This window comes from Vipera berus (genome assembly GCF_964194415.1).
Source record: "Vipera berus genome assembly, chromosome: 1".
NCBI lineage: Eukaryota > Metazoa > Chordata > Lepidosauria > Squamata > Viperidae > Vipera > Vipera berus.
Genome location: NC_138202.1, coordinates 311,486,749 through 311,558,837, shown reverse-complemented (window position 1 = coordinate 311,558,837; position 72,089 = coordinate 311,486,749). Strand labels below are relative to the sequence as shown.

At 39.6% G+C, this 72,089-nt stretch overlaps 1 protein-coding gene across 1 annotated transcript; it reads left to right on the top strand.

The window, feature by feature from the left end:
• Positions 1-20,794: 20,794 nt before the first annotated feature.
• SMYD2 (SET and MYND domain containing 2) lies at positions 20,795-66,135 on the top strand. Its single transcript, XM_081312895.1, has 12 exons — positions 20,795-21,125; positions 29,457-29,520; positions 38,794-38,904; positions 41,014-41,074; positions 45,007-45,131; positions 45,925-45,992; positions 48,952-49,054; positions 57,650-57,760; positions 58,462-58,582; positions 60,216-60,390; positions 62,312-62,420; positions 65,697-66,135. Exons 1-12 carry the CDS (start codon positions 20,968-20,970, stop codon positions 65,775-65,777), a joined length of 1,287 nt encoding a protein of 428 aa, XP_081169021.1. The 5' UTR covers positions 20,795-20,967; the 3' UTR covers positions 65,778-66,135.
• Positions 66,136-72,089: the final 5,954 nt, after the last annotated feature.

The window sequence follows — 72,089 nt, the reverse complement described above, 5'->3', positions numbered from 1 at the left end:
CACTTGCTGCTAATCTAGCCATGACAGCAGGACTATACCTTTCAAAACGGTAATTAGCTAGATGAACGACAACATAAGTAGCAGACAATGACATGGAAAGGACTGTCCCTAAAGAACAGATTCATTATACATAGGGTTTAGGGTTTGCATGACTTATGAATGGCTTTTTGCATTAAACAATGGCACTCCATCTTTTTCTTTTGTTGTTCTCCCTGCTGTAAGGCAAAGGAAAAGAGGAAGGGTATGTATTATGTACCTAAAGGTGAGGCTGAACATCAGAAGAAGTAATTCTGCTTTGGCACAGGTATGATGAGAGAAGGAGCCATTATCTATCATTGGAACCTGTGCCCCATCATTCAAAGCACTTGATTATTAACCTCCCCCCTCCCCATGAATGATTACAGCAACTAAAGGGGTAAATCAAATATTACATCAATACTTATGTGAACAATACGTACCAACAAATACCTATGTTAACTGGCAAAGAAACTGCTGAAATCCCAGCTGAAATATCACCTTAATGACTCACATGGTGTTTTGCTTTCATCTTGCAGGAAATTAATATCAATATAATAGGATTCATTCTGCCCAACCGAGATGTCTTCAAGGACATGGTTTAAAAAAAAAGGTCGGGAAGGCAGCTGTTACAGAGCACTCAACCAATAGAAATGAGATGGGTCTCTACAAGGGCAAAAGCTTTTTCTGCACTAGCATCCCCTTTGTGAGAGTCAGTTTGCAGCAGTGGTTAAAACATCAGGATAGAAAGTGAGTGACAGTGAGTTCTAGTCCTGCCTTAGGATGAAGCCGGCTGGGTGAGCTTGAGTCCAATATTCTCTCCCAGTTTTAGGAAGAAGGCAATGGCAAAATACTTCCAAAAATGTTGCCAAAAAACCCCTGCAGGGACTAATCCGGGAAGCTACCAGGAACCATAATTTTGAAGGTACAAAAAATAAATCTTCAGAGGTTCCATTGGAATCCACGTCAGTATCATTTCAACATCAGGTGAAGACTATTTTCCCAGGTTTTTAAATTGGCTTTTCACTATATTTTAACTTATATTGTTTTAGGTTTTGAATGAACACCATAGGTTTGACACATGACACCCTAATGTAGTGTCAGCTTCCAGAATTCTCCTGCCAGCAATCCACACATCTTAAAGTGGCCAAGTTTGAAAAATGCTGCCCTAGTGTGCATGATTTTATTTGATTTCATTGTAAATGTTTTCACTTAGATTATATTTTGTACATGTGTATTTTATTGTAAAGTGTTCATGGTGCTTTGTCTACTGAATGGTATAAATAAATAGATATAAAGTAAATCAACGCACCTGAAAAGGGGCAATGCTTCAGCCATGCAGTTGAGGCCATCAGCCTGATTTTGACCCCTTCCCCTGAGCAAAGTCTTACTCTCCAGACATGTTTTCATGACTTCAAATGGGAATCTGACAAATTGTAAAACCTGACATTTATTGTTACTCTATATATCATAACAGGATTTCTCCCGGGATGATCTCCAGAAAACATCATTATTAAAGAAATAAATTAATTAAAGAAAGTAAACATAAAAAAGAAGGAAATGTAAAATCAGAAGAAAATTCGATTTCCCTAGGGAAATTGTTGGCCTGGAGGATGAGCTCCCTCTCCACCCCTTTTTATTATGTTGTTAGAAATTCTGATACTGTACTTCAGTACAGTGTTATTTATATAATATTAATAAAAGATTATTTACATCCTATTATTTAAATAATTTAGAGCAGCAGCCCCCAACCTTTTGGGCACCAGGAATCAATTCTGTGGAGAGAGGTTTTTCCACAGACAGAGGGGGTGTAGTTTTGTGTCCTTCCTGCAGCCCACAGATGGGATTTCACTTGTTTGCATGGCCCAATTTCTGGCATAGTGTGGACCGGTGCCGGTCCATGAACCAAGCATTGGGGATCCCTGATTTAGAGTGTCAAAAATAGCAAAAGTATTCTATCAATAGAGGATTTAATGTATTCCTTTTTACTTATTCTTGATCAACACATGCTCACATGTTGAAGCCCTATGCTCTCTTTTCCATCTCTTGGTAAGCTTTTAGTTCCAAAATGGTGTTAATCCACCTTAAATTGTCCAATTTTTGTATTTTATGAAGTATTGTATTCCTGAGCTGTTATTTAGCAACACCAGCACCTAGTGACAACATGATCTGGGATGAGAATGGGAAAGATGTACATTTTCATGAGTGCTTTGAATCTCTATTATGAAAGTCTAAATAATCTGTGATTCAAAAAAAACACCCCACCAACCCTTCATCTGTGAAAAAGAAGCCAACTTCATTATTTATTTGTAAACATAAGGTATATATGTCACCTGTTCCCACAATTTTAAGTGCTTACAATATACCCAATAAAACATCTATAAATACTCATAAAACTACCCAGACTTTTCTTTCTTATCAAAATTTGTTAAGTCAGATTGTTGTGTGGCAGGGCCTGTCTGTTTGGATTCCTACATCTCAGAAAAGTTTAACTTGTTCATTTTCTGTTACTTTGTGGTCCCTTTATTTCTTGCTTGCAGGCAAATGGAATTTCTTGCAGAAATGATTATGTTTTGTCACATAGTCATCCAAATTGGATATGGCATTTTTATTCACCTATCGAGTCCTTCCCAAGGACCTGGGAAAGGCAGATGTTTGTGTTTGATGGTGTTAAAGATATGGTTACAGGATGTAAGCTGTTCCTAGTAGGCTGCCTTTTGCAATTGATGTTAATTTTGTCAATGGCAATGATGTTTGTGTGGAGTGTTTTGGTGCCTACTACTATTGGTGCTACTTTTGCTTTCTTTTGCCCCATAGTTCTATTTCTATTTGCAATTCTTTCTACTTTTGTGATTATCTCAGTGCTTTTTCTTCTATTCTGCTGTCTCCACTGCCATATTTACTGTACAGACTTTTTTTGTCTTACTTATTAACAATTGTTAAGCCTGGGGTGTTATGTGGCAGGTGCTTGTCTGTTTGAATTTTTGTTTACAACACCATCAGAGTCCCTTTATTGGGGGGGGAGGGATGGTTTTAAAATTTGATAGATATACAGTTAGAAAATTGCTTCATAATTCCCACAGTTTGAATAACGAAATATGGACATTTAAATGCTCCAAGGAAGGCCTCTTCCCCACCCCCACTTCAACCTGTTCATGAAATAAAAATTAAATGGTGAATTTAAATATTTGTCTAACTGGAAGCAGATGTAGAATTAATGTGAAGTGTTTTAGCACATCCAAAACCAGATGAATTAGCTAGTAAGAATGCCAAAAGTTTATACCCAGTTTTTCACATGTTCTAGTTATTTATTACATGATTATTGCAAATTAATATTTGGTAAAGGGATACAGATCTCCAAATGCATGCATAAAGAACATGTATTACAAAACAGCCAGCATTCCTGTTGGCACATGGGTCATGCCATCCTTGCAAATTGTGGGTTTGTGGCTGCACTGCTCTGTTTCCAAAATTGCTTCTTAGTTGCCAGACTGCTGAAGTGCCTCCGGCTTCGGCCACATCCTTTGTTTACTTGCCCATTTAAATTCTTGCACCACCACCACCACCCCATGGCAGATGATTCCATTATTTCTGCCTTATATTGGTCTAGCCTCCCTCCCGCCTCACTTTTCATTAACCTAAGCAGCAAAAGCCAGGAGTAAACTGAAGCAGCTGGTTGCAGATGCCCACTGTCGGACTGTGCAACAGCTGTTTTGCAGAAGGGCCACACTGAAAACTGCCTACTGCAGATCTCCTATTATTCTAAGTGTCAACCCAACAGAGAAGAAGAGACTGGAGCAAATCATTCATTTTTACCTATGCAATCATTGGGTTAGGTAGGTAAGAGGAAAGGGATAGAGAAGGAAAAATAATTCAAATTGTATCTAATCTGTCTTCTTGGATGTTATGCCTGTACCAAATCAGGCTTTGCAGGTACATTTTTGGCACTGGATCACATTATTATCTATTTGTGCACCAGCATTCATTGGCTCTCTTTTACTGTTCTGTCTGAAAATGATTTCTGGATTTTCAGTAGAAATTAATATCCACTGGTTAGTTATTTTTGGCAACACATTGTTTGACAGTGTTTAATAGAAATGGCAAACAAGGGAACCAGATTCCAGTCTGTGAATATTTACACTCAAATAACTTCATTTAGATGAGGGTAATTTGAGAGTAAAAGCCACCAGGCTCAGAGCATCATTGTCATTTTTTTACACGCTTTTGTAAAGCTCTCTTTTTTCATCCCTGAAGAATTTCATTCATGATACTGACATCTCATTATGTTTCAAATTATCTAATAAACTATTAAACAAAACTTAAAAGTCATGAATAGCCAATGAAGCCTAATCTTAAAACAATAAATAAATTCAGTGGATTGCATCCAGATTTACCTGTGTTTCCCCAAAACTCATTGAGGCTTATATTCCTGACTAACCTGTCCCATTTATTACAGTGGTCTAAGCAAGACTAAAGGTAAAGGGACGCGGTGGCTCAGTGGGTTAGGACGCTGAGCTTGTTGATCAAAAGGTCGGCAGTTTGGTGGGTCGAATCCTGAGTGCCGTGTAACAGAGTGAGTGCCTGTTACTCGTCCCAGCTTCTGCCAATCTAGCAGTTCGAAAGCACGTAAAAATGCAAGTAGAAAAATAGGGACCACTACGGTGGGAAGGTAACAGCATTCCATGTGCCTTTGGCATCTAGTCATGCCGGCCACATGACCACGGAGACGTCCTCGGAAAAGCGCTGGCTCTTCGGCTTTGAAACGGAGATGAGCACTGGCCCCTAGAGTTGGAAAACGACTAGCACGCATGTGCAGGGGAACCTTTACCTTTACCTTTAAGCAAGACTACATTTGCATTTAACACGGCATGTTTTAGAAAGACCACATTAATGCAAAGGCCTTTTTCTATGCAGTCATTTCCAATCAGCAATTAAATCTTCACAGATTTTCTTCAAAGTTAGCTTTCCTGTAATCTGTATGGGGAGAATACTCAGTACAGAAAGTTAAAATAAAAGGATGTTTGCTTCAGTACTTCTTTCCATCACTTACATTTCAGGCCACGTCTGATCATTTGTATAGTGTGGAGATTCCATTAAAATGATGAAGTCAGTGGCCTTTTTCTCTGGACTCATTCAGTGACTAAGGAACTGTTTAGTCTTCTTTGAATCCTCAAGGGCTCAAACAGGCTATTATCACCTACAAATGAACAAGATAGCTCACTAATTTTAAATCCAAAATACTTTCATAGGAGGTTCTCTGCGGTACAATTGAGAGTTAGACAATGGGCCTATAATATTATGAAGAGTCAAGGATAAAAATTCTAGCACAGTTGTGGATTATCAACCAGCACATAATCCAAGACATTGAATTAAATAGCAGGGATGTTAAGAGGGATAAGATACTTTCCTATTTTTTGCTCATATTATTGTACAAATTTTATACTCTAAACATCACAGCTAGACACATATCCTAATCTAATCCAATTTCAGTTCGCCATTCAACAGTGATTACTGTTATCGCAACTCCACCTAAGCCAGGGGAGAACTGTCTGCAACTAGAGGCCAAGTTAACATACCTTGGGGCACCAAAAGTCATAAAAATGGGGCAAAATAATACATACAGTAAGGCTGAGAATTTTCCATTTTTTTATAAGAATCTCCTTCCTTCCTTCCTTCCTTCCTTCCTTCCTTCCTTCCTTCCTTCCTTCCTTCCTTCCTTCCTTCCTTCCTTCCTTCCTTCCTTCTCTGAATAACGAAGTAAGAATAAAACAACTATCAAATTTAAAATACTAGGTATTCAGTATAACTACACAGAACTAACAAGAACGTCATGTTCGTATTAACTACATCATCTTGATGGATGCAGGAGACAAATCTTCTCTCTTGCATCCTCTGCTCTGTGGCTCCATCAGGGATCTCGTTTCTCTTTTTATAAGGCTCTCAAAACTGGCTGTTCTCTCAGGTATTGAGGCTGTGAACTTTGATGATTGGCTGGTTGGCTTATTACTGTTTTTATGATAACATGAGTCTTTTTTTAACCCTGAACGTTTGATAGGTGGCTTATGGGTTGCTCAATGTTATTGCTGTTTAGTTTTAACTTCTTGTACAACATCCAGAGTCATTACTGTGAGATGGGCAGCCACAGAAATTTTATCTGTGTATACTGTATATGTACACGTGTGTGTGTGCATGTATAAATAAATATCTTTTGCAGACTATGCTGGATTAATCCCTTAAATTTCCAAAAGAAGCAGCAGGAGGAGGAAACAACTGAGTAGAAATACTATGTTGGGGTGAGGGCTTAGTCTAACACGAGCCAATCAAAGATATTGCCAGAATACTCTTTGTTTAATTGTGTGGCAACACCAGCTTGTTTAAAACAACGGAATGGTTATCCCAGCCTTGCTTTGAGCAGGGTTCATTTGGATAGGCAGAACTACAAACCCCGTAATCCCAAGATGATTCAACCAAGAGTCTCAGCTGCACTGATGGGCACTTTTCTGTTGAAATAATACTTTGGGGGGAAAATAAGATTCTATAGTGGCACATAAACATATCTAAGCCCATATGGAGCATCCTACAACTGGGGAAGCCTGGGGCCCTTGCCCCAGTTTGCCATTAGTCATCTTCAAGGCAGGGAAATTTGGAAACTAAACTACTGTAAGGCTGCTGAGCTTTGCTCAGGATGACACTGGTAAAGATTCAAGCCAATGTCTTTCAAATGTTATTGTGATTCACCTTCCCCTCCTTCCTTCCCCTGCTTCAGTCATCTTGCTGGCTCTGAGTTTTTTTACTTTGTCTCGAACCTCAGCTGTCTTCAGTTAATCGCAGATGACTGCTATTGTCTTTCTCTTTTATCCGCTTCACTGTGTCTCATTTTCCTAAAGTACCTGGCACCCATTTTTCCATAACATTGTTCCTTTGTTTCAGGAAAAGCATAATTTCAGGAGACAGCAGAAACATAGTTCAGAAGGCCAGGAGGTGACATCCTCTCTCACCTGATCTTTATTCATATCTGGTTTTAATTGCATTCTTTTTTATTTTCCATTTCTCAAGCACCTTGCAACTCCCTTCCTCCCTGACAGGAAGATGCATTTTGTTTCTCATAAAATTGCTTTCCTATGGCATTTCTATTCTTCAGAAATGTAAGGCCCTCTTGGCCTCTGGTGGCTCTGTCCTGCGCATTGAACTGTTGGCCTTCGTGTAGCTTATTCCTGTTACAACTTGATGTTATTCTCTTTCCTCAGCTGCACTCCCTTGCACCATAATGGACTTTTAAAATGTTCCATGGCCATTGAGTTCAGAATGAATGTTCATAGGTATATGTTTAACACCACCGCTATGTTTTGCCATCTTTTCTCACAGCTAAACTGATGCCTCTTTAGCAAAGCAAATTTTCTCCAGTTCACTCAAAATGCAAATTGGCACTGTTGAACATTATACATTCTCCAACATTCCAGATATTATATTATTATTATATACTATAATATAATTACAATCCTATCCTATCCTATCCTACACTACACTATTACTGCACTATACATCAATCACATATCTGTATCGTCCATCTCCCTCAAAGAGGCACCTTGGGGGGGTGTACAAAATGTTAAAATATACAACAGTTTCTATAAAAGGTTTTTTAAAAGGTTAAAAAATTAAGAGGAGGCAAGAGATTAAAATTACTTAAAAGGTGAAGGAAGAGCTTGCAGGGGACTAACCAGCCCAATGGTTGCATGTGTCCCTGGGCTCCCCATGGGCTCAAAACCTTCTTTTTCGAACAAGCTGGCCTGGTCTGACGGGATGGGGTTGGGTTTTTATAAATAGTTTTAATTTTAATATGTATTAATTATTACGGGCATAATGGTTTAATCACTTTTTAATTTTTGTATTCTGTTTTTTATTATGTATTGCCCTGTTCACCGCCCTGAGTCCTTCGGGAGAAGGGCGGTATACAAATTAAATAATAATAATAATAATAATAATAATAATAATAATAATAATAATAATAATAATAATAATAATTATTATTATTATTATTATTATTATTATTATTATTATTATTATTATTATTATTATTATTATTATTATTATTATTATTATTATTATTATTACAGTGCCATGTTTTGACTCCTTTTAAGAAGGCCAGAAGAGTGTGTGTGTGGGGGGGGGGGTTGTCTGACCTCCAAGGGAAGAATATTCCATAGGGCGGAGGCAATAACAGATGAGGGCCTCTTTCTAGACCTTGCCAGTCATAATTCTTAGCTGATAGGGTCTGCAATATACTTTCCCTGCCTGATTGGGTGGGACAGACCAATGTAATGAGATAAGGATGGTTCTGTAGGTAGCCTGATCCCATGACATGTAGGGCTTCCCCATTGACTTTGCTTGTCAGAAAGTCTCAGAAGAGGATCACATGATCCTGGGACACTGCAACCATATAAATATGAATCAGTTGACAAGCATCCAAATTTTGATCAGGGGATCATGAGGATGTTGCAATGGTTGTGTGAAAAATGGTCATAAGTCCCTTTTTTCAGTGCTGTTGTAACTTCGAATGGTCACTAAATGAACTGTAAGTCAAGAGCTACCTCTAGTCTAAACAGGAGATACCAAGGGCATGAGCGACTGAGCAAAGAGCCTCCCAATTCAGGAAAGGGCATAACTGGCAGACACAAAGCAAAGCTGAGAAAAGGCCTTCTTACCCATGCCTGCCACCTGCTCTTCAAGCAGGAGCCGTGAGTACAGGAGGACTCTCAGGTTGCACCCTGGGTCTGTCTGGGGTAATGCAACTCCATCCAAGACCAAAAATGATGAACACATGGATACAGAGAGGCCCATCCACAGCCACTCCATCTTACCAGGTTCTCATCCAGGCTCCCACAGCCTCCATTCCAGGCACTATGAAAGAATGTCCACTGCTTCACTCACTTCATCTGGGACAGAGATGTATAACTGGGTATCATCACTGTATTTTTAATAGTGACAGTATATATAATTGGGGCTCTAAGGAAAAAGATGATGTGCACTCCATGTCCAGTGGGAGGTGCTGGGATTCTAAGGACACTACCATGTGAGACTTGATACCGTGTTTACCCAAAAATAAGACTCGGTGTTATATTTATTTATTTGCCTCCAAAAGAGGCACCCGGTCTTATTTTCAGGGGATATATTTCCCATGGTCTCACCTTGGGGTGGCAGCACTGACAGCCCCACCCAGCTGGCCCACTTTTTCTGCAGCTGTTTGCTGCTAACACTTGCACACACACATCACCCCTGGCCTCCATTTCACCATCAGAGGCCTTCAGGAAAGGCAGCTGAGAACCGAGCTCTGGATTGACATGCACGGCACCCTCCGGGGGTGCTGCAAGTGGCAGTGAGCAGCCAAGAAGAAGTAGGCTGGCAAGGCAGGTGTCGGGGCATGGGAGGCCTGGCTGCAACATTAAGTAGGTGTGCGGCACGTGGGGTAGCTCCGCCCACCCCACCCCCACCCTAGCTTGATTTGTAGGAGTGCAGCTCGCCCCAAAACTATGTTATTTTGGGGTTAGGGCTTATATTAGGCCCTCCCCCAAAAATCAAGCTAGGGCTTATTTTGGGGGTAGGTCTTATTTTCAGGGAAACACAGTAGTATAGTACTGGAAGCCAGTTGGGTGCAGTGGTTAAGGCAACAGGAATCCATACTGCCTTAGGCACAAAATCAACTGGATAATCTTTGAGCAGTCTCTTTCTCTCATCCTTGGGATGAAGAGAATGGCATCCCACTTCTGAAAAACCTTGCCAAGAAAAAGATTGAACAGTAGGGGGGAAAAGGTATTAGTACTACCTACCGCTGAGCCTGTGGAATTCCTTGTGTTCCTCAGTGTTGCTTTTCATGAATATAATAAGAACGCATTTCTTAAGCTTCAGATACTCCTGTTAATTTCTGCACCGAGAAAGCAATAGGAAGTTCAAACTTTTGTCCAGCATTAACTTTCTAGCTATCCTTTACTAATCTTTGCCTCTCACACATCATCCCATATGTATTATGGAGAAAATTCTGTGGACTATCTTATTTTACTGTTAAATATAAGGGTTTGATATAATGGATGTAAAATTCTATTAATACACTGAAGTGCTTTTTTTGTTTGTTTTTGTGCCTTCAAGTCAGGTTTTTGACCCTTGGTGATGCTTGGAATTCTAGTCCCATCTTAGGTATGAAAGCAGACCAGGTGAGTCATTCTCTCTCAGTTCAAGTCACTTCACACAGCTGTTGTTGTTGTTGTTGGGAAAATAGGAAAATGAAGGGCATTAGATATATTCACTGCCTTGAGTTATTTATAAACATAATAAAATGGGATAAAAAAAATCTAACAGAAAATAAATATTTGGTCTTTAATGGAGTTCCACAGTAACTAAAATGGCAGAGGAAGTTATGGGAAAACCTGATGAATTTCAAATGGAGTTGAGTGTGGTTGGAATTATCTTTAAATTCCATGAATACATAGGGAAATAGTGCAATAAAAACTGGAAACACTCACAAATTACCCCTCTCTATAAAAAAATTGTCATCTTCTCCGCCTTCCTTGTCCCAAATATAGCATTATGGATAGGGAATTTATGAGTTCTATTTAAAGTTAAATTGTTGAGAGATTGAGCAAGAGAATCAGTGAATGTTATACACATGTATGAGAGCCAGAACAAATTTTCTAGAAGAAAGTAACAAATTAACTTTGGCATTCTCTCAGATATCTCCTCTAATGCCAGTGTCTACATTGTATCCTCCATTTTATATGTCTTTATTTTAGCTAAGAACATATGGAGGACAGCGGCATCAGCTTTCTATTATGTGAAATTCGATGGAAAAGATGGAAGAATTTGTGAGGTCAAGAAGAGAAGTCTTTTTAACCACCAATTCTTTAGACAAAGGAAACTAAGCTTTTATGGTTTTTATTTATGTAGTATACAGAGCCACAATGTTGCTGAAGTCAAATAACTCAAAAGATGAACAAAACAAATGGTGACTTAACAGCTGCCCCCTTTGGAAGACAACCCCGTAAAGTGCTGAATACCTCTGGTGTGGTTGTTTTCAATAATCAACAGCTTATTTTTCTAATGGGGCTGTCCTTGACAGAGACAAAGAGCTGTGTGTAAGGAATGACATATTAACCGTGACCTACTCATTAGTATCCATTCAAATCTTTTCTAACAACTGTATGTACAGCTAAGCAAATCTCCTTGGAGTATTGCACAATTCAATTCTATATTCAACTCTTTTCTTTTTTCTTTTTAAATGAAGATATCCTTTCAGTATATAGAAATGTATAATACAGGTATAATGAGCGCACCTTTCTTCCTTCCATGACATGCATGTCATTCTACTTCAAAACATTCTATTGCAATAACTCTTAGATTTTATTGTGCAGAGCTTAGAATCAAGAAAGAATACTTTCCTTTTAGCACACAACCAAAGAACATGATGCAGTCTACCAAACAAATATTGTTATTGATTTCCTATGCCAAGGATACGATCCAAAGCAAAGCAAGCACTATGAGACTTCACTGATTGCAGTGTACAGTTAAGATGGCATTTAAGTCAATGATTGTAATTTAGAATACTGGTGGGTTCAACCTAGAGATCCACCTAGCAACATAATACTTCCAATTATTTAAAGAAATTAAGTAATTATCCAGTAGTTAATAGCTCCTCAATTATTAATTCCTTAAAGCTAAAACCCAGAAATATTGGATCAAAGGTTAGCAAGCATGCAAGGGGTCATAGAAAAATGGCTTTAATTCAGAAATCCTTTTGCCTAGTTGGGGTTATTTTCCTTAAATCTTTTTTGTCTATGAGATAAATGTGCCCTAATATACACATGGAACAGTCAAATCTATTCAGTTGTAAGATGAACCCTGAGAGTCTACAATACTAGACTTGTGAAATTCATCTGGACATATGTATTAGGTTGAATCTTATGTCACAGCTGAGTTGCCAGTTGAGTTGTAAAGATGTGGAGATTTATTCCATATGCTTTTATTTACTTAATCTCAGATAGGGCTGGTAGGGCAAAATGGATTTAATACAGCACGACAATTGAGAGGCTGCTGTTTCTGATAAAAGGCTATTATGAACTTCTAGCCATCTATGTGCTGAATGTCATTTTCACACTTAACATCTTCCCCTGCCTTTTCTTATCATTGTTTTCCTAATCTGTTATTGAAGCCACATCTGGGTTGCTGTCATTCCTTGTCTATGCAGATTTCCTGGAAGACTGATAGATTTAAAATGTATTCAGAAGTGCCGACACACTAAAAAAGATCTTGCAAGCTTTATTTACAGCTTACTTATGGCACTAAATTATATATCTGTGTTTCTATCTCATATCTGTGTTTCTATGTCTCAGATACACAAATGTATTTATTTCAAAAACCAAACAATTACTGCATATGAACTTACACATTACTGTAAGAACCAGGATCAGGGCTGAGGCCAACCAACATGTTGCTTTTTAGAAACACATTTAGCAGTCTGACAAGCAGCACTGTTTTTACAATTCTGTATGAAAAAGTTATTTAATCATTTAAATTGTTTTGCTGCTCAATTGTTTACAATGATACTAACCTTGAATCCAGTTTTGATGTAAAATGAGTGTCAGAATCCATTTATATCACATTCATAAATGTATGTTTAAAACATTATTTCCCCCCCCATGGATTCTGCCATGTCCCGAGGAAGGAGGAGCACATGTGGATTCAGCCTGCCTTAGGTTATCTCAAAGACCAAGGGAAACCTTTTGAACTGGGGGAACAAAGGGGAGGGTTAGGGAAGAAGGCATCTGGCCTGTGTCTCCATTTGAATCTGTAAAGGAAGAAGGCAATAACCATAAAGATTCAAAGTTCCCTTTTTCCCATGAAAGGGATGACACGAAGTAAAATGATGGGGGGCTGACCAAATGGGGTTGAGGGAAGGGGGGTTGAACCAGGAACTCTTTATAAAGTTTCAATCTGTAAAACAATACCAAGTCTTGTCTTGTATTTCCACAACCAAGCATGTCCTAGTAAAAATTCCTTTTGGACTAGAACTGACTCCAAGAGTTTTTGTTTTCCTAAGATGTGGATTGGGGTGGGTCCTGACAATGAGCCTATGTGCACATCCATCCTGTGCACTAGTCGGCACTTAGTGGACTGAGAGGCTCTGCTCACAGTCACTCTGCCTTTGGAGATTCTCAGTCATCCTGGTCCTGATTGGATGGCATTTAGCTATGCACTTTGGGATGAACACCCTTCGAATAGTGAGGGAGTATGAATGGATTTCCAGAAAACATTGCAGACTGCAGGAACCATTTGTGCTTCAGTTTGAGATGCAGACAACACAGACTCATCCCCAACAGCCTGCACCTGTCTTCAACAGTGAAGAGACACAGGGCAGAAAACATTCTGCAGCCAAGAAGGCTCCACACACATTTTCACTACTCAGGTGACCCTGAGAACACAGGTAAACCTCCAAATGGCCTCAATGACTCTCTAAAAGAAAGTAAATGACCAGTTGTCTGCAAGGGATGTAAATCAGACTTCTTCAAACTCGGCCCTTTTATGACTCATGGACTTCAACTCCCAGAATTTCTCAGCCAGGCACACATGATGCAAATCCTTCCATTCCCCACCATTCAGTCAGAGCTGAAGAAGCTTCTTGGATAAGAAGTGAAACATCTTCAAAGAAAATCAAGAAAGTCCAGTTGCCTCCTGAAAAAGCACTTTTGGGACTCAGTCTCTCATGACTTAGTCACCACTTGATTAGACTATTGTAATGTGTTCTACTTGAAACTGCCCTTGAAGAGCATCCAGAACCTGCAACTGGTCCAGAATGCAGTAGTGCATGAAGTTCTGGATACATGCCTATGTAATACCAGTTTTGTGAGGTGCACCAGCTCCCATTAGGCTTCCAAGTGCAATTCAAAATGCTGATTGTCATCTCTAAAGCCCTACATAGAACAGGTGCAGATTACTTACAAGACTGATGTCTGTAATGATGTTCATTAAATAAGATTCAGAAAGGTGGGCATACTTTCATTAAACATTATCAGTTGTTGGACCCAAGAGGTATAATTCTGCAGTAATGCCCTATGGAACAGCCACCCGCCAAATGATTCAGATGGTCCCAACCCTATTAGCCTTCCATAAGATTTGGAAAACCTGGCAATTTCCCCAGATTTTGGGGGTCAGGATTTCAATCCAGTCCAGTATGTATGCTTTACAATGTATTATGGACAAGGTTTGCTTGGAGCCTCAATCAGATTGTGTTGTGTTGAGCTCATTTTATTCTACTCCATTTTATGATTTTCATGTATGTATTTTTTGATTTTATTGTGATACTTTTATCAATTTATGTTGTAAGAAATTTTGGAATGGCACTGCTGGAAAGCAAGATGGTTACACATTAAATGATCACATAAACAGAATGTAAAACAATTAAAAGGAATATAATTGTTGAGGTTTTTTGTTATATTCATAGCAAAGCAACTCTGTTCATCTGTTGCATTCCCCATTTTTTAAAATCAATTTCTGCCTGTTAATTGTAGCCATGGCTAACTCATCAAACTAATGCCTTGGGAAATCTGACACGAGTAATATCATTAGTAGTATTTAAGTTGATTTAATAACATTAATGAAAATGGTAAACATTACCAGAAAAGTAAATGATCCACTATATTCTGGTGTGAATGAAGTGTTAGATTATTCTACTGTTCTACTAATGCAGCTTGACAAATCTAATTGGCTTCAGAGAAGCATTACTGACTGAGATGACAAGGAAGGAGGGAGAATGTTATAGTATTCCATAGTCGAGAGAGCTATGCTAGGCAGGAAGTTGCATTTATTCAGTAAAATGATGGCTAGTCCTAGTTTAAGCAGGGATCAGCTATTTCCTGCATTCACACATAATTTTCAAAAATATTTTTGAACACAATATAGGTAGGATCCATATATTTATATCCATATTATTGTGTTTTCAACTATGATTAAGCCACAAATATTCATTCATTCATTTTAGCCTGCCACAATTACTCTACTGAGAATGTGGTTACAATCAGTTATTTGTAATAAAACATTTACAGTATTAACAATATCAGTCAATAAAATGATCTCAGGTTATAATCACAAAATTGCATCAAAAAATGTAAGTTCAAACAAGAACAGAGAAAACAAGAAAATAATTAAATTATTGCACTTAAGTACCAAATTCTGATATGAAAACTGAAGAAATATACACATGCAAATATAATCATGCTGAAGATCCACTGGAGTCTTATGTTGATTACTCTTCATCAATGCCACTGATTTTAATTCTCCTAAAACTGATTTCTGTGTTCTTAGGAACAAATGTGTATGAGCAATCTCATTTATGTCTGAGATTACATTAAACTACAATTTGCTATTATCATGGTTTCTTGACTAAATCAAATGTCAAATCAAATGCTTGATACAAGGTGTTAACTAGTCTCAAATTATTTACTTCTATTCCAGTACTTCATTTAAGAAGTACAATGCCTTCTTAAAAGAACAGTGCAAAGAAATAGAAGAAAACAATAGAATAGGGAGGACTAGATTAGATTAGATTAGATTTATTAGATTTATATACCACCCTTTCCCGAAGGACTCAGGGTGGTTTACAGGGCATTTTAAAATTACACCAATACAAATACAAAAGTTAAAAGACAATTAAAAAAGATTAAATTATCCCTAAGAATAAAACTCCAGTTAAAATTCTCAGCCTGGGCCAGAGAGCTCAAAGAGCCAAGTCTTCAGGTCCCGGTGGAATGAACGCAGGTCAGGGGCAGTCCTGAGCTCCACGGGCAGCTGGTTCCAGAGGGCAGGTGCACCCACAGAGAAGGCCCTCCCCCTGGGTGTTATCCGCCGGCAATCTTTTACCGGCGGCACCCTGAGAAGACCCTCCCTGTGCGAGCGCACTGGACAAAGGGAACTTGATGCTGGCAGCAGGTGTTCCCTCAAATATCCCAGACCCAAGCCATTTAGGGCTTTATAGGTCATCACCAGCACCTTGAATCTCACCCGGAGGGCAACCAGGAGCCAATGCAGCTCACGGAGTAGAGGTGTTACATGGGAGTATCGGGAAACCCCCATCACAACTCGCGCAGCCGCATTCTGCACCAGTTGAAGCCTCCGAGTGGTCCTCAAGGGCAGCCCCATGTAGAGAGCGTTGCAGTAGTCTAAACGGGAGGTCACGAGCGCATGAGTGACTGTGCGTAGGGCATCTCGGTCCAAGTAGGGTCGCAACTGGCGCACCAGGCGAACCTGGGCAAAAGCCCCCCTGGTCACGGCTCCTATATGATCTTCAAAATTGAGCCATGAGTCCAGGAGGACGCCCAAGTTGCGAGCCCTATCAATGGGGGGTAACACCTCACCCCCCATCGTTAAAGGTGGAATAGTTTGGTTAGCCCGAGATGCCAATATGCACAGCCACTCAGTCTTGGCAGGGTTGAGACGAAGCCTGTTTCTCCCCATCCAGACCTGGACCGCCTCCAGGCAACAGGACATCACGGCGAGGGCATCACTGGGTTGGTTCGGGGTGGAGAAAAAAAGTTGGGTATCATCAGCGTACTGATGATACCCCACCCCGAAACGACGAATGACCTCGCCCAGCAGCTTCATATAGATGTTGAACAGGAGGGGCGAGAGAACCGACCCCTGAGGAACTCCACAAACGAGAGGCCTCGGGGTGGATCTCTGCCCTCCTGTCAACACCGACTGCGAGCGGCCCAGGAGATAGGAGGAGAACCACCGTAAAACGGGGCCTCCCACTCCCAGTCCCCTGAGACGCCGCAGTAGGATACCATGGTCGATGGTATCGAAAGCTGCTGAGAGATCTAATAGGACTAGGACAGAGGAGCAACCCCTGTCCCGAGCCCGCCAGAGAACATTCACCAGCGCGACCAATGCCGTCTCCGTGCTGTGCCCGGGCCTGAAACTAGAGATCTCTTCAAGAAAATTGGAGAGATGAAGGGAATGTTTCATGCAAAAATGGGTATGATAAAGGACCAAAATAGCAGGGACCTAACAGAGGCAGAAGAGATTAAGAAGAGGTGGCAAAATTACACTATACAAGAATGAGCTTAACATCCCTGATAATCACAATGAGGTGGTCACTGACCTCGAGCCAGACATCCTAGAATGTGAAGTGAAGTGGGCCTTAGAAAAGCTGAGCAACAACAAAGCTAGTGGAGGTGACAATATTCCAGCTGAGCTATTCAAAATCATAAAAAATGATGGAGTAAAAGTGCTACACTCAATTTGCCAGCAAATTTGGAAAACTCAACAGTGGCCACAGGATTGGAAAAGATCAGTTTACATTCCAATTCCAAAGAAAGGCAGTGCCAAAGAATGTTCAAACTATCACACTATTGCACTCATTTCTCATGTTAATAAAGTTATGCTTAAAATCCTACAAGCTAGATTCCAGCAGTATGTGGATCGAGAACTACCAGAAGTACAGGTAGGATTTCAAAGAGGCAGAGGAAATAGAGATCAAATTGCCAACATACACTGGATCATGGAGAAAGCTAGGGAGTTCCAGAAAAACATCTACTTCTGCTTCATTGACTATGCTAAAGCATTTGATTGTGTGGTTCACAACAAACTGTGGCAAGTTCTTAAAGAGATGGGAGTACCAGACCATCTTATTTGTCTCTTGAGAAACCTATATGTGTGTCAAGAAGCAACAGTGAGAACTGGACATGGAACCCACTGATTGGTTCAAAATTGGGAAAGGAGTCCGGCAAGGCTCTATACTGTTACCCTGCCCTTTTAACTTATATGCAGAGCACATCTTGAGAAAGGCAGGGCTAGATGAATCAAAAGTTGGAATTAAGATTGCCAGGAGAAATATCAACAACCTAAGATATGCAGGTGATACCACTCTAATGGCAGAAAGTGAAGAGGAACTAAAGAGCCTCTTGTTGCAAGTGAAGAAGGAGAGTGCAAAATTGGGTTGAAACTAAACATTAAGAAAACCAAGATCATGGCATCCGGCCCTTTCAATTCCTGGCAAATAGATGGGGAAGAAATGGAGGTAGTGACAGATTTTATTTTCTTGGACTCCAAGATCACCGCAGACGGGGACTGCAGCCAAGAAATTAAAAGACGCTTGCTCCTGGGGAGGAAAGCCATGGCAAACCTAGACAGCACACTAAATAGCAGAGACATCACCCTGCCAACAAAAGTGCATATAGTCAAGGCTATGGTCTTCCCAGTTGCAATGTATGGCTGTGAAAGTTGGACCATAAGAAAGGCCAAGCGCCAAAGAATTGAAGCCTTTGAACTATGGTGCTGGAGAAGACTCCTGCAAGTCCCTTGGACTGCAAGGCGATCAAACTGGTCGGTCCTAGAGGAGATCAACCCTGACTGCTCTTTAGAAGGCCAGATCCTGAAGTTGAAACTCAAATACTTTGGCCACCTAATGAGAATGAAGGACTCACTGGAGAAGAGCCTAATGCTGGGAAAAGTTGAGGGCAAGAGAAGAAGGGGATGACAGAGGATGAGGTGGCTGGATGGAGTCACTGAAGCAGTAGGCGTGAGCCTAAATCAGGGGTGTCAAACTCAATTTCATTGAGGGCCGCATCAGCATTGTGGTTGCCCTCAGGGGGGGCGGGTGGGTGTGGTCTGGGTGGCCGTAGCCTACTGGGTGGGCGTGGCTAAAGTGCGTATGGCCTACTTGGTGGGCATGGCCAGCTCTACATCGTTCGCATCAAGGGTGCCTATGGGGGCCTGGGCAGGAGTGGGACAGATCTGAGGGTCTCTGGCAAAAGGAGGGTCTCTGGGCCAGGGCCAAGGCAGTGGGGGCTGTTTCCTTACTGTTTCCAGGATGGCTTCGTGGGCCGCATGAAACCACTTTGTGGGCCAGATCTGGCCCCCGGGCCTTGTGTTTGACATGTCTGGCCTAAATGGACTCCAGAAGATAGTAGAGGACAGAAGGATCATTGTCCACGGGGTCGCAATGGGTCGGACACAACTTTGCAACTAACAACAACAATTCCAGTACTATGCATACCTACTTAAAAGTAAGCCATACAATGTTCATTGAGTTTATTCCCAGTTTAGGCTGTATAGATTACAGCTTCAATTTAATAAGTATGTGATTTGGTGGGGGTGAGTTTTATCACTGAAACAGTATCTTTTTTTCCTGCTTTTATGAATGGGTAATAATAAAAATAATAATGAATCATGCCCTTCATCCACGCAGTGACACTGACAGACTCTATCTACCAAGGCAAATAGGTGGACGTGGAATGCTGCAAGTACATCAGATGGTTGAAGAAGAAAAAATGGCTTTGGAAGAATATCTGAAGGACAATGATGAAAATGCACTGAAATTAGTATATCAGGAAGGCTTACTAACTACTAGAGAGACCAAACTGGCCTACAAGAAAGACCAAATGAAGAACAGAATAGAGGCATGGGAACACAAAGCACTACATGGCCAGTACATTAAAAAAAATAGCTGGGAAAGCAGATAATAACCTGGCAATGGCTAAGAGCAGGAAAGTTGAAGAAAGAGACCGAGGGACTAATTCTGGCTGCACAAGACCAAGCCTTAAGGACAAATGCACACAAAATCAAAATTGAGAAGACAGCAACAGATAGTAAGTGCCGCCTATGCAAAGAAGCTGAAGAAACAGTGGACCACCTGGTAAGCTGCTGCAAGAAGATCGCAGACTGACTACAAGCAGCGGCATGACAAATAGCAACAATGGTGCATTGGAAGATCTGCAAGAAATATCATTTGACTGTAAGCAAGAACTGGTGGGATCATAAAATAAAGTAATAGAAAATGATAAACTGCTCTGGGACTTCAGAATTCAAACAGACAAGCACCTGCAACATAACACCCCAGACTTAACAACTGTCGATAAGAAAGACAAAAAAGTCTGGATAGTGGACGTGGCAGTGCCTGGAGATAGCAGAATAGATGAGAAAGAACTGGAGAAGATAACAAAATACAAAGACCTACAAATAGAAATAGAAAGACTGTGGCAAAGGCAAGCAAGGGTAGTACCAATAGTAATAGTACCACTGGCATTGACAATTCACCATTAGTCAATTGCAAAAGGCGGCCTTACTAGGAGCTGCTTCCATCCTGCGATGATATCTATAATACCATCAAACATCCACATCTGCCTATCCCAAGTCCTTGGTAAGGACTCAATAGGTAGACAAAAATGCCAAAACCAGTCTGAACATCTGGGTGACTGTGTGATGATGATTAATAATAATACTAATAATGCTAATAATACTAATACTAATAATACTAATACTAATAATACTGCTAAGCTTGTAAGCCGCCCTGAGTCTTCGGAGAAGGGCGGGATATAAATGTAATAAAATTAAAAAAAAAATACTAATCAGGGCTTTTTTTCTCATAGAACGCTCCGAACGGAGTTCTGGCACCTTTTTTGGATGGAACCTTGTAGGGTAGGCAAGGCAGGTTGTATGACATGTGTGAGTTCTGGCACCTTTTTCTTTTACAAAAAAAGCACTGATACTAATAATAATAGATCATCACACTTCCAGTGTTGGAGCATTCACATTCACAGCTCAGCTATTGTGCATGATTTAATAAATCGCGGGAAAGCAAAGAAGGCGCTCGGGAGACGGCAGCAACCCTGTCTGGGGCTCCTGCAATTGCGCCGCTTAAACTTTGCTTCCAAGGGGGTTGGCTATGCCCGATTTCAGCGGCACCCATTGCCTCTAGGACCCAGCGGTCTCCGGCGCACTTTTTTCAGGGAGCCGGCGAGCTGCCGCCGTTCATGCCCATGTATGTGCCGCGGTGGCTGACTCGCTGGAGCCGGGCGCTGAGGGCGCGGGCGCTCCATTAATAGCCCCGCGACGCGCCATCATCCCGGAGCCGCGTTGCTTGAAGGCAGCAGCGGCGCCGCTGGAGTCACGCGCGCCGCAGCCCCTTCCCAGATGGAGGGGCTCGAGAAGTTCCAGAGCTCCGGGAAGGGCCGGGGCCTGCGGGCGCTCCGCCGCTTCGTCATTGGGGAGCTGCTCTTCTCTTGCCCGGCCTTCACTTGCGTGCTGACCGTCAACGAGAGGGGCAACCATTGCGAATGCTGCTTTGCCAGGTACCAGGCAGAGGGAGTCGGGCTGCCGGCCGCCCTGAGAGTTAGGAGACGAGGTCGAGCGAGTGCTTCGGCCGCCCCCCTGGGTCCCACCATGATGCGATGGTCCCTCGCTTCCGGGTGGCTCCCGAGAGATGTGAGCCGGAGGGGAGCTCGAAAGGCCTTCGTGGAACTTGCGCCTCTCGTGCTTTAATATATATATATATATATATATATTATATATCTCCTCCTCCTCCTCCCTAAACCCGGATGTTGGCTGTGGGCTGTGGCTAAGTGCAGCCGCTTCCTCCTTCTTCACCTTGTGTGCTTAATGCAGTTGTCAGATAGACAGCAGCTCAACAAGTGCCGGCCCTGCTTTGAGGGCAATCGCGTAGGGTGTGTGTGTGTGTGTGTGTGTGTGTGTGTTTCCTGGTCTGCGAGGGAGGCACAGGTGTTCTGAACAGATTCAGTCTCACCTTGTGCTGTTGTTTCTATTGTCCTGCAGCTGAATTGTTGCCCTAAAATGGGACCTGGGATGTAATTTCATTCACTGCCTGTTTATTGCATTCTTCCTTCAGCCCATGCCATGAAAAGCACTCCGCATTGTCAAATAAAACACCTACGCGGGTTTGGAATAGTCTGAGTTGATTTTGGTGCCTGAAGTTGGTGTCAATTTTTAGAAACTGCATAAATAGACCTTCTCTAGGATGATCTATCCCCAGCTGGGTCCTTTGGGAATTTTTCTGCTTTATCATCACCACTGTTAATGTGGTCCAAGCACTTTGCTGTCAGTCTTTTTTTTAAAAAAAAAACAACTTTCCCCGTATTATAACACATTGCATAATATGTCAAAAATATAAGTTAAGTCTGGTCATTTAGGCCGTGGGTTCAGAACTCTGCACTGCATTCATTCTGTGTTTCATTTGTTTGAGGACTGACCACAAAGGGTCTCGGCAATCTTCTCCTACATCAAAGTTCAGAAGCTTCAATATTATTAATGTCCTTCAAAGTTCATGCAGTGTTATAGGGGAAAAAATGTTGCATGCATGTTTCTGATCTTTGCATAAACATGTTACAATATCAGTATATCTTTTCCAGGCCTTCAAAGCTACTTACTTACTGCTAGGCTTGGTGCATTTCTTGCTGCTTCCTTTCCTATTGATCTGATAGACAGAATCTGTCTACCACTTCTATATCTTCATTGTCAACTCTAAGATTTATAAGTCCCATTTTTTCATTGTGTTCCTTGACATTCATTAGCTGAGCTTGTAGACCAGGGGTGTCAAACTCACAACGTCACGTGACATGTTGTGACATTTTTGCCATTGCCGGCAATGGGGTGGGCGCGGTTTTGCTAGGATGCATACGGCCTGCGGGCCGGCAGTTTGACACCCCTGTTGCAGATCATTTCCATTTTTAGATAATAAAATAATATTTTAAATTGGCTCATCGACATCTACAATCTCTTTTGTGTTTACTTCAGTCCCTGACAATGTCCAATTATAGAAAATAATAAACGCGGTGGCTCAGTGGGTTAGAACGCTGAGCTTGTCGATCAGAAGGTCGGCAGTTTGGCGGGTCGAATCCCGAGTGCCGTGTAGCAGAGTGAGCGCCTGTTACTCGTCCCAGCTTCTGCCAACCTAGCAGTTCGAAAGCACGTAAAAATGCAAGTAGAAAAATAGGGACCACTCCGGTGGGAAGGTAACAGCGTTCCGTCTGCCTTTGGCGTCTAGTCATGCCGGCCACATGACCACGGAGACGTCCTCGGACAAGCGCTGGCTCTTCGGCTTTGAAACGGAGATGAGCACCGGCCCCTAGAGTCGGAAACGACTAGCATGCATGTGCGGGGGAACCTTTACCTTTACCTTTATATTTCCATTTATAAAGCCTGCATGTATTTGATAAGTTGGACACAATATTTGAGGACACAATGACTCTTCATAATTCATAGATGGTAACTAAATCTTATTTCAGTGTAATTAAAATGAAACTGGCCTACGCTGTATTTAAGAAGAGCAGACAACAGTGTCATTTGCTTATGATGGCATGATGGGTGGGAGTTGCAAGGAACAATCTCTATGTGGAGATATTTTCAGTAAGATAAACTATTGGGGGCTTGATCTGAAGATGTCTAATTCCATTGACTGGGTTCCCAAGCAAGTCCTATTCTTTTTCATGTTTAATTCTTCTTTGAATGGCCTTGCTTGGATTTCACCAATCCTTTGGATCCACCAAGACCCCTACAGAACTTTTTAAATCAGAACAATTTCTAATGCAATCCTGGATGTGTAATTACTGAGAAGCAAGTCTCATCCTGATAGGAGGCCTACAAACTTACGAGTATGTATTTATGTATTGCGTTATATGTGCTGATTTGTTTGTGGAAGAAATGGAAAAATAAAAATGAACATAAATAAAATAAAAAGATGGGATATCTTTTATATTTTCCTGTCAACTTATTTTCCCAATTATTTGCATAGCCTCACTATTAATAAAAGTGGGAATGCATCATCTCTACATGATGGATTATATATATTAGGGCCTAATATAAAGTTAATAATATAATTAACTGAAAATAATATAAACTATTTTAAGAGTTTAAGAGTACAGAGAAGAGCAACAAAGATGATTAGAGGACTGGAGTCTAAAACATATAAGGAACGGTTGCTGGAATTGGGTATGTCTAGTTTAATGAAGAGAAGGGCGAGGGGGGACATGATAGCAGTGTTCCAATATCTCAGGGGCTGCCACAGAGAAGAGGGAGTCAAACTATTCTCCAAAGTGCCTGAAGGCAGGACAAGAAGCAACGGATGGAAACTAATCAAGGAGAGAAGCAACCTAGAACTAAGGAGAAACTTCCTGACAGTTAGAACAATTAACCAGTGGAACAACCTGCCTCCAGAAGCAGTGAATGCTCCAACACTGAAAGTTTTTAAGAAGAGACTGGACAGCAATTTGTCTGAAATGGTACAGGCTTTCCTGCCTGAGCAGGGGGTTGGACTAGATGACCTCCAAGGTCCCTTCCAACTTTATTGTTATTGTTGTTGTTGTTGTTGTTGTTGTTGTTGTTGTTGTTGTTGTTGTTATTATTATTATTATTATTATTATTATTATTATTATTATTATTATTATTATTATTATTATTATTGGATTAACCAATAAAAATAGAAAGCAATAAAATAAAATTATATAATTTTCTCTAGTTGCCTCTGCCTGCCCAGAATGGGTCCAACTCTGAATTTTATCAATTTAAGAATGAAACCTTGAGAGATCCAGGAAATGTACTTGGTTGAAATTCCTAACCTCTTAAATGATCTCCCTTCAGAGATTTGTGTTTGCCTTATTTTATTCAAGAAATTATTGAAGACCTGTTGTTGTCCTAGGCCTTGGAGACAGGGTGACTATGAGCCCTTTTTTGTTTATATTTTGCTTTGCTTTATTTTGTTTAGGGTCAGTTTTTCTATTTTGCCGGTCTAGTCTGTTGTATTCTTTTTACATAATGGTTTTTTTTAGTTGTAAGCCAGAATCAATTGGAAGTCAATTGGCCTAGAAATAAATAAAAAAATCAAATAAAATAGTGATTAAAATGAGCTAACATGTAAAATAAAAAAATGATCCACACAATATTAAAATATGATTATCCTTTAATATATACTGTTTTTAGTTCAGATTGTTTAGGGAACTTAAACTTTCAATAAACCTTTATATTCATTTGAGTAGCCTGAACTACTAACCGTCAGAGCAACGTGGCGGTAGATAAGAGTCAATGGAATTCAAGGTGGTCTGGACTTAGATCTCTTGTGGAAGTGAAGGGACTCAAGACTGATGACATGTTTGACCCCCTCCCTTCAGCTCAGCCTGATTAATTCCTACAGAACTATTGAGCAATGCATTATTCTGTACTATGGTTAAATAAATCCCCTTCATGGATTACTGCCTTGTCGTGGCGAAGGGGCTTGCGTAATTCAATGAAGCTATGAGCTATGCCGTGCAGGGCCACCCAAGACGGACAGGTCATAGCAGAGAGTTCTGACAAAACGTGATCCACTGGAGAAGGAAATGGCAAACCACTCCAGTATCTTTGCCATGAAAACCCTATGGACAGTACCAAAAGGCAAAACGATATGACGCTGGAAGATGAGCCCCTCAGGTCGGAAGGTGTCCAATATGCTACTGGGGAAGAGCAGAGGGCTAGTACTAGTAGCGCCAGAAAGAATGAAGCGACTGGGCCAAAGCCGAAAGGACGCTCAGCTGTGGATATGTCTGGTGGTGAAAGGAAAGTCCGATGCTGTAAAGATTTTTTCTCCATAGGAACCTGGAATGTAAGATCCATGAATCAAGGAAAACTGGACGTGGTCAAACAAGAGATGACAAGACTGAACATTGACATCTTAGGTATCAGCGAACTAAAATGGACAGGAATGGGTGAATTTAATTCAGATGACCATCAGGTATACTACTGTGGGCAAGAATCCTTCAGAAGAAATGGAGTAGCCTTCATAGTCAATAAAAGAGTAGGAAAAGCAATACTGGGATATAATCCCCAAAATGATAGAATGATCTCAGTTCGAATCCAAGGCAAACCATTCAATATCACAGTAGTCCAGGTCTATGCCCCAACCACCAGTGCTGAAGAGGATGAAATTGACCAGTTCTATGAAGCACTACAGCACCTTATAGAACTAACACCAAAAAATGATGTTCTTATCATCATGGGGGATTGGAATGCTAAAGTAGGAAGCCAAAAGATAACTGGAATAACAGGCAAGTTTGGCCTTGGAGTGCAAAATGAAGCAGGGCACAGGCTGATAGAATTCTGTCAAGAGAATACAATGGTCATAGCAAACACTCTTTTCCAACAACCCAAGAGACGGCTCTACACATGGACATCACCAGATGGTCAACACAGAAATCAGATTGACTATATGCTCTGCAGCCAAAGATGGAGAAGCTCTATACAGTCAGTAAAAACAAGACCAGGAGCTGACTGTGGCTCAGACCATGAGCTTCTCCTTGCAAAGTTTAGGCTTAAACTGAAGAAAGTAGGGAAAAGCACTAGGCCACTCAGGTATGAATTAAATCATATCCCTGTTGAATATACAGTAGAGGTGACAAATAGATTTAAGGAATTAGATCTGATAGACAGAGTGCCTGAAGAACTATGGACAGAGGTTCGCGACATTGTACAACAGGTAGCAACCGAAACCATCCCAAAGAAAAAGAAATGCAAGAAAGCAAAATGGCTGTCTGAGGAAGCTTTGCAAATAGCTGAGGAAAGGAGGGAAGCGAAAGGCAAGGGAGAAAAAGAAAGATACACCCAATTGAATGCAGAATTCCAGAGAATAGCTAGAAGAGATAAGAATGCCTTCTTAAATGAACAGTGCAAAGAAATAGAAGAAAATAATAGAATAGGGAGGACCAGAGATCTTTTCAAGAAAATTGGAGAAATGAAGGGAACGTTTAATGCAAAAATGGGCATGATAAAGGACCAAAATGGCAGGGACCTAACAGAGGCAGAAGAGATTAAGAAGAGGTGGCAAAATTACACAGAAGAACTATACAAGAATGAGCTTAACGTCCCTGATAATCACAATGAGGTGGTCACTGACCTCGAGCCAGACATCCTAGAATGTGAAGTGAAGTGGGCCTTAGAAAAGCTGAGCAACAACAAAGCTAGTGGAAGTGACAGTATTCCAGCTGAGCTATTCAAAATCTTAAAAGACAATGCAGTAAAAGTGCTACACTCAATTTGCCAGCAAATTTGGAAAACTCAACAATGGCCACAGGATTGGAAAAGATCAGTTTACATTCCAATTCCAAAGAAAGGCAGTGCCAAAGAATGTTCAAACTATCGCACCATTGCACTCATTTCTCATGCTAGTAAAGTCATGCTTAAAATCCTACAAGCTAGACTTCAGCAGTATGTGGATCGAGAACTACCAGAAGTGCAGGCAGGATTTCGAAGAGGCAGAGGAACTAGAGATCAAATTGCCAACATACGCTGGATCATGGAGAAAGCTAGGGAGTTCCAGAAAAACATCTACTTCTGCTTCATTGACTATGCTAAAGCCTTTGATTGTGTGGATCATAACAAACTGTGGCAAGTTCTTAAAGAGATGGGAGTACCAGACCATCTTATTTGTCTCTTGAGAAACCTATATGCGGGTCAAGAAGCAACAGTGAGAACTGGACACGGAACCACTGATTGGTTCAAAATTGGGAAAGGAGTCCGGCAAGGCTGTATACTGTCGCCCTGCCTATTTAACTTATATGCAGAGCACATCATGAGAAAGGCAGGGCTAGATGAATCAAAAGTTGGAATTAAGATTGCCGGAAGAAATATCAACAACCTAAGATACGCAGATGATACCACTCTAATGGCAGAAAGTGAAGAAGAACTAAAGAGCCTCTTGTTGCAGGTGAAGAAGGAGAGTGCAAAACTTGGGTTGAAACTTAACATTAAGAAAACCAAGATCATGGCATCTGGCCCTCTCAATTCCTGGCAAATAGATGGGGAAGAAATGGAGGTAGTGACAGATTTTATTTTCCTGGGCTCCAAGATCACTGCAGATGGGGACTGTAGCCAAGAAATTAAAAGACGCTTGCTCCTGGGGAGGAAAGCCATGGCAAATCTAGACAGCACACTAAAAAGCAGAGACATCACCCTGTCAACAAAAGTGTGTATAGTCAAGGCTATGGTCTTCCCAGTTGCAACGTATGGCAGTGAAAGTTGGACCATAAGAAAGGCTGAGCGCCAAAGAATTGAGGCCTTTGAACTGTGGTGCTGGAGAAGACTCCTGCGAGTCCCTTGGACCGCAAGGCGATCAAACCGGTCAGTCCTAGAGGAGATCAATCCTGACTGCTCTTTAGAAGGCCAGATCCTGAAGCTAAAACTCAAGTACTTTGGCCACCTAATGAGAAGGAAGGACTCACTGGAGAAGAGCCTAATGCTGGGAAAGATCGAGGGCAATAGAAGAAGGGGACGACAGAGAATGAGGTGGCTGGATGGAGTCACTGAAGCAGTAGGCGTGAGCTTAAATGGACTCCAGAAGTTGGTAGAGGACAGGAAGGCCTGGAGGAATGTTGTCCATAGGGTCGCGATGGGTCGGACACGACTTCGCAGCTAACAACAACAACAACAATGGTTAAATAAATGTTATACTTAATGGGGTAGGAAGTTTTATTGTGATAAAAAGCTTGTAACATTTGTAGCTTAATAGATGGACTAAACAGGAACATAAAGCCAAAATGAAGAAGCCTTGTGTGAAAAACTAAGTACACCCTTACTGCTTCCATAGTTATAAAGAGGCTAGGTAGCAGCCAGGTACTGCTAAACCAGGGTCCTGGATCAATTGGTCAACAGCAAGTGTGACCATAAAAGCCGAACTTTTAGGAGTTTGCTGGTCTCTAGCATTGAGGTGTGTGTTAATACAACGCCAAAGAGTAAAGACATCAAGGATGGTAGAGAAGCAATTGTTGCTGCCCATCAATCTGGGGAAAGTTATAAGACTATTTCCAAGCAATTTAAACTCCATCATTCTACAGTGAAGAAGATTATACACAAGTGGAAAACATTCAAAACAATAGCCAATTTTCCCAGGAGTGGACATCTCAGAAAATTCACCCCAAGGCCAGACTGTGTAATGTTCAGAGAAATTGCAAAAAAATCCAAGAGTTACATCTTAGACTCTACATACCTTAAATGCTAAAGTTCATGACAGTACAATTATAAAAAGACTGAACAAGTATGGTTTGTTTGGAAGGGCTGCCCAGAGAAAGCCTCTTCTCTCTAAAAAGAACATGGTAGAACAGCTTAGGATTTGCAAAGTTGCTTTGACTTTGCTGGATCTCATGGCTTCCCATATTTTCTGTGCATCATTTAAGTCCAAAGAATCACCATGGGAACAGCGCTTAGTAACAGCACCTGATATCATAGAGGAAAATCATAATATTTGGCAATGTTATGCTTAGGTGATAAAGCAATTTTCAAAAAGTAACTAGAAATAAATGAAGAGCAGAGGTAGATACAATTTGGGGGCTGGTGACCTGCTTAAAAATTCAAAAGCCGATGGGGGCTTTTACAAAATGGATCTAACAAAAATGTCAAGTAGGAGTGAATGTAATAACATCAAGAGACATATCCACAGGCAGAGTGGTGCCCATGGGCCGAAAACTACCCACCCTGGTCTAGAGAATAAAGCTCATCTTGGCAACTTTTGATAATAATGATAATTGTTATACGTAACTATGAGGCTGCCCTTGTCCTTATAGGGGTTACTTGTTTTTTGCATGCTGCAATACTAAAGGCTATTATTGTAAAGAAAGCATGACCATTTTATACTTACCTCTATTTAGGAAAGAAGGATTGTCCCGGTGTGGAAAATGCAAGCAGGCTTTTTACTGCAATGTAGAATGCCAGGTGAGTATCCCAATAAATCTGGATTTTTTTTCCTTAATGCTGTGTTTCTGAATGTCTTTATTTCAGTTAATAATTGCCATATACTGTAGTTTGGAGAGGGAAACAGGGATTGAAGAGTTCAATGTAGCACTAAGAAAGGCTGCAAAGAAATTCCCCGTTGCTGACTGGGGGATTCTGGGAGTTGAAGTCCACCCAAGTTAAAAGTTGCCAAGGTTGAGAAACACTGCCATAACGAGTCACTGAGGATCAGCTGTGCTGGATCATAGGACTGCTGAGCCATTAGATTAGTTGACTGCTACATGGCCCTAATTGCTTCAAAAGCTTCTGCCTACTTTTAGGGAACCAGATGGTTTAACGTTATTTCACTAAGCCGATGAGGAAGCTTGTGCCTATCTGAGCAATCGGAAATAAAGACTAGATTTAGCTTGGGGAGGGGGTGAGTGGGTGGGGAGAATCTGTTTGCAAATGTACTTCATTGCTGCTAATAATAATAGCGTGTGTTTACAAACCAACTGTGCCTGGTAGTAGTTATATGCTTACATTACATAGACAAAGAAGTACTATTAGGCTAATTTTGAATATTTATTACCACTTTGAAAACTTTTGTGCACAAAAGAGAGGGGTTTTTTTAAGCTTAAGTTAGAAGTGTTTTTCAGTTTAGAGCATTCCTATATAATTGTTGTATGTGGATTTCCACTGCCACATTGAAGATTTCTGTTTGTATTCTAGATTTAAACTAGTCAGTATGGAATTAATTTACATTGCTAAGAGGTTATATATCAGGAAAGTGAAGTCTAAGAAATAATATGAAAATAGAATTGAATCAAGCAAAATTAAATTATGATGGATGATTTACCCTAGAAAGATTGCTATATAGATTGATATTTTTGTAAAATCTTCGTTATTGATATGCTAAGATGCTTCATTGCTACTTTTTATAAATGAATTGGAATCCATGTATCTTTCCTCTTCTTAGGCTAGCAAAGAATGAGAAACAGAAGCAAACTTCACTTTACTTCGTTTTGGGCTAGAATAGTATGGTGTACAGAAGCAAAAGTGACAGTAGATAGAAAGTAAAGGATATTTAATTTAATAATTTAATTTGTATACCGCCCTTCTCCTGAAGGACTCAGGGCGGTGAACAGGGCAATACATAATAAAAAACAGGATACAAAAATTAAAAAGTAATTAAACAACTATGCCCGTAATAATTAGTACATATTAAAAGTTAAAACTAATTTATAAAAAACCCAACCCAACATAATAAATTATTAGCCTATAGAGAAATTAAACCAGTGGGGAAGCTAAAATATATTAAAATTTAAAGATACTGGGGACAGGTGTGATTGTGCAAATGCTTGGATGAATATATAATTTGTTTATTGTCTGAAATTAGACCTTATGGAGTTTAGGAGACAGTATCATGACAAAAGACTCACCATCAAAATAGCCTTGTTGTTGTTAGCTGCGAAGTCGTGTCCGACCCATCGCGACCCTATGGACAACGTTCCTCCAGGCCTTCCTGTCCTCCACCATCCTCCGGAGTCCATTCAAGCTCACGCCTACTGCTTAAGTGACTCCATCCAGCCACCTCATTCTCTGTCGTCCCCTTCTTCTATTGCCCTCGATCTTTCCCAGCATTAGGCTCTTCTCCAGTGAGTCCTTCCTTCTCATTAGGTGGCCAAAGTATTTGAGTTTTAGCTTCAGGATCTGGCCTTCTAAAGAGCAGTCAGGGTTGATCTCCTCTAGGACTGAACGGTTTGATCGCCTTGCAGTCCAAGGGACTCGCAGGAGTCTTCTCCAGCACCATAGTTCAAAGGCCTCAATTCTTTGGCGCTCAGCCTTTCTTATGGTCCAACTTTCACTGCCATACATTGCAACTGGGAAGACCATAGCCTTGACTATACGCACTTTTGTTGACAGGGTGATGTCTCTGCTTTTTAGTGTGCTGTCTAGATTTGCCATGGCTTTCCTCCCCAGGAGCAAGCGTCTTTTAATTTCTTGGCTACAGTCCCCATCTGCAGTGATCTTGGAGCCCAGGAGAATAAAATCTGTCACTACCTCCATTTCTTCCCCATTTATTTGCCAGGAATTGAGAGGGCCAGATGCCATGATCTTGGTTTTCTTAATGTTAAGTTTCAACCCAGGTTTTGCACTCTCCTTCTTCACCCACAACAAGAACTCTTTAGTTCTTCTTCACTTTCTGCCATTAGAGTGGTATCATCTGCGTATCTTAGGTTGTTGATATTTCTCCCGGCAATCTTAATTCCAACTTTTGATTCACCTAGCCCTGCCTTTCTCATGATGTGCTCTGCATATAAGTTAAATAGGCAGGGCGACAGTATACAGCCTTGCCGGACTCCTTTCCCAATTTTGAACCAATCAGTGGTTCCATGTCCATTTCTCACTGTTGCTTCTTGACCCGCATATAGGTTTCTCAAGAGACAAATAAGATGGTCTGGTACTCCCATCTCTTTAAGAACTTGCCACAGTTTGTTATGATCCACACAATCAAAGGCTTTAGCATAGTCAATGAAGCAGAAGTAGATGTTTTTCTGGAACTCCCTAGCTTTCTCCATGATCCAGCGTATGTTGGCAATTTGATCTCTAGTTCCTCTGCCTCTTTGAAATCCTGCCTGTACTTCTGGTAGTTCTCGATCCACATACTGCTGAAGTCTAGCTTGTAGGATTTTAAGCATGACTTTACTAGCATGAGAAATGAGTGCAATGGTGCGATAGTTTGAACATTCTTTGGCACTGCCTTTCTTTGGAATTGGAATGTAAACTGATCTTTTCCAATCCTGTGGCCACTGTTGAGTTTTCCAAATTTGCTGGCAAATTGAGTGTAGCACTTTTACTGCATCGTCTTTTAAGATTTTGAATAGCTCAGCTGGAATACTGTCACCTCCACTAGCTTTGTTGTTGCTCAGCTTTTCTAAGGCCCACTTCACTTCACATTCTAGGATGTCTGGCTCGAGGTCAGTGACCAACTCATTGTGATTATCTGGGACATTAAGCTCATTCTTGTATAGTTCTTCTGTGTAATTTTGCCACCTCTTCTTAATCTCTTCTGCCTCTGTTAGGTCCCTGCCCTTTTGGTCCTTTATCATGCCCATTTTTGCATTAAACGTTCCCTTCATCTCTCCAATTTTCTTGAAAAGATCTCTGGTCCTCCCTATTCTATTGTTTTCTTCTATTTCTTTGCACTGTTCATTTAAGAAGGCATTCTTATCTCTTCTAGCTATTCTCTGGAATTCTGCATTCAATTGGGCATATCTATGTTTTTCTCCCTTGCCTTTTGCTGCCCTCCTTTCCTCAGCTATTTGCAAAGCTTCCTCAGACAGCCATTTTGCTTTCTTGCATTTCTTTTTCTTTGGGATGGTTTTGGTTGCTACCTCTTGTACAATGTCACGAACCTCTGTCCATAGTTCTTCAGGCACTCTGTCTATCAGATCTAATTCCTTAAATCTATTTGTCACCTCTACTGTATATTCAACAGGGATATGATTTAATTCATACCTGACTGGCCTAGTGCTTTTCCCTACTTTCTTCAGTTTAAGCTTAAACTTTGCAAGGAGAAGCTCATGGTCTGAGCCACAGTCAGCTCCTGGTCTTGTTTTTACTGACTGTATAGAGCTTCTCCATCTTTGGCTGCAGAGCATATAGTCAATCTGATTTCTGTGTTGACCATCTGGTGATGTCCATGTGTAGAGCCGTCTCTTGGGTTGTTGGAAAAGAGTGTTTGCTATGACCATCGTATTCTCTTGACAAAATTCTATCAGCCTGTGCCCTGCTTCATTTTGTACTCCAAGGCCAAACTTGCCTGTTATTCCAGTTATCTTTTGGCTTCCTACTCTAGCATTCCAATCCCCCATGATGATAAGGACATCATTTTTTGGTGTTAGTTCTATAAGGTGCTGTAGGGCCTCATAGAACTGGTCAATTTCATCCTCTTCAGCACTGGTGGTTGGGGCATAGACCTGGACTACTGTGATATTGAATGGTTTGCCTTGGATTCGAACTGAGATCATTCTGTCATTTTGGGGATTATATCCCAGTATTGCTTTTCCTACTCTTTTATTGACTATGAAGGCTACTCCATTTCTTCTGAAGGATTCTTGCCCACAGTAGTATACCTGATGGTCATCTGAATTAAATTCACCCATTCCTGTCCATTTTAGTTCGCTGATACCTAAGATGTCAATGTTCAGTCTTGTCATCTCTTGTTTGACCACGTCCAGCTTTCCTTGATTCATGGATCTTACATTCCAGGTTCCTATGGAGAAAAAATCTTTACAGTGAATTACGCAAGCCCCTTCGCCACGACAAGGCAGTAATCCATGAAGGGGAAAATAGCCTTACCTATGGTTATCCCATTCCCAGACAACAATTTCAGTCGTCTTTTACCACTTTCTTTTTCTACCACTTTCTTTTTCTACCTTCCATTTTTTCCACCATCTAATGAAGACCAGTACCATTCTTTCTTCTCAATAGATGGTTTGCAAAAGGCTTTTAAAATTAGGCCAAGGCCATCCCTTTCTCTCCTTTTTCTGATAGATTCTTTCCGAGTCTATCTAGAACTGACTCTAAACTGAACTATTCAGAACTGACAAAAACTGAGAAGAATTTCTTGTCCTTATTAGAATTGCTGTTTGCACTCTGAATTTTTTTGTTGCTGTTGTTTAAACACCAAAATTGAGGTAATGCTTTTGGAATACGTTCTGTTTTTCAGTAGTCCAGATAAGCTGACTTACTTTTGTATATCTGTATGCTTCTTATTTATTTTATTGTCTGGAAGGTTTCTGTGTATTAGTTTACTGAAACTGTCATATACTGCAAATGCCAAGCAGTGCAGCTGTAAAAATACCTCAGAAAAAGTAATTCTGCTCTCATTGATGAATGTGCAACAGAATTGTACGGACTGAACTATATTTAGGAATTGGGAGGATTAAATCTGTTTTGACTATCCATATTTTTCCTGTGCTTAGGAGTAGCAATATGATTTTATCATGAATTGCACGAAGGGCCACGAAAGAGTCACAGGCATATTTTTTCTTGCTAGCTTCATAATAAGGGGAGATGAATATAGTTTCACAATGGCTTACTTGGATTTGTGTAACAGCAGTGTTTGGAAATGAAATAAAATTTTAGATTTGAAATCCTCTGAAATAACAGTTAATTCAAGTTCTTTCTTAAATTTGAGATTTCCTTCTTTCAATTGGACTTACAGTAAAAGTAATTTAAGTCCAATCCACTTCATAAACCCTGAAGGGCCATGCCTTCTGGTTTGTTTGAACACCACAGATTAATTCCACTCCCAGCTTTAATGCTTTGTACAGAACACTCTCTGACAGCATCCCCACCATGTGGTGTTATTGTGGCCTGATCCCTTTTAGTGCTACTGCCAGCTCACCAAGATCAAAGGCAGAAGTAAATTAAGTAGTTCTGGGGAATCTGCTGTTCTGGTGAAATTCCTTTTTCCTGAAGGAAAACCCATCTGAAGCCACCACTATCCTGGTCAAACTAAGACTCTTTATAAGTGTGATAATTTCTTTAAAACAAACAAACAAAAAATCACACATTTTTTGAGGTTGAGCATGCAGAAAATACTTATTTTTCCTATTTTGGGCGGTGTCTCTTTTTGTTGTTTGTATAAATACATGGCTTTATTCCTAATTTCATTTTGAGGTTGGTGGTGTTCAGATGCTTCAATGTATGTAGAGTTCTTGTTCTGAATAGTCATACATTGTGGTTCCTTTTGAGCGACTGTTGGTTTGTTTATCTTCCCATCCATGTTTTACGGGTGTGTGGGAGGAGATGGGGGAAAGGGAAAAAGTATGTATCTTCTGTTCCCCCTATAACTTCTCAATAGATTGCTTTTTGTATATGTATTATTACTTGGATTTCTCATAATTACTCAGCTTGTAATTATTCTGAATAAATTAAGTACCTCTGAGGAATCTGGCTGAATCTTCAATAGTAATGTGGATGATTAATTACCTTGCTTCTGGTGTAGCACTCTGGCTGTCACCACAAAGCAAGCCTGTAAACCATCTTCCAAGATTCTTCCACCAGGATTTTTGGACACTTAAAAGTGAAGCAGATTAACATTTATATGACTCTTTAAGGTGCAATCATATAATAATTTCATAATGGCCTTCCTCCAGATATAATGGACGTTGCATGGCTTTATTTACTATATCTTGATTGTCTATATTCTGAGCTCAGAATATAGACAAAGGTACAATATGAATAAGAGCTACATATGGTTTTAAGAAAGATTAGTTTATAAGGTTATGGCTTGGAGTTAGTTAATTTATGTTTAATGGTTATGAGCACAGTGAATAATTATGAAGCAAAACATTGTGCTTTCCTTGTATCTGAGTCTTGGTGGAAACAGAGCTGACATCTATTTAAAAAGCACCATGCGTATTCTTTTTTCTATTTTTAGGATTAGCATCCTTTTTATCTCCCAGTTGTAGAAATAGATGAAATTGAGCCTGGGAGTTCGATCTTGTCAAACCTGGTGATGATATGATGTCACTAGTCTTGTCCCTTGCAATTCAGAGGAAAGGGCCCGCAGATTAAATCTGTTTGCAACTGCATTTCTAATTTATACAGCTATCTTAAAAGTCATATTTTCATCTTGTTCAGAGGATGCTGTTGATTGGTCTTCACTTGTGTGTCGAGAGGATAATTCTAGGTCATTGCAAGACCTTCTTGCTCCACGGATGGTAACTAACACCTCAGGCTGTATGCATGGCTTTTAAGCTACGGACTACATTACATCACTAGAAGATAAAAAAATATGTTTAAAAGTGTCTCTTTCACCATTATTTTAATTTGAAGCTATCAATTAAATTTAACATTAACTATGATGTGCATAGTTCTTGGATTGTCTTTTCTTTTTGAATCTTGCTAGCAGACTTGAGTACTTGTTCAAGTAAAAAAGAAATGTTACCTTTTGGCATGGCAATTTTTATAGCTTAGCTGGTTTCACAATGATGTTGATTGTAATTCTGGGGAATCTGCTGTTCTGCTGAAATTCCTTTTTCCTGAAGGAAAAGCCACCTGACTGTATATAATTTAAGATAGCTAGTCTTTCCAAAATAGCCGGTATCCCAATCAAGTCCAGATGATTTGCCAAATCTTGTAAGTTATATACTTATAACCTTATAAGTAATATGTTTCAAGTCAAAAGAATTTTAGATCTACTTCTCCCTGTTACGTTTCCACTTCAGAAACTGATTAACAGTACTGAAAATAATTCTTGTTTTTGTTCCATTAGTCAGGCAAGGAAGGTATGTTGCAGACCCTGTCAGTTAAAGAACTCTGACTGGGGTCCAGAAAGAGAGTCTACTCTGCCACTGCCCCCACCCTTTGGGATCTTCTCCCCCAGAGGTGAGGCAGGCCTCCACTCTGCTGGCCTTCTGAAAAGGAGTCATAACATGGCTCTGCAGTCTTGCATGGAGAGCCCAAGGGAAGCTGGCTAGTCAGCGCACTGAAAGCCCTCCCTTCACCTTTTAATTAAATTGAACAGTGTTTAATCATTCTTGCCTCCATCTAAATCTTTCAACTTTTATATACTTTTATGTCTCAGCATTTTATTGTACACTGTCCAGAGTCCCTCTCTGAGGGAGAGGGGTGGTTCAAAAAAGTGAAAAATAAATAAACTCTAAAGTGCATTTCGGCTATGTGCATTGTTATTTCTCCCATGTTCACTCTATTAGACCTCAATGAGTAAAGAGCAACCATCTCTCTTGGGTTCAACTTTAGCCTGGCTCTCTCCATCCAGGCCCTTGCTGCCTTCACTCACCACTTCCAACGTTGACTGTATCACCAATGTGACCTAGACTGGTGATGTTCACAATGAGAGGTTTTTTTAAATATCTCCCCTACTTCTTATACATTATTTATTTTAGCTTTTGGTGACTTTTCTTTTGGTCTTGATGCCTCTGAGTAATCTAAAATGCATAGGAGACTTTGAAAGGAGATATCGACATAGCCACATTTTAGTTTTGGAGAACTTGATTTTGTGTGTGTGTGTGTGTGTGTGTGTGTGTGTGAGAGAGAGAGAGAGAGAGAGAGAGAGAGAGAGAGAGAGAGAGAGAGAGAGAGAGAGAGAGAGAATAACATCCCATAAAGTTCTGTTCAGTACATCCTTAGCAGATGGGAGTTATTCTGAAATTCAGGTCTCCCCTTCCATTTTTAAAAGGCAGATGTCCTTTCCAGAAGTTTTCTGATTGTAATCCTTAAATCAGAGAGAAATATTGGCTGCCCTGTTTCCTCCCCCCCCCCTTGAATCTGGAGTATCGTTACAGCATTAGAGCGTTGGCTAGAACAATGCTGTCTGCTATCAATCAAATGGCTTAGAGGAATGGTGGAAAAGAATGTTAAATGTGATCCTGCTGTGATCACTAAAAAGATCTCTGTCAGAATGCTTCCGTGCCAGATATTATGCAGACACTGCTCCCATATTCCTGCAATGTTCTTGCCTTTTATCTTGTTTTGCACAATTCATCTGTATCTTGTCCCTTTAACCACCTTACTAGTTCATATAACTCAGTTGGATTCAGCCTGAGGAAAAAATTTAATTAACTATGCTTAAAGAATAAAGGGGTCAGAAGGGGATGTTGGAAGGACATATTGGCATTGTCAATTTTGCATCTGTCTTAACTGTGCATTTTCTACACCTAGGTGTGCTAGTAAAATGAGGCTCCTGATTAATTGTGTGAATATTATTTTCTACCTCATAAAAATCAGCAACTCCTCAACAGTGTCTTCTCTCACATGTATAAGCACACATACACATATTCAGCAGATTCGAATAGGGTTTTTTAGCTTTAATCTCTGATGATTACTTCTTTGGCAAAGATAAGTGGAGATCACTGGGAAATAGTTTCTGGAGAATAGGATTTTAAGAGATCATCCAAGATTTGCTTTAGTTCTTTGTTGTGTAATTTGTAGCTAACACATGCATTTCATAGAACCAGCAATGGTGATCATAACTCGGTTTCTATTCGTGGTAATGGAAGAAGTAGGTTAATTTGGTCAATGATATTGCCCACTAACTTAGATCTGTTCTTTCAATTATCTTACTGAACACAGACTCTGTGTTCTTTTAATTATTACAAATCTTACCAATACATATGAATTTTATGTCAGAAAAGAGGATATCTTTACCTTTAAGTTTCATTTTTTTTCCCCAGTGCTCTTTTCATTGTGAGGAAAACAAATTTCATGCATTTTCAAATTGTGTGTTTAATTCTCTAGAAACAGGATTGGCCATTGCACAAATTGGAGTGTTCTGCCATGTGCGTATTTGGACAGAACTGGAATCCCTCTGAGACAGTCAGACTCACAGCAAGAATTCTTGCCAAACAGGTGAGCTAGTCTGAAATATTTGTTTTGCCTTGCTTTGTCTAAATGGATAGGAAAGAAGAAAATAACTCTGTCAGTAACAGATCTCTGCAAAATTTATTTCCTAACTTCTTGCTTATAACTGTTGATAGTTCTTTGCTGAACCTCTGAATAATACATTACTTAAGAATATTTTAAAATGTTGCATCTTGAAACAGTCTCTGTCTTTCCTATCTGCCAAGTTGCCTCCTATTGCCCTCCCTCTTACAGGATTCCATAAAACACCAGTCTGGGTTTGAGAGTACTTGCTTTAGTCATGAAGTTGAAATTTTGAGCCTGCTGTGGCTTCTCTACAAATGTAGTTGCTTGGGATCTGGGCTGTTTTTTGCATCACTTAAAAGACATAAGTTATTGAGGAACATGTTCCCCAAGGTAAAGATAACTGTTTTCACTAGGAAAATAGAGGTCTTTGAAATGACCTTTGTGACAACCTGTCGTTGCCAGCTGAGACATCATAGCTTGGTTTTAAAACAGAACATAGAGAAGATTTGAGAAAATAGAATAAAAGGTAGATGTGAAGCACAGTCTGATTAGATCACTAAAAATAATGGTCTTGCAAGTGAAAGGGTTTAAATTCTAGAAGAACTGCTTTATACTTGGAAAGAGAAGCAAAAGGAGAGGGAAAAAAAACCCAGAAACCTTTATACTATTTGCTAGATGATTTTCACTGCTACATTGGTCATATTTTATATAACTTGAAGATTTTCCTTTTCTTTACAGTTCAGACATATAGAAAAACCTGCTGAGTACTATACTTCCATTAATGGGTCACATCCTATATCAGAGTGGCTTAACAAAGATGAAACCATTGGAATATTCTGTATCTAGAGTAGACCCACTGACACCAATGGAGTCTAAATTAGCTAATGCATTCTTAATTTGTTTTAGGATTAATGGATGTGTTCCCATGGGGTGACCCAGTTTGGATTTAACCTACTGAAATTTGCTCAAAAGTGAACAGTTCAGAAAAGCTCAATTCCGTGTAAAAAAAAAGTATTATATTAAAATATGCCTTCTTCCTTGGTTTTCGAGATAACTGCATGAATGGGCATATCTTAGTCTATTTTACCAAGCAAGGATAGCAGCTTAGTAGAAGAGAGGTAAAAGGGAGCACAGAGAATAGAAATACCCCATCGGCATCAAAATACTTGGACAGTCCTTCCTATATAAGTCTTGGATTGCTGAGAAGCATGACTCAGCATTTGTTCACAGAGAAATTTGGCTTGCTTGCACATTTCTAAGGGACTATATTGTATGCTACTGCACTTCTCCAGTGTGCCCATCTTTGCCATTGAAAGAAAAATTAAACTCTGTAAACCATGGCCTTTGAAGAAAATCTATATATCTGACAATTGCTTATCTCACAAGAAAAATCCAGGTACAGTATAGAGAAAAAATGCTGAAAGCCTGCAGGCAGGGTTGTCTGACTGATTCTCTTCTCCTCTGCTCCTTTCTTTTCTCTTTCTCCTTTCCCCTTTTTCAAATTAAAGCACAATCTACTGGTGATCCACAAGCAAAATTAGATGTTTAATGATGAAAAGTCATTGGAATAAATTTGGGCTTTTATAGCTTGCAGGGAATGGGAGGGGGCCCTACATGGAATATGCAAACTAAATATGCAAACTAAAGTCTCCAAATCTCAGCTGTTGGGCCACCTGCAAACTCACATTTAATGGCCAAGATTACAAAGGAGTGGCCTTAGGCCAATGTTGGAGTGTTGCTTTTGAACTCTGTCAACATTGAGATTATTCACTTTCCTCAAAGCAAAGTCTGCCTTCTGACTGCTTGCTACACACACACACACAGCCGCAAATTTGCAACTAAAACAAGGGAGAGTTTTTGAATCTACTACTTCTATATATGTGTGTGCAAATTCCAGCATGAGCTTTGTGTCTCTTATTGGCTTATATCCTGTAGGAGGTCATGGCAAGTAAACCTGTTCATCCCCTCCTCTGCAGTCTTTACTGGGCAAGATGATTGTTACAGGTGACAATTGCAAATAGCCAAAGAAATATTTTGGACTTTTTTCTCAACAAGTCATTTTCTCTCCCTCCTTTTTTGCACCATTACCAGAAAACACACCTGGAAAGGACTGAATCAGAGAAACTCCTTTCTATAAAAGAATTTGAATCCCGTAAGTAGAAATAAAGAAAACAGTATGTTGATTTTCAAAAGGCTTTTCAGAAAAAAAGACCACTATATATATATATATATTGCCTGGAAAGGGGCATTATGAGAAAATTGTGAGACATTTGAAGTATTGGCAGAAGTATCTTCTGAATATGCAGCAGATGAATATGAATTGCTGCCTATTTTTATATCATTCCCCCCCCTTTCCACTTGGTGGGATCCACAACAAACTATAAAAATCCAAAATGTACACATGAACGATGGCACAAGTTTTAGCTTTTGTGTGACTGGGTCCCCTATTGTCCCCTTTGAGGATGGCTGTGCACTCAGCCTCCCCTTCCACTTAGCAAGATCTCCTGATCCTTGGAGCATATGAAAGCATCTCTCTGGGCTGATGGGAGGATGTATAAAAGGAAAGTCATTTTCTCCTGACCCTCATCTACAGTTGGATATCTGGATCTGGTCCAATAGTTGAAGTAATCAACAGTCAGAACTATATTGTTGATCTCTTTGATTTTGGCATAGCATTAAATATAAAAACATCCATTTTGCATTGTTAACCATGATTTAGAGTGAGGCCAAACTCTTTAAACAAACTGTACTTAAAAGTATGACTTGCTGGGATGGTTTGAACAGAGCCTATGAAGAGCAGAGTGGCAGAGTAAACCCCTACCCTGTCCCTCTCAGATGATTCTACCAGATGTTATAACTTTGGGAAAGATAATTAAAATTCCAGCTTATCAATTATGTCATTTCTACTTGTCAAAGAATATTCCTGGCTGAGGGTAACTTTTGTGGACATTACTGTTGTGAAATTTTAAAACAGCTAGTTTTGTTATCACAAGGCATAGAATTACATATGGTACAGTGTTTTGATAGTGTCTCTGAGGCTAATTGTAAGGTCCACTAGTATTTGTTGTATATTATTGCCATTCAGATCTGACATGTGGTTTGTGATTTTCACTTTCTGAATGTCCCTAAAGAAAACTAAGGAAATAACTGCAATGAACTCTTTTTCTGTATGTTTGGCGGTAGTGTTGTTGGAGAAAAATCAGTAAAGGAATTTCTGATTGTATTTTTCCTACAGCATTTACGGCTTTTATTTTCCTCTGTCTTCTCACTTGGCCTTGCAAAGACAAGATGAGGTTTGTTTTCCAGATGTTTTTCAGATGTCACACAATTTATTATAGGCTTGTAAAGCCAGGTCAAATATGCATGGACCTGTTCAGTAACATACCATTGCCAAGATCATGAAACAAAGAAAATTGGGTACATTTATTGTCAAGCAACAAGAACCTAGAACTTAACACACTGTGCTGTAATTGTCAAATACAAACTCCCCCAGCTTTCCACTAGTTCTAATATTCTGACCAATTTCTTCTTGAACCCTTATGAGTGTGATTCAAGGTGCTGGTGATGACCTGCAAAGTCCTTTATGGCACAGGACTAGGTTATTTGAGGAGTAACCCCCCAATTACATCTACCCATCCCATTAGGTCCAACAGAAGGGGAACGCTTTGTGGTCTGTCATCTGAGACCCCAGAAAGAGTAGAACAGATCAGGTAGAACAAATCAAATGGAGAGATGTGTCTGTGCCACCAGGCTTTGGGGATTTGGCTGTGCAGCAGTGCCTGTACAGTGGTTGTGTTGAGTGTAGATTAATTTTTTTAGACCTTGGTTACGGATTCTGTTACTAAGTCTTTTAGATGGTTTTATGGGCTTTTTATATGTTTTAAGATTACACTTCATTCTATTGTAGTTTTTAATTGTAAGCCACCCAAAGTCAAGGATTTAAAATGGGTAGCTACATAAGTTGAAATAATAAATAAGAAAGCACTAACGCAGAGTTGAAACTATAACATACTTACTAATTAATGGCTGCTATAAAAACTCTGGCAATGCTCAGAAGCCTGTGTTAAAGCACTTACTAGTATTCAGATTGCATCTTCCATGGTATGTATGTATGTATATCTGAGAGAGAGAGAAAACACCCCCCTCCACATTGCCCTATGGCAGAGATAGAAATAAAGCAAGCTGGAAGAGTTGGCTCAGGATTTGGGTAGAGCAGGGCTTCTCAACCTTTTCACCCATTGTACCACTTTTAGGATATGGCAACATCCGAGTACCAGCAGTCACCTAGCAAGCTGTCAAAAACTTGATGACCAAAAAAAAAGGAAAAAAGTGATGAAGTACAGGTAGTCCTCGACTTACAACAGTTCGCTTAGTGACTGTTCAAAGTTACAATGGCACTGAAAAAGGTGCCCCCCAAGCCACAACCAAGCAAGACACCTGTCCGCCTGGCGGCGCTCTTCCTCCTGTCTGAGGTTTTCATTGTTGTGAGCATTTCTGTTGAGGATTGGCAGTGGGGGTAGGGTGGGGGGTGTTTGGTTTTGATTTTCCCCCCCCTCTGCTGGGTGGTTGCAGCAGGTTTGGGTCACTTCACATGACCCTGGGACACTGTGACCATCATAAATATGAATCAGTTGCCAAGCATCTGAATGTAAATCACAAGACCCTAGAGATGCTGCAACATTCCAGCTGATCGGCGCATCTTCTGGGCTCAGCAAAAGCACCAGGATCGGCACTGAGCTCCAGCTGTATCCTGGCGCTGATCCTGGTGCTTCCGCTGAGCCCTGACAGCCCTGCAGCTCCAGCCGTCTCTTGCTCAGGCTTGTGCGATGCTGCCACCAATTCAGCTCATTCCCCTCCCCTGCTACCACTTTTCTAGGATGGTTGCGTACCACCTGCCAGGTGCCAATGTACCATAGGTGGTACCCATACCACTGGTTGAAAAGCCCTGGGGTAGAGGAATCAGTTGATAAACTATTGTCCGATCTGCAGAATTAAAAGTCCCACTCGGGTTCAAGGGAAGAAGCTCCTTGAAGAGTGAGAGTTATGAATTCAGCTCAGATACGTTTGAGGGACAGTTAGACCTTAGTTGAAGCACTTTCACTTTCAATTTGTGTTAAATAAAAGTATCCCTGTGGAAAAAAGGGCACAATGCAAATACTTTAAATGTTTCTCAAGCATATTATAACATAAGCTTGGCTTAACAAGGAATTGTTCAAAATGAAATATTTTTACTTCTAGCTTTACTCATTTAGACATTTAGAACTACTTTAATAGATGTATTCTCAGATGGCACCTTTCAAGATGCTTTCTTCTATAATTTCATTTTGAAAAAAACAGCAACAGGTTATTAGGCATATAATTGAAGACATTTTTGGCATGTGTCTTTCAATCACATTCAAGTCTTGAATTTTAAAATCTGAGCAATGTTAAAATCTGTTTTTGTTTTGAATTCTCTTGCCTTTGGTGAAACGTGATTATTCACATCACTGGTATCAATTTAAAACAAAGAGAATTAATTTTATTACAGGATTAGCACATTTTTGGTTGTTATTTTTTTCATTATTGAAGGTTGAGGAACAGTTTGGTTAAGTCACCAGGTTAGAGATTGTGAGTTCTAGTTCCATCTTAGGGGCAAAGCAAGTTGGGTGACTTTAGGCCAATCATTCTCTTTCAGCCCAAGGAATAAATGCAGTGCTTAAACCATTTCTGAAATCTTGCTAAGAAAACTTGTCTAGGCATTCACTAGAAGTTAAGACTGAATCAAGGGTACGCAAGCGCACATGCGTGCACGCACACACACACACACACAGAGAGAGAGAGAGAGAGAGAGAGAGAGAGAGAGAGAGAGAGAGAGAGAGAGAGAGAGAGAGAGAGAGAGAGAGAGAGAACATCTTGGTTATTACACTTTTGCTGATACTTCTCATGTTCACAAATCCGGGACAAGGGAAAGATTGGAGTAACATTGTCTATTGCAGTAAAAGAACAGTACATGTTCTTTCCATAGAAACACAATATCCTGAGCTTGAGTTTACTGTTGAGAACAAGTGATCATTATGGTGTAAAAAAATGTCCTTTCCTTCATAGATCTTGATAAGCTTGACAATGAAAAGAAGGAGCTGATTCAAAATGATATCTCTGCTCTTCACCACTTTTATTCAAAGCACATAGAATACCCTGACAATGAAGCTCTGGTGGTACTTTTTGGACAGGTAAGGTGGTTAAAGATAAAAGCAGGTTATGGACATCCTGTGACTTATGGTGCAGGAAATATAATTGCATAGGTACAAAACTGTGTTGACATTTCTGCAATTGTTTCTTGGCTCTCCTTCGGTGTGGACTGTGACTGCACTAATTTTTCAACACTGCAAAGATACTTTTTTTACTTCATGTATTACATATATAAAAAACATTTGGGTATATTAAATTTCAAATTCCTTCTTTTGGAAACATATCAAAACCACATCAGATTCACATATCATGTTTCAAGGAATTCTGCTGGGGAATTTTGGGATAAAATACAACATGCTTAAATGACATCAAGTGAGGTGTTGCTTTAAAACTGAATTTCTTTCCCCAAACACATAAAATATACTTTTTTATTTGTTAAGCATTTTAAACTTTCATGTTTTTCTGGACTGTTATCATTCCAGGTTCTTTTTTTTTATATTTACCGGTAAATGTTATGAATGAATGAATCAGATTTTTTTAAAAAAATTATTCCCACCTTCCATCTTTTATGGTATTTGTGTGGTTTGGTCTGGCCCAGCTAGGCTATGCAGTTCTAATTTTTCAGACAAAATTAGATTAGAAACAAACTTTGCATAAGCTCCCTTATGTAATCCTGGTAGTTCAACAGCAAGGCTTAATTAAGAATAAGCAGTGTTATAATCAGATTAATCAGCATGGTACAGATGAATGCGGTCAACTATCATGCAAAGCTAAGTAAGCCAGTGGATTTTTTATTTCTAAGATCTGAGTGTTTCTGTCTTCCCCTTCTCTCAGGTTAACTGCAATGGCTTCACAATTGAAGATGAAGAACTTTCACACTTGGGATCAGCAATATTTCCTGAGTAAGCTTTTGAGAAATAATACTGTATTCTTTTTTCCAATTTATTAATGCCATTTTCAATAATGAATGTTGGAAAAAAATCTCTAGTTTACAGAGTTGAGCCACTAGTTCATATTTCAACTTGTACTTCAGAAACCATTTTCTTCTTTTATTCGTTTATAATATAAAATACAAAAATACAAAAGAAAATAGTGGGAAAATAAGGGAGGAAGAAGGGAATGGAAAAGTGTAGGGAAAAGGGAAAAAAGAAAGAAAAGGCTTTGGCTTCTGACTCTCTTTGGTGCAGTAGAATAAGATAATAGCATCAAACCTCAACTTTTTACTTTTACATAGTAGTGTAAACTGATTGTTTCTATAACATCAAACCTATCTAACAAACCCAAAATCAAAGCTTAATTTTTTTCCACCTCAAGCACAAAGTCCAAAAGTGGTTTCCAAGTAGAAACAAAAGTAATTGTTTTTTTTAATCAAAGCAGTCAATTTAGCCATCTCTGTTAACTCCCATCAACTTTTGCATCCATTGTGGGAATCAAAGTGTCCTTCCATTTTTTTACCATTCTCAACCACTCCATGTTCAACCCAAGCAGCTGATTTTTCAAGTAGCATCTCTGCTTTTGGATTAGGAATGGCTGCTGAACAGAAGACCTTGCATTAGGTTAGGTTAGACAAAATAAAGTAACTTATTTATCTAACTTAGTATTGTCTACTTCCACTGGCAATAACTCCTCCAGAGACCTTCACTTGAGAGAGATGCAGATTGCACCCCCACATCAGGCTGGAAAATTAGCACATTTGAAATACTGGACAGAATTCTCCAAATACTTTGGATCAAATGGTTTGGGTGACACTCATCAGTTGGGAATGAGAGGGACTCAGAGAGACTCTGAGCTCCAAAAACTTGATATAAACCATAATAGATTCAATGGTCTCATAATGGTATATTACAGACTTTTATGGTAGTAGTCTACCTACCTAGAGAGAAAGCTGTGATGTAAAGACATAATGTTTGATTTCTTTGGACCTCTGAGAACCTAGCTTTTAAACTTGCGAATAGATGCAAAAGAAGCATCAAACACTTTAAAGGCAAAACATAAATTTTGCATGCACAGGTCAAGGTCTCTAGCCTCTAGTTCAGGGGTGTCAAACTCAATTTCATTGAGGGCCGCATCAGCATTGCGGTTGCCCTCAGGGGGCCGAGTGGGTATGGCCTGGGTGGGCGTGGCCTACTGGGTGGGCATGGCTAGAGTGCATATGGCCTACGGGGTGGGCGTGGCCAGATCTACTTCGTTCGCATCAAGGGTGCCTATGGGGTCCTGGGCAGGAGTGGGACAGATCTGAGGGTCTCTGGCAGAAGGAGGGTCTCTGGGCCAGGGCCAAGGCAGTGGGGGCCGTTCCCTCCTTGTTTCCAGGATGGCTTCGCGGGCCACATGAAACCACTTCACGGGCCGGATCCGGCCCCCGGGGCTTGTGTTTGACATGTCTGCTCTAGTTAAAATCCTCACCATTATTAAGGCTTTTAGATGTTAGATTCATGAGACCCGTTGTAAATTAAGATGGGTGATTTTGCCTTACGCTATGACTGTTGACAGCTTTTTAATATTTATATGGTTGGGAGATAATTGAGTTGATACATAGGGAATGTGTATATGAATCCCATAGAAAATCAAGATGCTGAAATGTCAAAAAGAAACAGAGAAATAAAAGTTCCAGTTGGCCAACTGACCCATGGAGAAAATGGAATGAGCTTCCTCTTTTATTTGCTTAGCTTTTATAGTGTTGATTAAGGCACCCAGATGACTGATCCTGGTCCTTGACATTTTTGCAGTAGCCATTAAGTGAATCATGCAGTTGTTAAGCGAATGGCACAGTCATTAAGTGAAACCATTATTCTGAATGGGTGTTTTTTGCCGAAAACCAGCCAAATCAATAAAAACCATAGCAAATCATGGTTGTCTGACCACAGGATGCTGTAAGCCGGTTGCCAAGTGCCCAAATGTGGTCATATGACTGCTTGTTTCTCAATTTTTAGCAATTTGGAGCAGGACATAGACCACGAGGGAGACTACAAATTAATGACTTGGCAAAAGGAATCTTGAAGGAGATCATGTACACCAATGTGGCGTTGATGTTCATGTCTTGAAATATTAAAATCAACATTATCCTTTGGGAGTTGGAATATGGAACATGTGGTTCAACTATGATCGATTCTGTTATGGCTTATACTGATATTTAGCTACAGAATGTGTTGCCATAAAATAATAATTTCTGTAACATATTACCTGGATATGGCTTATGACCACAATTGAGCCCAGAATTTCTGTTGTTAAGTGAGACATTTGTTAAGTGAGTTTTGCCCCATTTTACAACCTTTCTTGCCACAATTAGGTGAATCACTGCGGTTGTTAAGTTAGTAACACGGTTGTTAAGTGAAATTGGCTTCCCCATTGACTTTGCTTGTCAGAAGGTCGCAAAAGGGGATCGCATGACCCCGGGACACAGCAACGGTCATAAGTATGAACCAGTTGCCAAGCACCTGAATTTTGATCGCATGACCATGGGGGATGCTTCAAAGGTCGTAACTGAAAAATGGTCATAGGTCGCTTTTTTCAGTGTCATATTTTGAATTGTCACTCCTTGTATAGAAAAGTTTCCAAATTTGCCACCCAACCAAAACCAGGCATAGTGAAATTACTTTAGTATAGTGGCTTCAGTGAGAAAGTTAACACACACTGAACTCTGTTTCTTTAAAGTAACTTGTGATTTTTAATTCATTTAACTTTATTGTATATAAACTTCATTTTCTAAAATAATCACTGGTGGCAACATATTCTAACAATTAAGCAAATTGTTACCTCCGTTTTACATTGTGCTAACCTTTTCCAGGGTTAGAAATATATCTCACATCTTTCCATAAATTGGAGTATTGCTTGTTTCTTTAAAAAAAAATCTGTTTTTTTCAGTGTGGCACTTATGAACCACAGTTGTTGCCCCAATGTGATTGTCACCTATAAAGGGACCGTGGCTGAAGTCAGAGCAGTTCAAGAGATTGAAGCAGGAGATGAGGTAACTGAATATATGTAATATTTATGTGCTTATATGAAATGTAACAGCGTTCCGTGCGCCTTTGGCGTCTAGTCATGCCGGCCACATGACCACGGAGACGTCCTCGGACAAGCGCTGGCTCTTCGGCTTTGAAACGGAGATGAGCACCGGCCCCTAGAGTCAGAAACAACTGGCACGCACGTGTGGGGGAACCTTTACTTTTATCTATGGAATGTATAACAAATACATTGCACAGGGAAAGGCCAAATGTTTTGTTTAGCTGAAATAAGTTGTATCAAGTTTATGGTATCTCATTCGCTTAATCTGGTTTTTAGTTTTAAAGTACAGCTGGAATGTATTGACTCTAAATTTTGAAAAGCAGAATACAGAAAAGAGAATAACAGCTGGAAGGGACTTTGGAGGTCTTCTAATCCAATTCCTTGCTTAAGCAGGAGACCCTATACCATTTCAGACAAATGGTTGTCCAATCTTGATAAGATAGAAAAATGTGGGTTAGATAGCATCACCACCAGATGGATTCGTAGCTGGCTGACAGGCCGTACTCAGCATGTGGTCCTCAATGGAACTGCATCTACATGGAAGGAAGTGTGTAGTGGGGTGCCCCAGGACTCTGTTCTGGGCCCAGTGCTCTTCAATATCTTCATTAACAATTTGGATGAGGAGATAGATGGGGAACTCATCAAATTTGTAGACGACACCAAGCTGGCAGGAATAGCCAATACTCCAGAAGATAGGCTTAAAATACAGAAGGATCTGGACAGACTCGAACACTGGGCACTATCTAACAAAATGAAATTCAATGGTGAAAAAAGTAAGGTTCTACATTTAGGCAGGAAAAATCAAATGCACAGGTATAGTATAGGTGGTACCTTGCTCAATAGTAGTAACTGTGAGAGGGATCTCGGAGTCCTAGTAGACAATCACTTCAATATGAGCCAGCAGTGTGCTGCAGCTGCCAAAAAAGCCAACACAGTGCTAGGCTGCATTAACAGAGGGATAGAATCAAGATCAAGTGAAGTACTAATATCACTTTACAATGCTTTGGTAAGGCCACACCTGAAATACTGCATCCAGTTTTGGTCACCACGATGTAAAAAAGATGTCGAGACTCTAGAAAGGGTACAGAGAAGAGCAACAAGGATGATTAGGGGGCTAAAACATATAGGGAACGGTTGCTGGAATTGGGTATGTGTAGTTTAACGAAGAGAAGAGTGAGGGGTGACATGATAGCAGTATTCCAATATCTCAGGGGCTGCCACAAAGAAGAGGGAGTCAAGCTATTCTCCAAAGCACCTGAAAGCAGGACAAGAAGCAACGGATGGAAACTAGTCAAGGAGAGAAGCAACCTAGAACTAAGGAGAAACTTCCTGACAGTTAGAACAATTAACCAGTGGAACAACCTGCCTCCAAAGGTGGTGAATGCTCCAACACTTGAGGTTTTTAAGAAGAGACTGGACAGCCATTTGCCTGAAATGGTATAAGGTTTCCTGCCTGAGCAGGGGGTTGGACTAGATGACCTCCAAGGTCCCTTCCAACAACTTCTTCTTCTTCTTCTTCTTCTTCTTCTTCTTCTTCTTCTTCTTCTTCTTCTTCTTCTTCTTCTTCTTATTATTATTATTATTATTATTATTATTATTATTATTATTATTATTATTATTATTATTATTATTATTATTATTATCTCTTTCTTTTTTCTTTTTGTAATATATTTTACTGATTTTTTTAAAAAAAACATAAATCACTTAATAATTGGTGAACAGTGTGTTGTCTAGGTTACATTTGTAAAACAATCATTAACAATTGATTTCTATAATCCATAATCCACATAATGGTTTTAGTTGATTTCTTCTTTCCCCAAAATATCCTCTTTTGCAAACATTGAGTTAATACAATTCTTATTGTTTTGATAGATAAAAGTTAAATATATATTTTTCCCAATATTCCTAAAATAATAATCACATCAATATAATATTTCTTTTCCATCTAATCATTCTGGTTGCCTTATCATAGATCCTGTTACAGTCCTTATTTTAGTTTGTTTCTCCCACCAAATTTAGATATTCTTACTGGTTAAGATTTTCTCAAAAATTAATTACATTAAAAAATTTAACTCTATTTTTCCATGTGAACCATCTCACATTTTTACATTTCTTAAGGAATAGATAAAACAATGAAAAAAAGAAAAGAGAGCAAGAGTAAAGAAACATAAAAAATAACATACTACTTAAAATATATATCCCTCCTAAGCTAATATATATTTATTTCCTAAATTTCTTATTCTTTTTAACCATAATTAAAAATATGTTTAATCTTTAAACATTCCATTTAATACATCGTCATCTAGTCTTTTAACTCTTATTCAAAACATTTTTTGTATCCATTATAATTTTCTTAAATTATAATTTTCTTAAATTCAATCACATTTAAGTATCTAAAACATTTTTTTTTATTTCAACTTTTTTATATTATATCAAGAAAGAGAACAAAAAAGGGAAAAAAGGATATTATATTTTTAGGGAATTCATCCCTCTTAGAATGACATATATATTTCAAAACTTTTCTATTTCTTTAATCATATTCAAACAAATGTTTCTTTTTTAAGTATTCTCTCTGCTAAGTCCCATCATCTATTTTCTTGGTTTCCACTTTAGTCTTTTTCCTTTGCCCAGTACCTTTCTTAATCAATGTATTTTGCTGAATCAAAAAGTTTTTTCGTATGTTCGTAAATGTTGCTGTAGATATAAAAAGTAAATCAGGTGAAGTGTCTTTGTATGGGTCTTCTGCCTTTCCATGTTTGTCGAAAATCTTTTTCTTTTTCTTTCTCTCCGCTTCTCTTATTATTTCCTTTCTCCCTGATATTCCTGTCATCTCTACAGTCCATTTTATCCGATCTGTTTTCTTGTCCTCAGATTTATTTGTAGTCTTAAGGGATAAGTTGTTTTGTCCAATTCTTGTGAATTTTTTTCCACTAGGATTAAATCATATTTCCTTGTTAAAGTTCCATCTTTAAGTCTCGATTCTCAATTCTATATCCATTTATCTGTTTTATCTGTTCCTTCTCTGTGTTGTTTTCTGGGAATTTTTTTGTTGTAGAGTTAATTTAGAAATAGATTGATTTATATTTTCAAAGTTATTTTGGATTTCTTTGTGGTTTAAAGTCATTGTTGTTTGAATTAGTGGCAGTATACTATACATCTCCTCCTGTGAAATATTTATGTTTTATTGTTATGTTCTTTCTACATGATGATGGCCAAGAATTTGAGTTTTTCTCTTCCTTTCTTTTCTCTGTAAATAGCTTTAGAGTCCCAATTAAATAGATATTTGTAATCCAAATATTTCAAAAAAGATTTTTTTTCTAAAATTTATAATTCTCTCTTTGTATACAGCCCAGATTATTGTCTTTTTTTTGTCAGAGCTGTTCTTTGTTGTTAAAACTTTGAAGGTCACAAACAGATTACGGTAGCTTTTCCCAGGTTTTGCCAAGTCTTATATTAAAGTCATAGCTGTCATAGTCTTCATCCACCACTAGGTGTCAGCAACTATTTGTTTTTCAATTTCCAAAATAAACAATTATCTTTAAAGTGAGAGTCTTAAGCATTCAAACAATTTTAGATTTATCCAGATTTAGGTTTTAAATTTCAGGTTTTATATTTATTTCACTTCCATATATTTTGATCCTCCATAAAAAGATTAATTCGCCGCTTCTGTTAGTATAAGGGTGGGGCAGAAATCCCCTTCCTTCCCTTTTGGAGGTATTTTGCTTCTTGGGGATCTTTCCCAGGAATTTAAATGGAGAATAGAAAAGAGAAGATTGAATTCCTCACCCAGTTTCAAGCACGCTGTTCACAGTTGTGCTGGTTAGTGCTTTTGGACCAGTTGCTACTAGCTTGGGCTGGTCAATGCAATATGGCTAGCCTTTCTCCTGTCAGGTTAGAAGGCTTTCCCCAAGTCGAACAAAACAGCCGCCACCATTACACTGCAGCACCCTTCTTTCTTCATCGTCTCTCCGGGGTGACTTAGACCCATTTAGGGTCCACAGGCAGAGCAAAATTAGCCGTGGGGGTGCGGAGAATCCACAAACCCGTGACCGGTCACTACCGCACAAAACCAGAAGTCCCCCAATCTCTTCTTAAAAATCTCCAGTGATGGAGCATCCACAACTTCTGGAGGCAGGTTGTTCCACTGATTAATTTTTCTCATTGACAGGAAATATCTATTTGGTTCTAGGTTGGATCTTTCCTTAATACGTTTGCTTTGGAGAATAGATTAAACCTCCTCCTCTGTGACCACCCTTCAAATATTGTTGTTGTTGTTGTTAGTTGCGAAGTCGTGTCCGACCCATCGCGACCCTATGGACAATGTTCCTCCAGGCTTTCCTGTCCTCTACCATCTTCTGGAGTTCATCTAAGCTCATGCCTACTGCTTCAGTGACTCCATCCAGCCACCTCATTCTCTGTCGTCCCCTTCTTCTATTGCCCTCAATCTTTCCCAGCATTAGGCTCTTCTCCAGTGAGTCCTTCCTCCTCATTAGGTGGCCAAAGTATTTGAGTTTTAGCTTCAGGATCTGGCCTTCTAAAGAGCAGTCAGGGTTGATCTCCTCTAGGACTGACCGGTTTGATCGCCTTGCAGTCCAAGGGACTCGCAGGAGTCTTCTCCAGCACCAGAGTTCAAAGGCCTCAATTCTTTTGCGCTCAGCCTTTCTTATGGTCCAACTTTCACTGCCATACATTGCAACTGGGAAGACCATAGCCTTGACTATACGCACTTTTGTTGACAGGGTGATGTCTCTGCTTTTTAGTGTGCTGTCTAGATTTGCCATGGCTTTCCTCCCGAGGAGCAAGCGTCTTTTAATTTCTTGACTACAGTCCCCATCTGCAGTGATCTTGGAGCCCAGGAAAATAAAATCTGTCACTACCTCCATTTCTTCCCCATCTATTTGCCAGGAATTGAGAGGGCCGGATGCCATGATCTTGGTTTTCTTAATGTTTAGTTTCAACCCAACTTTTGCACTCTCCTTCTTTACTCGCAACAAGAGACTCTTCAGTTCCTCTTCACTTTCTGCCATTAGAGTGGTATCATCTTCAAATATTGGAAGACTGCTATCATGCCATTTCTAGTCCTTCTCATTTTTAGACTAGTCATACCCAGTTCCTACAACCAGCCTCAAGCTTCTGAATCATCTTTGTTGCTCTACTCTACACTCTTTCTAGAGTCTCACATCTTTTTTGTATCGTGACCAAAACTGGACACAATATTCCAAGTATGATCCTAGCAGTGCAGTATATTGTGGTATTAATAGTTCACGTGATCTGGATTCTATCCCTCTGTTGTTGCAACCTAGAACTGCAATGGCTTTTCTGGAAGCTACAGCAGACTGCTGGCTCATACTTAGGTGGCTAGGACTCCTAGATCCTTTCAAAGTTACTACTGTTGAACCAGGTACCACCTATTCTACATCTGTGCATTTGGTTTTTCTTGCCTAAGTGTAAAATGGTACTTTTCTTGCCAATGAATTACATTTTGTTGGATATGGCCCAGTGTTCTGGATCTTGAGCCTATCTTCTAAAGCAGGGGTGTCAAACTCAATTTCATTGAGGGCCGCATCAGCATTGTGGTTGCCCTTGGGGGGCTGGGGGTGTGTGGCCAGGGTGGGCGTGGCCTACTGGGTGGGCATGGCTGGAGTGTGTATGGCCTACTGGGTGGGCATGGCCAGCTCTACATCGTTCACGACAAGGGTGCCTATGGGGGCCTGGGCAGGAGTGGGACAGATCTGAGGGTCTCTGGCAGAAGGAGATGGGACCGGGGCAAGTGTCAAGGCATGGTCCACTGGCGGAGCCTCACTGTTCCTCTCAGGCCATGCAGGGAGAGGGGGCTGGATGGTGGCATGGAGGTCAAATGCCCAGCCCAGCCCTCAAGGCTGCTGCTGTGCTTGTTCTCCTTAGCCAGGTTGCTCATGATGGGTACAAGAGCAAAGTCAAGAGGGAGGCCCACTCCCTCTCCATGTGAGGAGACCCGGCTTTGTATCCAAAGGTTCCTTAGCAATAGGATGGGAGACCCCCCAGGATATGCCAGGAGGAGGGGGCAAGAGGATGGTAAAAGGGCAGCAGGGAAGGACTAAGGCAGGACTTCCCTCAGACCCTCCCTCTCCTTCCTTCCTTCCTTCCTTCCTTCCTTCCTTCCTTCCTTCCTTCCTTCCTTCCTTCCTTCCTTCCTTCCTCCCTTCCTCCCTTCCTTAGAGTGGTAGGAAAATATTTGAGATGAGGGAGGGAGAAATACAGGCAAGAAACGCAGCTGGGGAAGTGTCATCCTTTGTGAGGAATGAAGAAATGCACCATCGCCTGGAAGTGGCCAGCACATGGCCCTCGCCTACTTCACATATCCGGCTTGTGGGCTCTGCAGGAGGGGATGCCATGAGCAGCATGAGAGTCGATGTTACCTGCACAATGCTGCCGATCCCCCAGCCTGCCTGGCTTCGCAGCCCACATGAAACCACTTTGCGGGCCGGATCTGGCCCCCGGGCCTTGTGTTTGACATGTCTGTTCTAAAGTGTTGTCTATTCCCCCCAGCTTGGTGTCATCTGTAAATTTGATGAGTTCCTCTTTTATCCCCTTATCTAAATTGTTTATGCTGGAGAGTACTGGGCCTAAGACAGAACCCTGGGGTACCCCACTGCTTGCTTCCCTCCATGTAGATGTAGTTCCATCTTTATCTTTAGGGGATTTGATTGACTGTGGTTCTTTTCAGTGTGCTGCCTGGTAATGCTAGTTCTTTTCTCCCACTTCTCTCCCTGAATCTTAAAAAAAAAACGTCATGTACTTTTTCTCCCCAATCTTCAATATGACTGGATAGCAACTGCTAAGATTGGGACATTTTGGCTAAGTGTGATTTAACCAAAAGAAGACATTGTGGGGTTGCTGGATTCATTAGCAAAGAATATGTGATTAAGTGCGCATACAGTTGATTTCCAGCACTCTAAGATGCTTGCAGAATTTTATTGCTGCAAAACGTGTACTGTGTGCTAATTCAAGCACCCATGTGTATATAATGAGAAAAATAACAGGGTAAATAGACAAATAGGCACTTTCTCATAGTGAAGAACAAGTACTTTAGGAATGCAACTTCTCACTTCCTGCATATTCATCCTCATCTGAGTTTGCCATGGCAATGGTGCTCGAACCTCTTTACTGCATTCCTGACAACTATGGGTTATTCAGGAAAACCCTGATCTCTTTGGATGCCTGCCTTATATCTGTTTTGGAGACAAATGGGCTGTTGAGGAAAAGTTTTAACCGGTCAAATGGAGAAAATGTTAATTGAACTTCTGGAAATGATTCTTAAGTACAGTTAAACTCTAACTCATTAATCTTTGGTGGTATGGCCTATGCCTCCATCTTCTGGTTCAATGTGACTATTGCATGAGAACCATGTCAAAAATAATCCCCACTGTGTGTGGGGAAGGGGAGTGGGTATGTTTAAATTGGCTTTCATATTTTGTGCCTGGAAAAAACAATTGAGATGCACTCGCTGTAGAATAAAAACAAGCAACTGTTAACTAGCACCACTGCCTTAGGCATACTGTGAGAAAGTGAAGGACACAAAGAAGAGAAGGCAGAACAAACAATTTGCATCTGTGGTGGAGCAGTTAGATACTTGGCTTTCCTTCTTGGTTTTATCACATTTTATTTTAAGTGAGAGATTCATAATGGGACTAAGACCATTTTAATTTTGTTTTTCTTATATGTGAATGTACTTTTATTATGAATCTTTCAGAAAAAAATATAGGTACATTATAACTGACTATGATAATAGAAATAAGTATAAGATCTTGACATCCTATTTTATATATGGACGGTACTGGGAGGAAAAAAGGAGTCAGTATTGTAGGCTAAATTAAGATGTGCAACTTTCAGCCTTTATTAGTTTGGCTATATTTGTCCACAAATGGCTTTTGGTGGCCATTTGATTTGGTCCTATACTGCAGTGCCCCAAAGTACATTCTACCAATGCTATTTATTTAAGCAATCAAGTTGGGATTGCTTAGGTTAGCATTCATTCCTGGGATTTGTTTGTTTATTTATATTTATTAGATTTTTATTCAACCTTTATTATTTTATAAGTAACTCAAGGCAGCTAACATACCTAACATTCATTTCTTCTCCTCTTTTCCCCACAACAATCCTGTGAGGTGGGTTGGGCTGAGAAAGAGTGACTGGCCCAAAGTCAGCCAGCCAGCTTTCATGCCTAGAACTCACAGTCTCTTGGTTTGTAGGCCAGCATCTTAACCACTGTACTAAACTGGACAGTCTCGTTCTTCTTATATCTATTAAGCAAAACAAACCAGCAATCACAATCCTTTAACAGACTCTAGTTAGGAATTATGATTTTCTTGGGTCCATTGACTCTTTTTGTTTGTTTACTTGCATGAAGGGAGAAACATACATTGGCATAAAGCTTACTATGTCTTGTAGTTTTTAAAAAATAATTGTCATTGGAATTTCATATGCATGGCATGTACAGTTTATTTCCAGGTCTAGCATAAGATGGACTATATTAAAATCTGTGTGCTGTTAGAAAATTATCATTTTTCTTTCCCAGATTTTTACCAGTTACATTGACTTGTTGTATCCAACAGAAGATAGGAATGATCGATTAAGAGATTCCTATTTTTTTACCTGTGATTGCAGGGAATGTTTTACAAAAGAAAAGGTAAACCAGTTTAACCATTTAATTACATGCTTTATTATTTAGATTGGTAGACTTACTCGGATCACAACACTATTCTTATAATTTAAGCATTTTTATAGTACCTGCAGTACTTGGTACCCCCAAAACAGACTTGGGAGCTAAGGAGAGATTGAAACCCAGGCTAAGTTTCCATTTCATATTTTCGGCCTGCTTTCCTTTCTATTTGTAGCTTAACCACAGCACTTATTTCTATTACTATGCAATGACCTTTTCCAAAAGCATTCCATAATTCAGATCAGATAGGTGAAACTGTCAGAAGCCAAAGGTACAAGGGTCATAGATCCCTCACCCCAACCATGTCAGGATTTATGAATTAAACTAGAAGCTGCTGTCTTACTTTCTCAGAAATGTTTGCCTTATAGATGGAACTGTAGCCTTCCAATCAAGTCAGATCTCATTTTGAAATTGAATATTAAAGTTGTATTTAATTTTAATTTGCTTGTCAGTCTTCTGTAATTCTAGGGCCTTGCAGATCTCATCATGATCACAGTAACTAGCCCATGGCTTTGAGTTTGATAGAAATTAGCCAATACATCCAGAAGGAACCAGGTTTTAAGATGCCTTAAGCATTTTGATCAGTTTTAGTTACTGCCAGTTTGCCTGTGGATCTGCTTTTTGTTTCTGGAATAGCCTTTGTAACTCTCTTATAAATCTTCCCTCAGGACAAAGATAAACTGGAAATCCGTAAACTGACTGAGTCTCTGTCTGCGGAGGCTGTGCGAGATATGATCAGATATGCCAGAAATGTGATTGAGGAATTCAGGAGGGCCAAACATTACAAATATATCCTTTGGTGTTATCTTTCTTGTGTCCATTTCTGCAAAGCTGAAATTTCAGTTCAATTTAGCAGTCTCACTTGTTGAGGCATATCCAAAAATGATTTTCCACAAACATGGGTTACAGCTCTCAAATAGTAACTTTTAAGAATTTTATTTGAACTGCATTGTTAAGCCATCCTAATTCATGGTTCCTGGACTAATGTACAAATTAAAAAACAGTTGTCATTCTTTGAATGTTGTAGTATATTTCCCAGCTCAAATTGTATATATATTTTTTTAAAAAATAATGTATACATGCATGCCTTTTGGAACCATAATTTGAACATTTACAGTTGCAAGAAAAAGTATCCTTTTGGGATTACGTGGAGTTTTGCATGAATTGGCCATAAAATGCGCTCAAAACGTCATGTAAGTCACAACAATAGAAAAACACAGTCTGCTTAAAATAATACTACACAAACATTAGCTTTGGCCACCATTTATGGCCAATTCATGCAAAACTCCATGTAATCCCAAAGGGTTCACATACTTTTTCTTGCAACTGTAAGATAATATATGAGGTGTATTATAAATAGGCTTCGTGAAAATGTTCATTAACGTTCATATATGCTAAAAAAGATTTGGTATGGAAACAGGATGGGACAGTCATATGACATAAAACTGAGGTGGTTTGGAAATAGGGTGATGTTTCCATCTGTCCTTATTGAAGACATCCTCCATCACCCTGGAATGAAAACAAATATTTGGTATCATCAAAATCCTATTGTCAATCTACTATCAATGTCACATTGTTTTGTGTAGATTTTAAACAACATGCAAAGATAAGCTGAAACTGTGCAGCACCTCAAAGGCCAAATGTCATAAGAATGAAACCATCATCACCATAATTCCTCTAGTCTAGGCCTTTAGAGAAGATCCTAGCTAATAGGCTACATATTTAAAATTAATATCTCTTTAAATTCTACTCTATAAGAACAAAAAGCAAGAAAGCGTAGAGCATAAATCCTTGTGTTTCAGCTGAGACAGTAATGATGGGCCATAATATTCTTCCGGGTGAGATTCAAGGTACTGATAACGGTATTTAAAGCACTCCATGGCATGGGGCCGGAGTACCTCAGGGAACATCTGCTGCCGGCATCAAGCTCCCTGCGCCCTGTGCGTTCCCACAGAGAGGGCCTCCTCAGGGTGCCACCGATCAGAGAATGTCGATTGGTGGCCCCCAGGGGGAGATCCTTCTCTGTGGGCGCTCCGGAGCTGTGGAATCAGCTACCGGTTGAGCTCCGGATGGCGCCCGATCTTCGCTCCTTTCGTCGCGATCTCAAGACATTTCTGTTTGTACAAGCCGGCCTAGCCTGAGGGGGAGTGTTGGGGTTATTTTATTTTTCGTTTTTTAACTTTTCTGGGGGTTTTTAGTGTTGTATTTATATTGTTTTTAACTAGGGCAATTTGTTTAATCTTTTTTTTTTTTTTAATGTTTGTATTCGCTATTTTATTCTGCCCTGTGAACCGCCCTGAGTCCTCAGGGAGAAGGGCGGTATATAAATGTTATTAAATTAAATTAAATTAAATTAAATATTCAGAAACCTAACCTGGGAAATATAGTTTTTATTTGTTATGTACCTTAACTCTTGGCTTACCCCCAGGTGAACTGCAGGAGATTTGTGAGCTCAGTCTGGACAAGATGGGTTCCATATTTGCAGAGAGTAATGTTTACATGTTGCATATGATGTATCAGGCCATGGGAGTTTGTCTGTACATACAAGACTGGGAGGGTGCTTTGCGCTATGGGCAGAAGATTATTAAGCCATATAGGTACCTGACTTTTCCTCTTGTAATTTGTTTAATATAGTTATAATATTTGTAAAGAAATACATCTAACTAAACACACCATTGGTTTTCATTTTAATGAGTAAAGAAGCACATATCATTTATAAACACTTTGGTGTTCATGTGCTAATATAAAATTACCTAACACAATTACCCAAAACAACATAAGTCTGTTAATGGTGAGACAGACAGTTGTTTTGAGACAACAACTTTTAACTACATTACACTGATATTTGATTAAAGATATATAACAGAAACAAATAAATTTCTCTGGAAGATTAGATGAAAAGTTCTAGAGAAAGCTCTAGTAAGGTGGGAAGAGAACTATGGATGCTGACTATGTAAACAAACCCAGTGTGACTGAAATTTTATAAAGCATCTTATCCCTAGGGGCCATCAAGTGGTAGGCTCTATGATTTTAAAAAACCAAAAACCCTTCTGTCAGATCTCTGGCCTGTTCTATCATTAGAGATCTCACATGAAGTTAAGAACATTCATGGATCTATTTTGATGTTACAAAATATGAAGCAGATTTTGGCCAGAAAACAGAATGCTAGGATAACTATGCGTTTAAGCACCATATAAGTAATCAGTTTGGGAGATTTCCCTATCCTTCATGAGGAGGACAATAACTCACTCATACAGATGTTTTACATGGCAAAATGGTCACAGGTTCATTTGTCAGCTTTTCTAATTACGGCTGGAAACATCGTTGAAGGAACTGAATTGTTGCTATACTCTCTGCCCTGTCTTCATAGAAGGCAGCTTTCTTTGATCCTATGTTCCCAACATTTTTCTCCCCAGTATGCCTGTCCTCTTGCTCCACTCCAGCAATGCTACTGTGACTGGTTAGCCTTCTGTTTTACTCATGGCAATTAGGAATTGACAAAGTTCAGCAGAGTTTTAGGAGAAGAGGAAGGCAGGTTCTTATGGCAGCCTTCTGGCCTACAAGAGGTACTTTGGTAGGCTTCCCGAGGCATTTGGTTTGGAAAAAGATTGCACTGGCTTGGATTTTAAAGAGCCACTGAGGTATGGGCACTTCTGTATGACACAGATAGGCAGTCCGATTGCCTCCAGGTGCTTTGGAATACAGCTATCATAGTCTGCAGCCATCATGAACAAAAGAAAAGGGTTGTGGGAGTCCCTGTCCAAAATCTAGAGGACCAGCTCACTTTCTACGTGGGAAGAACCAGTATTCCTTTGAAATGGCAGATTTTTACAAGACTGGTGGCTTCTTTATACTTAGGTATTTTAGTTTTAAGGCTATAAACAAGATTGTTCTAAAAAGGCTACATTTTACAGTATAGCCTATTGACAGAAAGCATCACCGCCAGCCTTGTAAACCTCAGAATTGTATATATGGGTGCACGAGCCAGGAATCAGTAGGTTCCTTGATAAATTATTATCTTAGAGCATAATTTTTCCTGTAGCTGGGAATACAGCTCTTTCCCTTTGAATCAGATGCCAATGTGAAGTCATAGATCAGCTGGCGGGGAGTGGTGATAGGAAAAGCACAACAGCACACTCTTCCCCTGAGGCCAAAATCAGATTTATCATCCCTGATCCTTGCCTAGCTTTTATGGGCTTGGAGCCTAATTTCCTAAGCTAGTTTAGGCTGGCTAAAAAAACCACTAAGGGTCTGGTGTACTAATACTTTCTCTCTTGGATTGCCTCCTCCCTGAATGGCAATCTAAATGAATGTAAAATATATATATATATATATCTTGATCTGTTGAGCATCAGTTGACCAAAGTTCCTTTCATGAAAATACTGTGAAACATCCACTGTCTCTAAAGCAAATGTTTGTCCTCATGGTCAAGTTAAGTTAAGGCAGGGCTGTGATAGATACCTCTTGGATATCTAAGAAATTCTCTTTTATAAGCAAATGTGTGTTTATATTTTGCAGTAAGCACTATCCTTCTTACTCCCTCAATGTGGCATCCATGTGGCTAAAATTGGGAAGACTTTACATGGGCTTGGAATACAGACCAGCTGGTGTTAAGGCTCTCAAAAAGGTATACTTACTGTCTGCATAATATTGGTGTCAGTTTAATTTGAACCTTCATGTGGTCACATAGAAATGTTTTGCTTAGGAATAGCTGTTTATTCCAAAGGCCTTTGTATTGTAATGTTCTTCATTCTGAATTCCTACTAGCAGTTAGCCTCCTTGATCTTAATGGGATTTACTCCCTTTTACATATATATAGAATCATGCATTCAACTTTGCCTGCCACTGAAAGAGTAAAATAAAAGGTGTCCCTCAATTCAAAATAATTATTTTTAAAACAAATGATTCTAAAGATTGTCCAAGTGTATTTCTCATGGTTGCTCGAAATCTTCAGTTCAGGTAGTAGAAAGAAAGAGCTGAGTTTAATTCATGCATATGGGTTTTCCAATAAGATCCCTCACTGAAAAGTTGTTCTGAGTTTTCATGTTTTTGTGTATAGTCAGGAGCTGTTCAAAAACTGAATGTTCTTGGCTGTGGTCACAGCTGACATATGGCACCAAGCAGATTGCATTTCAGTAGATAGTTTGAATGTTAATGCATATGGTAGTCAAAATATTTTTTTTCTGTGGCTTCACAAAAACCCATGTGTTGGGGGGGTGTATGTGTAAGCAATAGACGTAGAGACACAGATTTTGCTTCCTTTTTCTCATTTTGGGGACTCATTTTGCTTCCGTAGGACAATTGCTAGGGATGCCTTCTCCAGGCAGGAATGATAGAAGCTCCCTAGAGACTAGAGCAAAGATGAAAAGAAAATCTGAAGTTCTTGGTATTCTAGGCTTAATGGGTGCAACTACTACAGAAAGCAGTTTTAATTTGCCCTGTAAACCACCCTGAGTCCTTCGGGAAAAGGGCGGTATATAAATCGAAACAAATAAAATAAATAAATAAAATAAATATAAATTATACATCAGTCTTAATTCAAGAGGGCAGTTCAGCTAAAATACCGTATTTTTCCGTGTATAAGACGCACCCTTCTATAAGACGCTCTGGCATGCAAGTTCCAAGTTACAGCAAACAAAGTCAGCGCTGGGAGCAACCGCCTCCCAGTGCTCTAAATAGACGCATCCTGGCCGGCCCCACCGCCACCTAACCAGCATCCAGCATGATGAGAATGCATAGTCAGTTCACAGCAGCAGCCTTCCAACCCTGGTAAACAAACCGGCATGAGCACCGGTATGACAGCAAGGCAAAGGAAGCAAAGACAGGTTTCAAACTCCCCACCGTTTCTCCACGCCGAACAGCTGAGCTGGTAAATCTGGAAGTTCGGCTGCCCACAATTATTGAGTAGGACGGCCTTGCAGCTGCGTTCCACAGGGTCCCTGGCCAGCATACAGGTACAAGGGAGGGAAAGGCCTGTTGCTGCCATCCATGCTGCTGGTCCCTTCTGCTGCCTCCGGACCCCGCCATCCGACGATCTTGCCCCCTCCCCACAGGGGCTTGACACCTGCACCAGGCGGCATGTGAAGAACCCACACAGGCATGCCTTGGGCTGTGGAGGTTACCATTATTTTTTCATGTATAAGATGCTACACTTGTATAAGACGCTCCTGATTTTTGAACAAGGTGTTTGCTGAAAAAAATAGCGTCTTATACATGGAAAAATATGGTAAGTTGATGATTCATGTAGGATGGAGAATGTTTATTCCCTGATTCTTGGTACTTTGTGTGATTTTACCTAAACTGATTCAAGGCCGATTTTGTTAATTTGCTTTAGAATTAACTTGAAATTTCACCTTCATCAATTTCTTTGTATCTTCTGCCACTAGCTAATTCTGTGATCACTGCATATAAGATAGTGATTTTAAATAGCACATATATTAATTCAGTACCTTGGGAAAGGTGCTTTGTGACAAATTGTCAATTGTATCCTATTCTTGTTGTATCCGAATAATTTGTATTATTAATTATATCTAGTGATGAGGAATCACCTCCAAAATATTTTTTTAAATCTTGTATATCTGATTCTAGTTGGTTATGCTTTTCCAGTTGAAAGTATCTTCAGGAATGCATCTGTAATATAAATGTCATTATTATAATTATTCACATGTATATGCCACCCAACTCTCAGTGACTTGAGGCAGGCTAGCAATCATTAAAAACATTTACAAACAAGGAAATAATAACAACAGCAAAAGAATAAAGATGACAGAAATAACAAACCCAGATGGAAACAAAGAAAAAGAAAAAAGGTTGCTTCAATCACACTTGCCAAAGGCCTGTGCAAGAAGCCACATATTGAGAAAAATGGGGGTGATTTGAATTATCAGGGAGAATCTCATTCCAGAGGGCAAAGCACTGCTATAGAGAAAATGAGTTCTAGGGTCACAATAGATACCATTGTTCAATCAAAGGAAATCCAGAGTGCACCAATCCTGCCAGATTGGTTGATATTACAGGAGACAACTAGGCCCTACGCCATTTAAGGCTTTATAGGTACCAACCAGCACCTTCAATTGCACCTGGAAGCAAACTGGGAACCAGTGCAGGTTGTGAAGCTGAGGCTTTATATGGCCATACCAAGGCAGTCCTATCACCGCCTGCACTGCTGCCTTCTGGACCAGTTGAAGCTTCTAGATGTTGCTCAAGGGCAGCCGTAGATGGTAGTCTATATATATAATGACTTCAGTTTAATCCTATTCACTTTTGATGGGCCTGTTAACTGAACACAACAACTTGAATTATCAAGGTGAATTTTTAATTCCTTTTAGGTATGTTTATTGCCTTGAATTATTTTAAAAAATAAAACAGAAAATGAATAAATGAATAAAAATAAAATAAAGTATTACCTTAAATCTTTGTCTGGTAAAACATTTTAACTGAGTGATTAATTCATTCTAGGAAAAAACACTGAGAAACTTGCCATAATTTATAAGTACAAGTACTTTCCTCCTAATTGTGACACAATTGATTGCAAGAGATTACTTATATGGTTACTTAGGTTACAGAGAGAGTATCAACTACTCTTCTTGAGTATCCAAACTCCATCTTGAAACAGCCCTAGGCAAAAGTCCTCTTCTGTTAAGTTTGGAACAGAAAAGCAGATATAATGTCATTTAACTTTTTGCTTTTCTGTGCCTTTCAAAAGAGCTCAGAGATCTCTTAGGATCAAAAGTACTGTGTATAGAATACGGTTTGATATGTACAATCAAATGGGATGTTTTCAATGGGGTACATTTAAGAGGACAAAAACCAGTCAGAGGTTTCTGACTCTTTGGAATCCCTGATGAGCATATTTCATAAACCAAGGCTGTCTGAATCAATTGTATTTTTCCCCCTTTTGCAGGCAATCGCTATCATGGAGATAGCGCATGGGAAAGATCATCCATACGTTATAGAGATCAAAAAGGAATTAGAGACCCACTGAGTCTTTGAATCTATGTAATCCTTCAACCTTTCTTTAAAAGCCTTGCTATGGAAACTTCAGGAGTGCTTTGAAAATTGACGTGGAATGAAAGCTTTTCTGTAAAATAATTGGAATGACAAACATGTGGTTCATTTGGGCCTTGCCTCTTCCATTCTCTGAGGTCTATGTGAAATATTTTGAGCCTTGATAAATTAATTCTGAATGCCTTTTCCTCCCTAAGAAAATGCCATGGTTTCACACAGCTAACGCCTTTGATTGATCATGTGCAAAAATGACCAGTTCTTTTCTCAGCTGATTTTAATGTATTGTATCTTATGCAAAACAACTAATTAAATTTGGACAACACTGCTTGACCCGATTCGCTTGTTTGTCTCGTTATTATGATTTAGGTTTATAACAAACATCCTAGGTACTATTTTTGTAACTTTTAAATATAATTACGCACCTTGCATCTCAAAAATTAAAGTACAATATTAGGTTTACAATTTGATTGTTGATGTTGCATATATTTTGTCTCTAATTATATTCTTATTATGCTTACCCCAGTTTGTGCTAATAATACATTTAGGGATTGTGAATATTTCATATATTTTCTAAGCATTGTGAATGGCTCTATAACTTAACATGCCTGGTTTCATGTGGAAAAAATGGAGGGTTGTCAATTATATATTCGTCTTCCTTAATAGGTAGATTTTTTCCCCCAATCTGGAAATACTTTTACTGTATTTGTGGTTTTGAAAAAGCATTAACTCATACTCATCTACATGCATTTTAAGAAGCATACATTTGCCAAGTGCCTTCTGCTCATTTGGCCATAAAGATACCAAATAGAATTCAATGCAGCTTGTTTATATATAAGTTAAACCTTAAGAAATATTCTTTTCTACCATGAATAGCAGTATTCAGTGTTTGATACTGCATGGGAAAGCTACACATGATGGAGTTTATTCAGCCTAATTTTGCTTCTTCCAATTAAAGGCAATGCCTTCTCTTAAAACTTCAAATATAAAGCTGATTGGTCAAACCCTAAAAGAGCATTCGGAGTAATTCTGTGGTATATGTTTAATTGGAAACAAACTTGAATGATTCAGACATAGGTTTGTCCTCCAAGCTTGCTGCTTGGCTCCTGAATGTTTCATTACCAACTAGGTAACATCTTCAGCAAAGTTTTTGGGTGAAAGGTCTTGTTTGTTTATATACGAGGTCCTGGGTGGTCCTAGGTGGTCTTGTGACTGGTTAAATCACAAGACTGGTTGAATTACAAGACTGATTCTGGTTTTGTGGCTTCTGACTGATTGCTGTGAGGCACAAAATTCTACTGGTGAGGGGATGGTCAGTTCTGTTGGTTGTTGGTTTGAATGGTCCGCTTCCTTATTGGTTCATAAGTTGCTTCTAACTGTCGTCCTGTCTGCCTGAAATGGAACTGGTTATAATTATTGCAACTGATTCTGTATATTATGTTGGTGCTGTCCTCCTTCTGGGTCTTTGTAGCCCACTGAAGATGTTACTTAGTTTGGGAATGAAACATCCAGGAGCCAAGCAACAAGCTTGGAAGACAAACCTCTGCCTAAATCTACAGCCCAAACTACAAATATTCTGTACAGCTGCAGGATCCAATCTGGACCAAAAAATTTATCTTCCAAGCTTTCAGACTTGTGCTGGAACCTATCTTCAGGGAACTTCTCTCTAGCAGAATGTGTGTTGTTCTGTGTGTGGTATTTATAGTGCCTGTTGTATGCGGCTTTTTAGATGTTAATTGGAGTGTGTTGATGGCTGGTTTTAAGTTGTTGACTGTCATTTCTTTGTGTTTCCCAGCCCTCACCTTCTAAGTACTTGATAGGGTGATAGTAAATAGCATTCCTGTTGACTGATGAGGGACCTGTTTCCTGGGCTTCAGTCACTTCCCTGGCTGTTTTTGTGTTTGCCCGGCCAACAATCTTAGTAGCTGCAAAATTGAATGTGTGTCCTTCATTGCAGTGTGAGGCTACCAGTGAGTTCGGATCTCATCTGTCCTATATAGTCATAGGGGCAATCCATGCAGGGAATTCATTGGAAGTATCTCCCACCTCCAAGAGATCTTTACAATGCATCATTTGTCCTTGTTTGGCAGCCTCTGGGCAGTGTGTGATGCCCACTTGCAAATCTCAGAAGCTGCATTCTATAGCATCTGAAATGTTTTTGATGTATGGCAGGGTGTGCCATGTGGTTGGTCTGGTACCTTGTTTCTTCCTTTCTCTCCCCACTATGTTGCGCAGACTTCTTGTGACAAATGATTGTGGGTACCCATTCTGCTTAAATTGTTCACTTGGGTACCTGTTCTCCAGCTGTTTGGCTTGCTGGGTACTACAGTGGGTTCTCACCCTGCCATATAGTGTTCTGATGAATCTTTTTGTGTGACAGTGGATGGTTGCTGTTGAAATTCAGAATGCGTGGAGTGTTGGTGGCCTTGTGATAAACTGTGTTTTCTAGGTTTCCATCTTTTTGTCTGTTGACATCTAAAAATGGTAATTGCCTAGCTTTTTCTTCCTCCATTGTGAACTATATGTCAGGGAAGATGGAATTCAGTATGGTATGAAAGTCTTTAAGTGCATTTCTCTTTATGATGACAAATGTGTAGCAGCACCAGAATTTAGGTTTGTAGTTCTGAAATGCATGGTGTTCTAGTTCATGCAAGACTGTTTCTGCAATGACTCCTGATATTGGGGAACCCATGGGTGTCCCTTTTATTTGTTTGTACATTCTCTAGTCTCCAAACTTGAATGAATTGTAATTTCCAGACAGATGGGCCATTTCTTCATACTTGATCTTTCTTATAGCACCACTTTAAACAAATGCCGATTGTGGGGTAACGTTATGTTTCAACAACAGACGCAAAGCATTTCTCAAACCTCATTGCAGCAAGTTTCTCTGCTGATTGTCTAGTGTTACACAGTGGCTTGCTTGAGTGACAAAAATTATCATGAGCCCTTAATTGACCCTGACTGACCTTCAGAAGATTAATCAGGGTAAGACCCAGATTATTCTTACATGGGAGATTACCAGGAAGTCCCAAGAATGGAAATCACACTAGGAAGTCTGGGAAAAAATATTTTGGAACACTTTGCATTATCTAAAGGAAAAAATTTCTGTGCTGTTGCTACAAACCTGCATGTCAGTAACAAGAAGTCAAGCCTGACTCAAGGACTTCTGTATCTTTTAAATAATGGATTAGCACTACAGAGGACATATTCGATATTATTTCTACAACATGTACAAAAGTGCCTAAATAATTTGGAACATTTTCCTTTTTAAACAATTGTGATACCGGATGAGTGGAGAGTATTTAGTGCCAATGGTATGCTAGTATTTTCGATGAATCAAAGTTGAAAGCCCTCCTATCTTCCTGAATCTGAAACAAGATAATTCTTGTCACTTTTAATTCTTCTCTTTCTCTCTTGAAAGCTATGCATCTTCCCACTCTACCAGCAGCATCTGCAGATACCTGTATAGTTATTCTATGGTGTCATTTCCATAGTGCCTTCCCCCACTTATTTGGAAAATTCTAACTTACTCCCTCACCATTTTTTAACTCTTAAAATGATTAGAAACAGCCTACTAATTCACCTTTGAATATTGTATATGAATCAATATGCCTTTTCATTTTGTAATTTGTGTATGCTTGTATATATGTTAAAAATAAAGTATCTTCTTGGACTATGCTATTCTTTGAGGTAGTTATTACTTTGCTGAAACTCAATAATTTTTTTAATGTCTTTGTAGGAAGTCAGCGCCCCCCCACCCCCAGAGAATGAAATATTTTCATTAAAATATTAAAAAAGGAGGATAGAATATTTCCTAAAGAACAAATGGAGAAAAATCTTAATAAAGACAGAAACAGCCCTAGTCTTCCTGCCTCAAGTAGAGGCTAATCTTTAGAAATTGAGGTTTTGTAATCCATTCACAAAGATGGGCCACCTATTCCTAAGCAAAACGCCTTCAGGCACAGCCCCCACAGAATACTGGAGTTGATGGGATTAAAAATTTATATTCCCCCACCCAATTCTAAGGACAGGACATGAGCTTAAGACATAAGATTTCCTCACCTCCATTAGCATAGCAAAAGACACAAGGTTCACTACATTGCACACCTCCCTGGAGCCTCTCAATCACAACCCTATAAAGATCCATCCACTCACTCAGCCATTTTGTCAGCTGTCCCAGAACTATATGCTGTTGTTAGTTCTGCTCATCATTAAACCTTTCCTAAGCAGCCAGCCTTCATTTTATTTCTAGCATCTTAGTCTCCATTTTATTTCCAGTATCTTATTCCCAGCTTGGAACTGAACCTGATTTTTCTTTCAACAAATTGTCTTTGTGAATGGATTACACAATCTCCATTTCTAAAGACGGGCTGTTTCTACCTTTGTTAAGATTCTTCTCCATTTCTTCTTTAGGGGAAATATTCTGTATAGGTAGGTAGGTAGGTGGATAGGTATAGAGATAGATAGATAGATAGATAGATAGATAGATAGATAGATAGATAGATAGATAGATAGATAGATAGATAGATATGATATAGATGATTTTTCTTGATGAGCTATCAGTACAGAATTGTGCCATATAGAAGCTACAAAATAGTCACATCCAATGTTTTAAAGTTGATACACTGATTATTAGAAAGTTGGAAAAAGTTTTATTGCATAATACGGCTAAGCATAATCTTTTACAAAACAAAGCTTGAATCAAAATTTTCTTAATATTTACAAAAGGCAGTGTAAGATGTAAAAAACATATTGCAATTATATGTTGAAGAAAAATTATAAAAACCAAAGGAAAGCAGAGAAAGTGCAAAATACTGTCAAAGGTCGATTGCTTTTATACAAAAGAAACCAGTAAGCATAAGCTTATGTACTGATACAAATATAAATGGCATGCATAGGTTTTTTTAAGGCTTTCAATGGTGTTAATTTCTGGAACACAAACCAGGTATATTTGGTATAATTTAAGGACATCGATATAGAGCCTGTTTGTGAATACCCACTTAAGATACTAAGTTGATACTGTAGGTGAGTAGGCTATTAATTATTGTTACTTTGCATCTTCTAGTGTTACTAATGCCTTTTAGAACTGAATAGCAGCGCACACACAAGATTACAGAAAAACAATGTCAGTGATGAACTCATTTCTAGACCCTATGCTGACAATGAAATCTATTGTTGGAATGGAAGTTTACATTCCATTCTAATTGTTTCCAAAAGAAACTATTATAGAATGGCATTCAAGGCAGCTTGCAAAAGTTCTGTGGCAGGCTTATTTAAACAAAAACAAAAAAATCAAGACAAAGACAAGTTATTTGAATTATATGGATAAAGAGAACATGCATTTTTTAAAAAAGGTAACAGTCAAACAATTAACTTTGTAGAGCTATCTTTAGTGCACAGGGCTTTTTTCAATTGCTGCACGATTGCCCAGTGTTCAGCAGCTCTCTGCCATCTTATTACGAAGCAGTGGTCAAGGAGACATGCCACCTATCAGGAATAAAGCTTCTAAGAAGGAGGGCCATGTTATCTTTTAGTAGTTATTTATTTATTTATTATTCATTAATTCGGTTTATATACCACCCTACTCCCGAAGGACTCAGGGCGGTTTACAAGGCAAAATTTAAAAACAATACAATATAAAATTAAAATAAAATAAAATTAAGTCTAGCCCCCAAAAAATTAAAATCACAATTTAAAAACATTAAAACCCCTCAGTCCAGACCAGATAGCTCAAAGAGCCAGGTTTTTAGGTCCCGGAGAAATGAACGAAGGTCAGGGGCAGTCCGGAGTTCTGTTGGCAGTTGATTCCATAGGGCAGGCACGCCCACAGAGAACGCCCTCCCCCTGGGGATTGCCCGTCGGCAATCCTTGACTGGTGGTACCCTGAGGAGGCCCTCCCTGTGGGAGCGCACAGGACGATGGGAAATTGATGCTGGCAGCAGGTGCTCCCTCAGATAATCCGGGCCCATGCCATTTAGGGCTTTATAGGTCATCACCAGCACCTTGAATACTTCTCAACATTTTTTAGAGGTTCTTTTGAAACGGTCTTTTTTTTTTAAAGTCGCTCATACAATTTACACTTTCCCAAATGTGAAATTTATGCCAATTTTTTGCTACGGTGCTCAGAAGGGGGAGGGGGGGAGAAGAATAAAATAAGGGGTTACTGGCAACCCTTGAGCTGTAAGTTGCCCATCTTTGTCCTGTGATGTGAAGCCTAAAGCTGAAACTCAATGTGGTTTATTAACTCTTAAGATGTAAATCCATAAAGTGAATTATGTTTCAAATACTTAAA

Bases quoted from the DNA above. Each gene is read 5' to 3' on its own strand.
- SMYD2 (XM_081312895.1), top strand. From the start codon at position 20,968: ATGGAGGGGCTCGAGAAGTTCCAGAGCTCCGGGAAGGGCCGGGGCCTG. The intron at 41,075-45,006 runs GTAAGTAGAAAT...TTTCCTTCATAG, and splicing joins TATAAAAGAATTTGAATCCC to ATCTTGATAAGCTTGACAAT. The intron at 58,583-60,215 runs ATATCCTTTGGT...CTCTTGGCTTAC, and splicing joins GAGGGCCAAACATTACAAAT to CCCCAGGTGAACTGCAGGAG.